The following is a 72,089-nucleotide window of genomic DNA, read 5'->3' on the forward strand; positions in this document are numbered from 1 at the left end:
CGCGCAGACGATCAAAAGTTGATTTTTTTAATGGAGAAATGTTTTTCAAAAAAATTTAAATTTCGAAAGAAAATACCTTCATATGTTATTATAATCAATTTCTGTTAATTTCAATGCTATTTGGAGGTAAGAACTCAAAAGTTCTTTCTGAGAAATTCATTGCTACCCGCCCGCATAAGTCATGTATGGTGAACCCTTGGCCTTCGGCTTAAATGTGTCCCTGTGATTTATCTGATGTGTGGCCTGCAATCTCAAACCTAATTTTGTATGAACTAAGCAGCAACATTAACTAAGTGACAACAATTTCAAGCATGGAACAATTTCATAGCTTTCATGCGGCCCGTGGCACATTTTCATACCGCTCAAGTAGGCCCGTGGTGCATTCACAGATCACTTAAGTGACCCGCGATACAGCTCCAGGACACTTAAGCAATTCGTGGCACATTTAGAGGTCCCTTGAGTGACATGTGGCGCAGTTTTATAGCACTTAAGCGGGCCCCCCAGTACATAACTCCACATACATAACATGTTCTACATAACTCCAGTTACCCACGGCACATTCCCGGATTACTTGATCCGCGGCATAACTACGGGTCAGTGAAGCGTGGGACAGTTCCATAGCTCCCACAGTTCCCTCAGTTTCTTAAGCGGCCCGGTCACATTTCCATATCACTTGGATCCGCGAAACATTTTGAGATCCATAAAGTGGCTGTCTAGGGTACTTATCAATAGGGAGAATGTTAGTTCAGGTGCCAACAAACTAGAGAAGGGTTTTTCTCGTTTTTGGCAAGCCGAATAACATATTTCATGTTTTTATAGAAGGTGGCTTTTTATCAGGGTGTGGAAAAATTTAAAACAGTTTAAGCAGGGGCTCTTATTAACCTATAAGTTCTGTTTATTCTGTTTAATATAAAATAAATATTTTAAAAAAGATTAGTTTCAAAATTTTAAATAAACGATAGAGGCATGTACATAAATCCATAATTAATGCAAAATAATGCGAGCATTGATGAAAGAAATTATTTCAAAATTGATGGAAACCCAGAATTGAAGAAATAAATAATATGATAAATGTAAAAGTCTTTCAAAATAATTTGGTGCCCCCCCCCCCCTTTTGATTTGGGATACTGGTTCCATTCCTGTTCAGTCACCCGTCAAGACACCTACCAATGTCTATAGAAATTTTGAAATCAACATATTTAATTATTTAGAATTGTATTCAATAAGAATATTTTTAAAATTAGAAATAGATCTGGGGGAACACAAAGTTGATGTTTTTTTTTAAGTCGCGGCTGAAAAGATTAAGAACGTCTGATTTAAATTTGAGAATATAAATTTGACTTCGATCACCAGAAAAAAAAAAAAAAAACTTTAAAAGGGATTGAGGGTTGTGGAAAGAACTTTCCATTATCTGATTGTTAACAATGATGCTGTTTGAAAAGAAGCACTCGCATCGTGAGGTCCCGGGTTCGAACCCCCCAACCCCTTCCCCCCGTCACCGCAGTGGTGGTCGGCTGAAGTTGGTTTTCTGTCGTTCCCAACTTCGAGGTGTGAATGCAAGCCGATCTCCCCATTAAAAAGTCTCGCCGCAGAGAGCAACGGGCCTACAACGATGAAATCGTCAAACATTACGCTTCACTCATAGTTCAAAAAATATGTGGTAGATGCCAGCGCTATATAACAACCATTACACAGAAACAAGCTTCACGTTGGGTTCATAACACGGACATGTACATCCCAACTTGTACCGTAGAAATTCCGCAGAGGAATATGGACGAGGTATATGTGTGGTAGGTACAGTAGCAGGTGTTCAGTGGACAATGCGCTGTACTTTTTCATGATAAGATCACTAAAGATGTCCATGGTCAAGCTATATTCAAAATACAAAGGGACGTTTCGTATTATAAGAGTTTCACCGATTTCATTTAAAACCATCCAATACCACAGGATGATATCCAACTAAAAAATGTATGTTTATAAAATTCGCACTTTTAATTTTATTGCTGTCATAACATGACACACAACAGAATGTTGAGTGTGTTAGAACGTGTATAGAGTTACAAAAATTTGGAAAAAAAATTATATTTCAATTTATTTATCATTTTTGTATTGTTATGAACTGCTTATGCTCGCCAGCATTGAAACGATTTTTTTGAGGAAATGAATACGATCGAGAGAAATGTATCAAGAATTTTTTAAAAAAAATATCTGAAATAAAGCCCTACAAAATAAGGCCATGATTTCAAAAAAAAAAAAAAAAAAAATACAGAGAAACCTCAATATAAGGATACTCTGTGGACGAAGAAAATAAAAAAATATCGATGTAGAGGGATTACCGTTATATCGTGGAGAAGCAGTTTAACATACCCCCAACGAATCGGTACACGCGGGAATGTGCGTGTACGTGTAGTGAAACCTGACGTTAAGTTTTTTTTGTTACTCTGTAATGCTTGTTATGTGTAGTGCTGCCATCTGCCACCAGTTTTTCTAACTATGAGTGAAGTGTTATGATTGAATGATTTATCGTGGTAGGACTGTTGCTCTCTGTGGCGAGACTTTTTAACGGGGAGATCGGCTCGCATTTGCGCCTTGAAGCTGGGGAACCACAGAAAACCAACTTCAGCCGACCACCACTGTGGGGTTCGAACCCGGATCCTCGCATCGCGAGTCCGTCACTATAACCACTCGACCACCACAGCGGCGTAAAATTAGATGACGCTGTTCTCTTCTTTCAAATGTGTTTTTTTTCGGATTTTCTTTTTCACAAGACTCTGGGTTGAAAAAACTGGGCCGTAAAATATGTATTATCTCGAATTGACATCAAAAAAGGAGAATGTCTGGTAACCCTAGATATAAGCAGGCTATCGGAGAAGACCTGGTCCATGCTGGACAACGTGCGTGTATGTATAGCGAACCTAACGACGAGAAGTTTCTTCCTGTGTAATGCTGGTCAGTGCTGCCACCTTATGAAAAATACATACAAGAATGAAATGTACCGATTTTGTAGCAATCCAGCTCTCTCAACTGCTTCTGGTCACCTAGCTGGTTCTGCAACGAACTTTGTCAATTTCTCGGGAAAGAATGGTAATTTTCCGAAAAGAATTTCGAGTACATTTTCATTATTGCGTGGTATGTCGTTAAATGAGTGGTGTTATAGGCGCGCTGCCAATTCAATGCGACTGCCATCCTAGGGGTCTATAGGGGAGTTTTTTTCATGCACTCAAGAATTCCATGTACTCGTAAAGTTACTAGATTCGAAAACTGAGAAAATAGGATGCCTGCGCGCGCACCCTCAATTACATTCTTTTCCCAAATTTACACAACAGACACGCCACTTTTTCTTCCAAAAGAAGAATAAAAAAACTCGCCTCTACAATAATTTTTCCCAATTGTTACAGACCGTTGTATGTTACTACGAAAAATTGATAAACCAGGTTATTATGCATAATCACTGCTATTATGCAAAGTTATCAAACATTTTTGTAAGTTTCATAATTTTTGTTTTTCACATTTACCGGTGATTATGCGTAATTCCCAGCTCGTATTGGTTTAAATATGATAAATCGTCCATAAAATTATTCAAATTTACCGAAAATTTTGCTCAAATTTTAGTCGAAGGTGATGGGTTCGATCAGTGATGTTGCTTATATTTAAAAATGTTGATAAATATGAAGAAAGGTAACCTTAAAAAGGCCGAAATCTGTAACCGCAAATTCAAAACTTTCGTCGAACGCTACAAACGCTAATTTCAGTGATGTGTTGCATATGAAATGCTACATTTCTTTTGAACCGGAAATCCGATATGTTTTTTTTTTCAAACCGAACACAACTCAGGTCTATCGCCATGGGCAATTTACTACCTAGTGAGTTGTGCCGGAAGTGCAAGTGTGTGCGTTTATACCAAAGTCTGATTGCGTATCCAGTGTTGTGCATGAGTTTTTTGTGCTGCCATCTATATTTCAGAAGTGAAGTGAATGAAGTGTAATGTCTGAATACTTGCACTGTTCTTAGGAGTGTTGCTCTCTGTGACGAGACTTTTTAAAGGGGAGATCGGCTCGTATTTGCGCCTCGAAGTTGAGAACCACAGCAAACCAACTTCAGCCGACCAATGCTGTAGCAACGGTGAGGCTCGAGTCCGTCACTATGACCACTCGACCACTACAGCGGCGATATGGTTTATTGTAGCATCTTTCTCGGAAGCTGGTGCGATGGAAAAGTTTTTGGCAAATTTGAGTGATTGTAGATTAAAGGTTGTCTGCGAAATTTTGGCGATTGGAAATTATATCGATAATTCGATTTCGAACTTCGCAAATTTTTCAGCTCTTGTAGTTCGCCATTAAAGACAGATATTTCGGTGAAATTAGTACCTGGTCTGATTAGCCATTAAGCGAAATAAGCACGCGGTTACGGCAACAGCAGAAAAGAGGCACAACAATGACCAAATAGTACATTTTTTTTAAATGAAATTTTTCTCCCTATCATCAACCAGCTGGTGAGAAATTCTAATATTTAAGAGCACTCTTGATTGAACAGTTGAGAATCTTTATCGAAAGGTTGACCATGGCTGCAACTAAGACTGGGCATGGTGGGGGTCTGGTGTCCCTCGAAGCTGGACCAGGGAGTGTGCTGGGTTTACTCTTTTTCGGCTAAAAATTACATCGAGGGGACACCAAAATGGATACAGATCCCTAAGTGACAGAGTAAATTTTCGTTTTTAGTTGCAGCCTTGAGGGTGGCAAAAAAGCAGAGAAACGAAGTTGACTGTAAACAAGATTGACACTAAGTAACAACAAGATAAACACTAATTAACAGTTAATTGCTTAGTTTTTGTATCGAGATTTCACTGAATTTACATAAAATAATCCCAGAGCAGTCTCAACAACATTATAGCCTCTCCCCCCGTGGAAAACAAAGTTTCCAGTGACCCCCATCTAGCTATCAATACCTGCCTACCAATTTGCATACTCACTCTCTTCAAAGTGTTAACCAGATAAAATTGTCAGGAGACCTCGCCCCCCCCCTGAAAATACTTGTTTACCAATTTATATACTTATTCTCGAAAATCATAAACAGATCTAATAATTCTTATCAGGCCCTGGGTCCTTCGTTAAGTATAAAAAAGTCAAGGGGGACATGGAGCACCAAAATCACTTGAGTGCTTAGACCCTTCATATGGGTTAATTCGGCCATGAAAGTGTCACCTTTAGGTCTCTTAGGAAGTTTACAAATTCGGGGTTTTTCAGACTTGACACATTTTTTTCTATCATCGATTATCCACCATAACTCCAAAACGGTTAAAGATAGGACAGGGTTGCTGGAGTGTTTCAAGTTCCTCTTGAGCTCGTCTATCACCCAATTTATACCCCTGTATAGTCGAACCACTACTACTAAACCACGCATGCACCTCGTTCATATCCCTTTGCGGAACGTCTAACGAATTGGTACATGTTGGAATGTGTGTGTCCGTGTTGTGAACCTAACGTGAAGCTAGTTTCTGTGTAATGCTTGGTACAGTGCTGCCATCTACCACATTTTCCGAACTAAGAGTGAAGTGTAATGTTTGAAGATTTTATCGTTGTAGGCCTGTTGCTCTATGTGGCGAGCCGTTTTAATGGGGAGATCGGCTCGCATCAGCACCTCGAAATTGGGAACCACAGAAAACCAACTTCAACTGACCACCACTGCGGAGATTGTATAGTCGAACCCCGATTCAAAAAGCCACCATTGATTTTGTAGAATTCTGACACTCTAACAAGTGCGAGTATTGTATGCATCGGTTTTTTTTTAAACTGCGAAGCACGTGTTTCCGTCGAAATTTCCTCTGGGTTTCATTCGTCATACACACAGTAATGTTGCTTTTCTTAAAGGTGCTTTTCGAAAGTCACGTGGGAGGCGCATGATATTTTCAAGAAATTTGAAAGAACCTTTGGTAGAGAGGGAAGCACACCTTTTGGTGTTTCATTTCTTTTCGTTGGTTGTGGTTTTCCAATTGCGAACTTCAGAATTTCACCATTTGAGGCGCTACCTAACGTGCAGTATACCAAACGTATCACACAAAACGTGTAGTCACTTTATGGTATCCCTATATCTCACTCATATAGCTAGCTTCCTGAGTTGACAAATTATTTTGAGATAAAGAGGCTCTGTATATGCGCAATCACCGATGATTAAACATTAAAATCAAACAAGGCCTAGAAAATAATAAGCTGATGCTCTACGAACATTTTCCTCATTCGTCAAATAAAGCGTATCATTATAAGAGGCGGATAAAGACAGCATTACATCTTTATAAAGCCCGACAGCCAATTTGAGATTGAGAATTCGACTTGAAATTGCATAAATATGTGTAAATACGCGAATTTGGTTTTCGGTAAATATTTAACTGATCTTTAAAGCGAAATGTTTTTGAGAGAGAAAAATTTTCCCAGCCAAACTCATACAAAAATTCAGATATGCAAAACTATTGATATCACAATCGTCGATATGTATCATATCGACCCAACGCATCCTGTTGTATTGGCGTCGGCCGATAATATCGTATAAATAAATAAATAATGAAAAGATGATCGTTTTTGACCATTTTTGTCACATCACGGTAATTTTCCGCACAAGAGGGCCAATTTGACCAAGACCTATAATTTGATGGTCGATTCCGAAATGCAGCGTTTTTTATACTTACAAAGAGGTTGATGCGCTAACCCCTCGGTATCGGATTTCTGTGGCCATGTTGGCACCGTTTCTGTTGTTCCCCCGCGTCAGGAAAGTGTATAGTCACGATTGTCATTTACATATTTCAATAAATCACCTGGAGGACCCGAGTTCCCACGGGACAGTGTATTGAAATCACCTTGTATGACTGATTCTGAGAGTCTCTCTCGGTCTGGACTAAAGTTTAGAAGAAGCTCTTATTCGGGGACTTGAACGCACTCTCTCTCGTATGTCGGACAAGTGCTCTACCACTAAGTTATAGAAGCAGATAGAATATTCTTCTTTGCAGCGTAATCCTCTCCACTTGATACGCTCCAAGGAAGAAATAATATACCTGTTCTTATAGCTTAGTGGTAGAGCACTCATCCGGAATACGAGAGAGTGTATGTTGAAGTATCTGTGGCGGCGGAGATAAATTTTCCTTTCCAGAAAAAAATTAGCATCTTTACATACTGCCAGTTTTCCTTATATCTTGCCATAGATATCCTATTAGTTTGAGTACGAGAAGGGCACTCTTCCGATGTAACGAGGTAAAAAAGACGCATTCCCTTCCAAAGTTACGGCCGACTCCCTACCAACGACAACTAAATTTGTTTTTTTAAATTTGGCAACCAGAATTTCGTAAGATTCCAGATTTTTCTGAAACAATAGCAATGCCATTTCCATTGCGCTTTCACAAGAAACGGTTGCAGAATGATCGTGAAACGCGCTCCGAAAATCACTGATTCATCGAGTATTTATTTTATGAGATTATTTTTGCATATTCAAGACGTCTTTGTAGAGATAATGATCTTCCGGCCCATGCAACTGAGCTCCTATAATTTATGTTTGAACAGATATAAATCATGATGCGATTGTTACTATATACCCGGTTCAGTTTTATGACATCATCTGGATTTAAAGAGGTAAATCTCATACTCAAACAATGCGATTTGCGTTCATCTCGTTATGGATTTTTCAAAAATGAGTTTCAGTCTAGTATCTTTCCAAATGAAACACAGCTGTGTGTGACTAGACTCACGAAAAACAAAACAAGGAAGTCTAATACTTTATGGTAACGCTGTATGGGATGATTTCCGGGAAAACGTATTTCGTAACTTTGCAGACATTTGGCAAGAAATGTATGTTGTGATGTGCAAATAATAATATTTCAAACATATCCATGAAATTTTATTACCTTCCTTCAATAAAACCTAATTTATGCTATACAGGCAACGTTTCTCAACCTGTGGTCCGCGACGATTGTACAGGTGGTCCACAGGCTGACTTGACTATTTTAATTCTAACTGAATGAACAATTTTTTTATTGATAAAAGTAACATTTTGGGTTCAAATAAAAAATACACTTTTATACTTAGGGTAACCATATCTAATCGAAGAAAATACTGGAGAAATTGCAATGAAGTAAATTGTAAACAAAAAATACAATTTATGAGAAATTTGCTAAAATTGCTAAAGAGACGGGAAGTAAAGGACTGCAGCAAATCACAGTGAAATCGTTGAAAATTATGAATCAGTGGAAAAGTGAAGGACTACTGGGACTCGCAGTGAATTGAAATATAGTTCACGGAAAAAGGAGGTGTGGCGAGTTCGATACCCGGGGTTCATCCTTGTTAGAAACTTTCCTGACACAGAGGTACAACAGAAACGGTGTCATGACCACAGAAAAAAAAAATCGCTATCGTAAGGGGTCCCACACCGTGGGGTTAGGGCACCAATCTCTCGGTGAGTATAAAAAACGAGGCTGCCATTCGGAATCGGCAATAATGGATACAAATACAAATACAACGCCACAACAGGCAAATTGCCTAACGAAGGTGGTCGAGAAAAAGATGTCTATAACAAATATGGATGTCATTTATGTTTGAAAAATACAGCAACCCAATTAAAATGCAATTACAAACAATATAATTACATGATAAAATATTATACAATGTCCATAAAAATATTTATGGTTGTCTTTAAGTGTGAATAGCTTCTCAATTTACCCCAACATGTTTATCATATTTCTTTTTAAACGTTTCAATTGTATTAGAATTTACGACCTCCGGGGGTAAGCTATTCCATTTATTAACAACCCTATTAGAGAAATATTCTCTGTGACACCATAACCTCGAATTGTCCCTTACCGATCAATACTGGTGTTCTCTTGTAAAAGCATTTGTTTGACGGTGTAACAATAATTCATGGTGCATCCAACCCATCCCATAGAAAATTTTGAACACTTCGATCATATCTCCCCGACACTCGAGTTCATGCCATGTAAAAATATTTAAAAAATGTAGTCCTCTTTATAACGCAAGCCTTGTGTGCCCATAAGTACACGCGTAACTCTTCTCTGCACCACTTCAATGAAGTCTATATCCCTCTGCAGGTTTATGGTATCCAAAATCTTACAGCACACGGAGTCCAGGAAAAACTAAGCCTCGGAAAAGCGGAAGAATGACTTTAGGAGAACGCGAAGAGACATCTTTTTGAAAATGAAACAAAACATTCTATTCGATTTTTTGACCACCGCTGAAACGATGCTCAGAAAACCTGAGGTGCTCGTCAATGAGAATTCCCAAATCGGCGATCCTAGTTGCATCTGGGATAGTGACACCATTCAACTCGTAAGAGAACCGTGGGTTGTTCGAACCAAAATGAGCGACCATGCTCATGTCAACGCTAAACGTCATCGTCCATGCTGCAATCCTGTTTAAGTTGCTCTGGAGCAACTCCTTATCGCTTTGATTCCCGATTACCCCATTAGCTTTATGTCATCTGCGAATTTGCTAGCAATCGCATCGGTACCCTGATCGAATTTATCGATAAGAACTGAAAAATGTATAGGGCCAAGGACACTCCCTTGAGGAACTCCACTTGTTAGGTCTATCCAACCAGAGAATTCCCCGTTTACCATAGCTCGTTGCGACCTATCTCTTAACCACGATTCTATCCAATTCAGCAAGTTGCCCCCAATCCCAATCTCGTGTAAACACTTCAAGAGTTTACCATCTTGGACCCGATCGAATGCTTTCTGAAAATCAAGGTAAACAACATCTACATTTTTGCTTTTACCCAAAGCCTTAGTCACGTGATCATAGAAGCAAAGAAGGTTAGTTAGTCATGACTTCCCCTTCCTGAACCCATGCTGATTATCCGACAATACATTATTCTCGTCTATCCACTTCACAAACTGCCTTTTGATAATAATTTCCAAAATTTTCGAGAGGGAGCTCGTCAAACTCAGTGGACGATAATTGGACACAGCTTCTCTACTACCCTTCTTAAATATCGGAACAACTTTAGCAAGTTTCCAATCCCTTGGGACGATACCCTCATCAACACTACTCCTGTATATCTGTGCGACTGGCCCCAACAATTCATAACCACATGCCCTGAGGAACATGGGATAGGTATTACCTGGCACTGGTGCTTTGCTTGCACATACATTTTTTAGAAGATTTAGGACCTCCACGTCCTCCACTTGAATATCGTTGAGGATTTTATTGCCCCATGCAACACTCGTACATTAAATATCATTATCTGTCTTAAAAATGATGCAAAGAAGTCATTGAAAGCACTACATGTGGCTACATTGCTTTCTACCCTAGACTCTCCTATCGAGGGGGGTGGGGCAAAATTGTTCCTTCACATCCATTATTGACGTATCTAAAAATGATTTTTGGTCAGAGACATTCTTATCTGCCAACCTAGATTCAACTTCCTTTATACTATCCCATATCGCTTTCTTCACTGCTAGTCTTTCAACACTAAACAATGATATCACCTCGTTCACTTTTATACTCTCTGAATGCTCTTTTCTTTTCAAGATAAAGGTTAATTATCCATGAACAATAAGGGACGCGATGCACAAACACGCTTTTTTCGAACAAAGGGTATGACGTCGTGGAAAACAGAGAACAGCTTCGTACTTAATTCTTCCTATTGACTAACCCCCCCCCCCCCGACTGATTTCAATCGGTCTCTTTGAAAACTTCCGCTAACCTTCCTCTCAAAAGATAAAAGTGCTCCGAAAACAAGGAACCAGTCTTTTCTTATCAACAGGAAAAGTTACAGTGAAAAAAACTTACCCAAATAAAAGTTACAGTGAAAACTGACAATACGATCATAACTGGAAGAAAACTCGTCCCCCATCGAAACATGTCCAACAAAATCCTCGGAATTAGTGAGAACTAAATCCAAAATAGAAGTACCCCTAGTGGCTTCTGATACATGCTAATACAAAAACTTATCGAGCACAAACTTAGGAAAGTCACTTTCATATTGATCTCTAGCTGAAAGGTTCTCCCAAGTAATTGAAATCCCCTAGTATGAGAACCCTCATAGGCTTACACATGTAAGAAATTTCATTATGAAATTTGGCGATGTAGTTTCGATCGCTATTCGGTGGATTGTAACAAACCCGAACAATAAGTTTATGATGTCTTTTGTTTTCAAGCTCAACCCATAAAGTTTCAATAACACTTCTCTTCAACGTTACACTCTCTAGCCTTCAAACACGGATATCAACACTCCACCCGCTTTCCTATCACATCTATTTCTCAAAAAAATATCGTATCCTGAGATGTGTAAGAAAGATTCATCCCCATCGTTTGCCCAAGATTTTTGTAATGGCTATAAGATTCAGGCCATAAATTGTAGGTCCGGGTCTAATTAGCCCTCGTGTGCAGAGAATAACCGTGGTGCGTCAAAAATGATCAAAATAATCAACAAGCATGTTACGAGGAATGAAAGTAAGGCTAGAAATGGAATGGATGGAGATAAAAAAATTAAAGGAAAACGGGGTTTTTTACATAATTTATTCATTTTATTTCTGTTGGGCGTTACCACTAAACTTTTCAATTGAATCATCAGTGGATTTTTTATTTTTTTCATATCTTTACTTGCATTAAATTCTGGATGGTAAAAACGTCTGGATCTGTATCGCAAAAACTATTTTAAAAAAATCATCACAATTAAAAAAAAAGTATAATTTCAGAATAAATGAAGTCTTTGATTAATTTGGACATCTATTGAGTCTTCTGTTAAGGGAGTCTCATACCGTTTAACATGATGAAGAAATATGCTCTAGTAGAAATGTCATTAAAAATACTACTTAACCATTAATTTTTTTACACATGTTTTTGATTGTATATGCTATCCTATGTCAGTATAAAGTTTCACGTATCTCTAATAATTAATTGTTTTACAAATTTTCAAGAAGAAAATGCATTAATAACCGCTTTCGCGCGTGATAAAATAGCATGACATCAATGTAATTGAATAAAAATTGATTCAAAATGAAGGAAACTGTTTAGTTCATGAAATGAAGCAGAAGATTGAGATTTCATTGAATCGATCTTATTTAAAATTGAATTCCAAATTTTAAATTTTGAAACTAAAAGAATTTAATTTAAAATTTAATTTTAAATAAGATGTAGTCAATGAAATCTCAGTTTTCTGCTTCTTTTTTACGAACTGAACACTGCCTTTTATATATATACATATTTTTGTTGAATCAATTTTTATTCAATTACATTGATGTCACGCTATTTTATCATGCACGCAAACTGCTTCTCATGCATTTTTTTTTTTGAAAATTTTGCAAAAAATAAGTATTAGAGATATACAGGGTGATTCAAAGCTCAACGTACGAACTTTTAAGGGAAGTAGACAACACAAAAACACGAAACAGAATCACATAGGAATGTATGACCGGAAACCCCGACCTGATCAGCTGGAGGTGGAAATAATAGGTGGAAAAACTCTTTATTTCGCGATACTTTACACGAGGACAGTACGTGTACAGTTTCACAATAAGTGCTCAAAGATTTTACCACACACATCCACAATTATGCACGCTTGAGGGCACTGTTATTCGCTAGAGAAATGCTGATTATTTTTGAAAGGATTCGACAATCAATGCACCACCATTGTGAAAAGTGCGTAACTGTGGATAGTAAGAACTTTGAGCAGTTGTTGTGAAACTTTACACCTACTGTCCTCGTGTAAAAGTATCGTTAAATAAAGAGTTTTCCCACCTATTTCCGGCTTGTCATTTCTGCATCTGCGTTTATCCTCCAGCTGATCAGGTCGGGGTTTCTGGTCATACATTCCTGCGCTGTGATTCTGTTTTGTTTTTGTGTTTTCTATCTCCCCTAAAAGTTTGTATGTTGAGTTTTGAATCACCCTGTATACAACTTTATACTGATATAAGATAGTACAGCGTTTCTCAACCTATGGTCCGCCACAATGGCGTAGGTGGTCAGCAGGCAGACTTGATAATGTTATTCACCCGTTGTAATTGATCTTAGTAATATCCATATGGGTTCAAATAAATATACCTTCATACTTGGGTCCGCCACACATCATCGAGGAAAATGCAGGAAACTGCGATCTTACACAGGAGGATGTCACTAAATTTTAACAAAAAATGCCATTTGCCAATTATTGCTAAAATTGCTGAAGGGTGTGGAAAATAAAGAGCTGCTACCAATAGTAGCTTTCACAAATGTATAGTATTTCACGAAAAAAATATTTAAATGATCTGATGACCTTATTTCATTGAGACAAATATAGTAGACTGAGATCTTGAATAACAATCCGCGAAATACGGGACATCGCCAATTGCCATCGAAAAACATTGCCAAAAGTATGCACAATCACCTACCGTAATTAAAGTTGCTGAGAAAACGTTAAACCTGACAAATATGTGACATGAATATTGATAATTTTCGCTGTAATCATCATAATACAACTTTGTAGTATTTATATTATAAAAAAAAAACGCTGTGCGTGTGTGTGTGTTACGACTTTAGGAATTATAACAAATTCAAATGAGTATCGTTGAATTAACGGGATGGATGCATAAAAAAAAAATCGAAACAGCGAAAATTACAGGTATGGCCGTAACACGGGACACAAGTGGTCCGTCAAATTGTTTTAGACATTTTTTGGTCCTTGTGGTCAGAAAGGTTAAGAAACTCGGATATAGTATATATGTAATCAAAAATAGGTGTAAAAAGTTTTATTGCAAATTTTTAAGTATTATTTTATGAGATTTCTACTAGAACATAGTTTTTCATTAAAAAGTAACGAGACCTCTTAAGATAAAACACCATATTTAAGGATATTACATCTTATACGGGGTGTCCCGTAAGTACTAACGCGCTATTTATCTCATCAATAGTCCGTCGTAGAGGTCTGATTCCTATTTAAAAAATGTACAAAAGACGTTAAAAAATTAACCTGTACCAATTTTGAGAGGGAACATACAGTGTGTCACAAAATAAAAATATATAAATTTCTATACGGTCCTCTTGTCCTCGAAGTTCCAATAAAAAAATTGTTGGCTCGTATCTCCTGGGCCCAACAGAAAAAATTCCATGTTTTTAAGTGCAATATTCGCTAAGATATCTGAAATCGAAAACTTGAGAGAAGTTCGGAAAGAACAGCAAAAAACTAACGGACAACGTTCCTTTCCCAACTTTTCTCCGAATTCGGAGAAAATCAATAATTTTGAATTCGAGTATCTCAGTGAATATTGCACTTGGTAACTTGGAAATTATTCTTTTTTGTTGGCCTCACGATAGGCAGGGCGAACAACTTTATAATTAGAGGACGCGGGGGGGGGGGACAGAATGAAAATTTAGATGTTTTATTTAGTTTCAAACTGTATTTTCACTCCGAAAACTGGTACAGGCAAATTTCTGAATTCTTTTTTTAGCATTTTACAAATTGAAACTATCTACGAAACCTCCACACGATGGACGGTTGATGAGATAAAAGCTGCATTGCGACTTACCGGACACCTTGTATAACTCTATATACCTCAGGTTGGTGACCCGCGGGCTTCGTGAGAAGTTTCAATTTTCCCGTGATGTCTGAAAGGTTGAAGACCCCTGGTTTAAAATATGTTTTGCATGTACGCATAGGTAGGCATTTAAGGGTCAAATTCTCGGGTCTCGAAGAAAGAGGTATATGATGTAAATTATGAAATTATATATACATGCACTTGTAGCCTATATCAAACTGTATTCGCTTTAGCCTAAAGCAGTGATTTGCTCATGATGTCACCAAAGCGTCCCAAACAATTAGCGTACTTCACATTTTGAATGTATTTTACGCGTGCAAGTGTGCCGCAAACGTGAAGAATTTAAGAGTCATTTGTGCGTACCATATCTGTCGATCACATTTCAGTCTGGGCAATTTTCCGTCACACTCACACACGCACACATTTCTGTTGGTTATCTAAATTGTAATGTTAAAAGCTGAATATTTATGAAAAATACAGATTATGTAAATATCATTATAATGTCTCTATTCATACTAAAACTGATGGATAAATATTGATCACGAACAAAACTTTGCGTTGAAAAAAAAACCCCATTGAAATCGGAAATTTCGCTTTTGGCGATATTTATGTCTCGCCAAATGCAAGGTAGCGGAAGAGATCAAAATAACTCAACCCAGGTTTCACGGTCGCATTTTTACATTCTGCCATCGAGTGTGTTGTGACAAGGGGATTAACTGCTGCCCCTTCAGTCACGTAAACATGAAGGGCTCCATACCTGTCGCTTTATGCGGCACGATCCTCCTGGGTCTTTGTCTTCTTGATGGTAAGAATTATTCTTATATTCATGGATAATTTAATCAAACGTTATATTTTAATGCATCAATCTGATCTCTCGAATTTAACTCCGAACTAATCATTCATTGACTGATTTTCTCGCACCCCGGCCATTTTCTGCACACGAGGACTAATTAGACCGGGCCCTACAATTTATTGCCGATTCCAAACGGCAGCCTTTTTTATACTTACAAAGAGATTGGTGCTGTAACCCCTCGGTGTGGGACTCTCTGCGATAGCGATCTATTTTGTGCGGTCATGTTATTGCCGTTTCTGTTGTGCCTCGGCGTCAGGGAAGTTCTTGACAAGAGCGAATCGGGTATCAAACTCGTGATACCTGTAAACATCCTTTGGTACTTGGAATATAGTATATGAAATTTTATCGTTTTCTTAAATATCCAAAATAAATACAATTAAACCTGTGTATAACGATATTTTGTTTGGCTCCGGCGGAATTCTTATTCAATAGGAAATAGTGCAAATGCTCAAATTCTCTACAACGATGATCTGTCTATAACAATATTTTTTTTCCTAGGTCCCTATAGTATCGTTATAGGCAGGTTTTACTGTATTAAAATTTTCTCTCTAAACTTCTCAACTCCGTTAAAGGGGGTGTCATGACCTTTTCTCGTTGTCGCTGGGGCTCGTTCTCTGAGGCTTCAATAAGTCAACTTTTCAAAAAGGACTGAAAAATTTTCCAGTTAATTTCAAATCAAAAGCAGGTCAATAGGATACTCGCCTAAAGTACCAAAGGATGTGTAGAGGCGTCGCGAATTCGATACCCGGTATGTCCTTGTCAGAAACTTTCCTCACAAAGGGGTACATTAGAAATCGTAGGTCCCGGTCTACGTTCCTCCCCTCTCGTTCGCAGAAAATGACCGCGGTCCCACAAAAATGGTCAGATAATTTAAATGTGGAGAATTCAAATTTTTCTGAATTTTTTTTAATTTCATAAAATTTTAACAAGTGGTATCTACACATTCGAGTTTAATTTTACTAACACATGTCAAATAGACATTTCTACAGTATTTCAGCATTTTTGTTGCAGTCCTTTCTTTATCTTAAGGACTTAAGTGAGAGATGTCCAACTGGGAAATACGCGTTCAAAATTTGTTTCTTGGATATTTTTAAGTTGACATTCATTTATTTATTTTTTTATTTTGAAAGAGCCAATTAATCGATTCATATGAAATTTTTGCATTTGATTTGCAATTAAGTGAAAATGAATTTTTTGAAATTTCACAGGTCGTGACACCACTTAAATACAGTGAAACCTCTTTCTAGGAAAACATACGCAATTTTAATTAAACCTTTCAGCGGCAATGACGAGATATCTCGCTTCCATAAAAGCCGCTTGTTTTAGTATTGACAAGCCAAGACAGTTTGTAAAGTTGATTTCTCAATAGAAAGCTTTTCTCGAAACTCCTTAATTTGCAATCATAAGAATTTACTGCCCTTTTCATTAAAAAATATATGGTATTTTGGAGGGGAATTTAGTGATTTCTAATTGCCGCTTAAAGGGGTAACATAAGTTGGGGATTGTGTGTACATACTTTAGTATACACACAAGCAAATTAATTTACCATGGTTTCGTAAACAAAATTACTGTAGCTTTTGATGAATGAGGCGCATCTTGAAAATTGGAATAAAAAGAAAAAAAAAGTTATTTGGAATAGTCGCGACTTTTTACACGCCACAGCTGCGTATAAGCCGCAGGTTATTTTTATTGGATAACTTATGAAACACCAACATTCAAATAAAACTTAATTTTGTACGTTTAACGTACTGCTTTTCTTCCAGAGGTTTATAGTAATACGTTAGACGTTATAATGGATTAAGAGACTGTTTTAATTAAATAAAAATGAAAATACAAAATTTTTTTACTATAGAACTCATTATAGTCCTTTTGAAAATCGGAAAACATAGTTATCATAGTTATAATAACATTTACTACGAGAAATAATTCATGGGAAGATTATTTGAGGAAAAATATTCGAACAAAAATTTGTTAGTGTTCTCTCGGAAGGTTCTAACCCGTTGGAATGGACGACGAAAATAGTGTTCGTGACCCTATATGAGGGTGACCACTAAGAATAGGTTCAAAATGCGTACTTTAAAAAAGGATTTTCTCGAGGAATAATTTTATTTTTCGGCTGGAAAAGAGACCGTTAAGTGATTTCACTTATATATAAATAAGCCAATCTTGTATCCAAATACATGTTAGCGTATGAGAGGTTTTGAATGAAAAAATACCAGATATTTTCATTGCACATATGTTTATTAATGCTTCTTCGAATTTTAGGAGCTGATGGTAAGTAACTCATAATATGTAAATTTTGTGTGGAAAAACCCCAGCGGAAGTTCATCTTTAAGTAATTTTCAAATGTGTTTATATAAATCCTTTATTCTAGAAACATCTTTCATTTAATCACCTTAATTATCTATAGGTTATTCTAACAATTTTAATAATTCAGATTTTAAATAGGTTTAAGGTAAATCTTCGCAGTAAATATAATTGAAATTATCCGAAATCATGTTTCCTAATCATTTTGGTAGATAATAATATTATACGGTTTCTCAGCTGCGATCTTATTCCACATTATAACACTAATTATGGATCAGCTGCTCAAATATTGCTGAGACCGAATCAGTAGCTATTCTACAGTTTTATAATTATTCTTAGTAACTTCAAAAACTCAAAATTACTAAGGCCAGTATTATACTGTAAAAGTTTGATAAAATCCCTTTTATAAAACTTGAAAAATCTAACCAATAAGGTTATTGGTTAAATTCTAGAAAATGCAACCGGTGACGTTATTGACTGCATTTTTCAAGTTTTATAAAAGGACTTTTACCAAACTTTTATAGTGTGATGCCGGCCTAAGAGAAATTTATTCTCTTTTGTGTGAATCCTAAATTCAACTTCTAACGATGCGATGCACAACGGACCTCTTATACGAAACCGAAGTTTTGTCGTATCATGAGCATTGCATACGATTTTATGAAGGATTATTTTTGAAAATTGTTCTGGAGTGGTAAAAAAAAAGCAAATACAATCGACCTTCATTATAACGATCTCTTCCATTCCATACAAAATGAACGTTGTATTGGAAGGTTGTTATACCAAATGTTCGTAGAAAAAATTGTTTTTAAGAGAATTTATATTTTGACGCAATAAAAACTATATTCATTTAGTTATGATGTAAGCAGTTGTAATTAAAATGGGAAAGTTGGGAAATAATATAAAAATGTAGTAGTTACAAGCCGCACCCCGTATGTACTGAATTCTCCAATATCAAGGGTAAATGTCAAACACAATTACGAAAAACACGTATTTTGCACATTCATTTGCAAAAAAAAGAGTGAAGTAGAGCTGAGGTCGGACGTTCGTTGTATTGGATTGATTTGGTTTACAGGTCGTTATATTGGATTAAAAGTAACATGGGATGAATAAGGTGAAAAGGACTTATCGTACCAGTCGATATTGCGGCGCGAGTGGCGTAGTTGTAAGATGCCCGTCCACTACCATGTAGGCTATCGTCAGATCCGCGGGTTTGACCTCAGCGCCATAAAATAAGGAATGCCTCATGTTGGACGTTGTGGTCGTCGAGTGGTCATATTGACGGACTCGCATCGCGAAGTCCCGGGTTCGAACCGCACCGATGCTTCACCGGTTGGTTGAAGTTGGTTTTTTCTGTGGTTTCTAACTTCGAGGCGCGAATGTTAGTCGATCTCTCCCTTTAAAAAGTCTCGCCACAGAGAGCAACAGATCTACAACGGTCCAAATATTCAATCTCATTACACTTCACCCACAGATGGTAACACTGGAAATTAAAATCATGACACTACATACACACTCAGATTGTTGGGAACCTATACATGCATATACTTCCGGCACAACTCAATCGGTAGTAAATTGTCTCTAGCGATAGACCGGAGTTGTGCTCGGTTTCAATGAATGAGTGACCGAATGAATATGACGCTTCGGAGCCTGTACCAGTTGATGTCATCGCCCTCATAGAAGCGGTTAAATACCATCAGCTACCCTGTTATGTTATTTCAAGGTCACGCTTCAGTAAAAGTATTAGAGCAGTTATCCGAGATCATGCCCACTGAGCCAAGGTGGCAAGAGCAACTTCATCGTTGATTGTGCAAAGGGATGATACAGCCCATATTGCCCTGGTTCAATCAGGAGAAGGACAGATAAATTCTTTCCCTGCCGGAACCTAGGTGACCACCGACAGATGGAACTTCTCAATATGCCTTCGCAAAGCCCCCTACAAGATCAGGACGAGTACGGAAGTATATCGTGGCTTCCTCTAGCGGGAATGATTTCCTACCCAACTAGATCGGTAGTAAATTGCTGCATATGATCGGAATTGGTGTGCGGTAAAGTAATAGTAATGGACATTTTAATAGAACGCTCGCAATAACGCACGTTCGTTATAACGAACGTTGATTGTGGTATGCTTGGTCTCAAACTCTGAAAGTAGTCTTCACATTCCCCTAAAAAAACGCATCCTTCCGCGGCTTATTTCATCCTTTCCTAGAATATACCGTGCGGTTTTTTGGGGCAATATTTTCAAAATTACATAGATTTAGTCTATGGGACGTAGAAAAGGGCAACACTAGATGAGTGGGTATTCAGGGCTGGACTATTAATACAGATATGATTCTTTGAATACGTTTTGTTTGAAGGGCATTAGGTATCGGAGGGGGATATCACCGGAGTATTTAAGATTCTGATTGATATAGATTATAGAGATTATTAACTATTTACTCTACAACAATGCACAATATTTACTATAACAATAGTTTTTACATTTTCTAATATGGTCAAGCAAATGCTTAAATTCGGGGACACAAGTATCGGTTGCTTAAGGCATCGCGCTGGACTGGCATCGCTAGAATCCAGGTTCGAACCTCGTTCACGGTACAGCAACGGTAGGCTGAATATGCTTTTCTGCGTTTTTTAACTTCGAGACGCGAATAGCGTAACTGCACTCCGTCTCCCGTTAAAAAGAATCTCCCCGGGAGAGCAGGTAAACCTTCAATGCGCTAAAGCAGAACTTTCAAGACAGATGGCAGTGCCAGTATAACACGAAGTAAGCATAACTCTGGCAATATAAATACGTTAGTACCACCCATATACGCACGTACGATACGTTCCCGCATTTACCAATTCATTCGAAATTACCTAAAGGAATGCTTACGAACTGCATGTACTATAAAATAGTAGTAGACCTTCAACACGACACTTTCCATAACACAAAAATGCAAGTGTCCGCCATTTTTACGTCAAAATGTGGAATATAACTGGCATCAGCACCAACAGAACACGAAACACAATTCTGACAAGATAAACGTGTTAGAAGCCAAAAATACACTCAGAACATGCATTCTGGCGCGTATCAACTCGTTAGAAACTCCCTATAATAATGTTTATAAGGACAAGTAGTAATATTACAAGTTTATAATACAAGTAGTATCGATTGTATTGGGATTACTCCATGTTGTTGAGTGCCTTAGGGAGTTTTTCCAACAGGGTTGTTAATGTATCCGTTTCAGACTCTTGCCACAAATGTGTAGACTGCTTTCTCCCAATGTGAGATTTTTCCTTTTGACCTAAGAGAGTTAAACACTGACTTGGATTGTGTAAGTTTTGAGTTAGAATATGGTGGATATCAACTTAAGTGTCATTTCATCAGAGGGCAGTACTTGTAGCTGAACTTTTAGAGAGGGGGTTTTCAGGATGACTTCCAGGAAAGTGCCTCCAGGAAAAGGGTAATTTATTATATAAAATTTAGCAATAAATTTCTGGAAAAAACGTATTTGAAGATGAATGCGTCTTTACTGATTTTTGCACTTGATTGATTTGAGCGAAGTGAATTATTTTATTCATCAATTATTTCTTCATCAAAAAGGAAAAAAAAGAAGAATTGAAAAATGAAGATTTGCTGACATTTATGTTTTTAATGCATTTTTTAAGCATCGAAAATGGAAAAAAAAGATTTTGAAAGTTCCAAAAACGAATACAGTCAAACCTCGTTAATGAGTCACTCTCGAGAGAGCAAAAATATGACTTAGTAAGCGGAGTCACTCGTTAAACGGAGTAAGCCATAGCTGTGCTAGTTCCTGCCTGAGGACAATTGGGACTTCCAAAAAGCGACCCGATAAGCGGAGTGACGTGTTAACCGGGTGACGCACTAACGAGGTTTGACTGTACTCCGTTCTGAAAGGGGGTCATGGAATATCTTGCAGTTCGTTGTCGTAAATTCTCTCGCAATAGACACTTTTAAAAGGAAATATGGTAAGCATGGTGCGAAAAATCGAGAAGTTATCTATATTTATACCACGACAACTACTGTATATTTTATGGGGAGTGTACTACATTTTCAATAATTTTTGAAGTTATTTCTTTGAATTATTCGTCTATTTGTGTTGTTGTATTTAAGTTATGATATCCATAGTTTTATGGGTAAATTTTACAGTTTTATTTCTGCATATGTAAATTATAATTTTTCATCGTGCCTTTAATTAATATATTTTTTTGAACTTCTTTTCCAGGCTTGTTTGGTAATTAGTATTTTTGGTACCAATTTCTCATAAACTTTCACAAAAAAAAATAATCAAGATAAAGATTTAATGCTATTCATTGCGTGCATTTTTTCTGATTTACATTATATTTACCCTTAGGTTTCGGAAAGAAAAAGGTAGGAATACGTCTCACCTATACGTCTGTACCTATTTGTTTATTTGGATGAAGTTTTAAGTTATAGTGGTCTATACTTTAATTTCTTGATACTAATTTAATACGTACGTGTATCGTATTTCTAGAACTATCCTCCACGACTCTTACATGTTTCCAAAAGCATCGTAGCTTCAATTTTGTGATGCTTACACTGATGCGGTGCTAACGTAATTTTTCCGTTTCAAAATAACACAATTTCTACTGAGTAAAAGTTCTATGGTTTTTTAAAATCGTAGAAACATTGAAAATGATCAGCGAAAAGAGAGACATTTAGTTGAAATTCAACATCTATGAAATCGCGATAAGAAGCAATAAAAATTGTAGAAATATGGACAATGATCAGCGAAAAAGAGGACATTTAGCTGTGATTCAACGTCTATGAATTCGCAAATAAGAAAGAATTCGAATAAGAAAGAATTAAAATTGTAGAAATATGTATAATGGCCAGTGCGAAGGAGGCTGTGATTCAGCTGTGATTCAATATCTATGAATTGGCGATAAGAAGGTAAAATGGTAGAAGCATGGGTAATGATCAGCGAAAAGGACATTTAGCTTTGATTTACAGCTATGAGTTCACGATAAAGGACGAATAAAAATAAATATTAAAAAAGAATCAAAATTAAATAAAAATAGCACATGACTAAAATTTTCTTCTCTTTTTTTTTCCTACCAAAAGCAATATTTGAAAAAAAAAAAAAAAAAAGATCGTTAAATCGTCATTTCGTCAAGATGTTCGTCAATATTCGAATATGTTGATTCTTTTTATTTATACTCTTTCAACATTCGGATTGATGAGAACCAAAGATTTCGAATACCGTTATCTCTATGAATTTTCAAATAATACTGGTGAGTTCATTATGGCTTTAGGAAATGGGGGGGGGGGGAGGAGATTTCGTAAATTGGGTTTATTTTCGATCGCATTCCATGTACAAATTTCAATTTCTATATATTTACGTGGATTATATTACGGGTAGTGGCATACAGCAGCTGACTTTATTTGATCATTGACCACATCTTACTTGAGTTTTAGAATCAACCACATAATTGATTTTTGCATCTGAAACTCTCTTCTTGAAACAACCTATATTTAGCGATAATTTTTTCTTAACAATTCATGAAGGAAAGAGAATTTTTAGTTCTTATTACCTGAGGTAAAACTTCGAAAGAAAAAATTGTTGCTATCAGCAGGGAATCGAACTCTGGACCCCTTGCAAATCTGGCAAGTGCACTAACCAATGTGCTCTGGAGACGATTTCTACTTTTCCAGGTGGACGCCAGCAAACTTTTCTTTCGAGTTCACATCGGAATTAATATTTAAAAAGTTAATTTTTCTTTGATACACTATGGGTTGAGAAAAATTATCTCTCTCTACTGTCGCCACCTGGGGGCTATTCTGTGAAGTAGAGAAGTCAGGTCAATACATTATACGAAAATGTTGATGTGTATCGGATTTTTCTCCTTTTATTTTACTCGCACAACCCACTAAGCAGGTGGCGGAGAATGATGAAGGGGGTATCGGAGACTACTACAGTGGATCTGGGACCCCAATACACAGGTTATCTCAGTGTTTACTTTTAAGAAGGTTCCTACCACAAATATCTCATTTTTATCAACAAACTTCTATTTTAGCTTCATTTAAAAGTTTTAAATAAAGTTCAAAAAATAAATATAAGAAATAATTATAACAATTTGTGATCACAAAGTTTCCCTTGAATTGAGCAAATAGCTATGAAGCGTGAATGCATTTCATTATATTCTACGTATTGAATTTTCCTGCGTATATTCCGTGGATTATACGTTAAAAAAATTGAATTTCTATATGCGGATCATATAGGTGTAAAGCACGGGTTCTTAACCTGTGGTCGTGACCCAAACTTGGGTCACGGGGTTTTCCGACATGGTTCGTTCGAAGCTACAAACAGCCAGGGATTCTTGAGCTATGACTCACGATCCAAACTTGATTCGGAGGTGCTCCCGAAATGAGTCTTACAAATCCACTTACAGTCCTGTTAAGGCGACTGGAATAGGGAGGACTACAGGAAGAATAGGGAGGACTACTCCAGTGGCTGCAAGTCCTGTTATAAATGGACTTATGGTGTCACTGGCTTCGCTAATTTCGAAAAATTAACAGGCCCCCATGGGTCGCGGCTGGAAAAGGTTGAGAACCCCTGGTATAAAGTCATGTCCTTACTTATCTTTTAAACCGTTTGTAATAGAAACATATTTCCAATTATAAAAAAAATATCTAAATAACGGGTCCATTTTAGATATTCCTTTTTTTTTTTACTGGAAGCCGTATATGAACTGAGATACAAAATTTAATTTTTCAAACGGTTCTTTAAACCTCTCTTTCCTGCGTCCAGCAAAGAAATCACTCGTTTGTAAGAGCAATTTTCACCGAAATATTGTTGATTGGAAATTAAGGATGCAGAAAGTTTTTATAAACTTGCAACTGCAAAATAATGTGTCGATTTTGTTTCACAAGCTTCTCCCTTACTATAGTTGCTTCTTCTCGCATTTTCGGTGATTTTGGAACTCAAAACTGGAAGGGGGAAAGCAAGCATGTCTGGTGCTCCGGACTATAGAGGTCGCAAATTTCACCCTATAACCTCTCCTTCAATATTACAGGGGATCGCCAAAATACGTGCTTGCCCCAGCTGACCAAGATGCGGCGCTGGGTTTACAGCTGCGAGTGAAAAAGATTCATATTTTTTCTACGAAAAACGTGCGAAAAAATTTCCTCTTCTATTTCTTGACATTTCATCGTTGGTAACTGAAATTTCATACGCGGATTCCATTGATGTAGAATTCCTTGCCCATTATATGCAAGAAATTAGGGTTATATGTCAATGTCGTAAAATATACAATGCAGTTTTTACTAAAACCTTTGTACTTACTTATGGTAATGATGCCACATGATGTGTCTACCTTAAATTCATATGGATATCGGTATCATGTGGCAACTCCCAACAGCCTTGCATTTTTTTGTTTTTTGGTTTCTGTGTTTCGTATTAATGCTTATTTGTTTATTTTCGTTTTTCACAGAAACCATCTAAAACTAGTGGCGGAAACAAAAACGTAAGTAAAGGGGATGCCAATAAATGAATACGTGTGAATAAATGCCGTACTAGTACATTACACGCAAGTAATTGCATTGGCTTGTTTCATTATAGTATTGGCGAGCAATGTAAGCTTGTTACGTTTCTGTATCATGATTCAATTGAAACACAAATCTGATATAGGAATATTTTTTCGAGCTGTGATTCCCAAAGTGGGTTTAAATAAACTGTGATAGAGGAACCAGAAAGAATTTGAATTGTCTGTAATTAAAACAAAACTTCTTAATGCACAGGGTGCATAAGGAAGTCCCTTTATCTCGGAATAACTCGTGAACCGCTCATCCTAGAAGCATACTGTTGCGGATAATGTCTCACAAGTCCTTGAAATGAGCAGAGAGAGGATAAACAATTTGCAGGACGTCAAAGATCTATTCACAGCAGCGATCGTGATAAAACACGCTAACAGACAGCGAACTACGAATAATGGTCTCACACATTGAGGATAAAGTCCCATAACTGACTACCTCCCTCTGTTCGTGGCATAGTTTTATGGACACCGCGAATTTTCGAGAAATAGAAAGTCCCAGTAAATTCTATTTTATAGTCAGTGCCTTAACTATCCATTCATGTGCAAGAAATTGCATTTAGGTCCCTTCTTGGGCCCAGAATGGCCCATTTACGTCCATTTTGAGGCCCCCATTATAAGTAGGCCCTGTGCGGGTGCACCTTCCTAGTTATGGCACTGTTCATAGTCCTGCATCGGTGGCGCCACTTTCTGGTCACGAGAAGCCCTACAGAACGTTACAGAACAATCGCATGATTTCTTCCCTTTTCCCTCTTGGTTTTGTTAACTTAAGGGGTTTTGAGCAAAGTGCGCTGAACATACTTTTCGCAACAATACTTCCAATTGGAAAAAAGTATTTGAATAACATGTAGACCTCAGATATGTCATTCATATTGCAAAAGGGTTGTATAGTTATTAAAAAAATAACTTTTTATTTGGTCACCCTATCTTCCAACCTCCAATTAGAAAGTTGTTGCCCGGTCTCGACTGATCCCAAAAAAAAAAAAAAAACCAAAAAAAAAACAATTCCATGCTTTAAGTGCAATATTCGCTTAGATATTTGATTTCGAAGATCGCTGGATATGACGGAAAGAGCAACATATGATGTGCCGAATGAGCTTGTCCGTTTAATTTATGAGGTTCTTTCCTCAATTTTTAAAGTCGAATATCTCGGCTTATATTACACTTAAAGACATTGAATTTTTTTGTTCAGGCTCAAGAGAGACAGGTCAACAACTTTCTAATCGGAAGTTGGAAGGCAGGGCGACCAAATAAAAAGTTATTGTTTCATTTATTTAAATAACTATGCAATCCTCTGCAATATGAATGACGTATCTGAGGTCTACACGTATTTGTATACTTTTTCAAGCTGGAAGTATGCCTCTATGATTAAAGATTCAAGACTTTTTGAAGGATAAAGCTACTTTCCTGTGCACGCTGTATAAGACACTTTTATCACATAAATTACATCAAACCAATATAGTACCTCAACTTTTACCACCGCAAGCCAGGGGGAGATCCAAATGAATCCCATCTCGCTAACCTACGAAAACCAACCACTGCAAGCTGGGACCCCTTCTGTCACCTATATTGAATACAATCCAAACTCTACCTGTTTTAATCCGATGTACAGAATTCAACTTTATATATATATATATATATATATATATATATATATATACTCTTTTCATTTTTACTCTGTATTTCATGTTTACTCAAAACACCAATTATATTTTTAAAGTAATTGTGAAATCTTATTTGGTCACAACACAAAAATATTAACCGGTATTTTGGGCGTAAAATTTATACCGGTATACAGCATAATATCGAATAATGTATAATATAACACATTTTTTTCGTTTATATGCTGCATACCGGTAAGAAACCAACTAATTTTATTTAAAAAAAATTATATCACACAGATAGTTTACATTTTACTTGATAGGTGGCGGTAAAAGTTCCATATTTTTTGTTTGATAAATCGCATAAATATTTTCTACGCTTTCAGAATCAATATAGTAGAATTTTTATCCCTTTCGGACACTTTATATATTGTATAATAAGGCAATATAATACATATATTTTTCGGAAAGATCACGTTTTTACGTGAACACTAAGAAGTATTTTCTTTTCTTTCATGGACACCATTATGGCATACTAACGCTGGAGAAGTGAGGTTTTCCATTTCCCAGGACAGCCCCGCGATGCTAAATATTATCCGCGAAAATAGATCAAAATAACATGACTAAAAATTCGCATGATGGTTGCCATAGAAAGCATTTATGTGTGGGGAAACGCTTGCATCACGGTCTAAGTGTTTAATTTTTTTTTATGTGCCTGCGTCGGGCATGTAGCCGAAAAAAATGCATGCCCTATCAAAATTTTTACATGTCCTGTCGAAATTTTTATATGCCAGGGAATGTTGCGCAATATATTTGTCCAGCCCTGCTGTACATGTTATTCTATTGCAAATTTACGCAATAATAACAACTTCGAATGCGAACTTCTTCCGACGAAAAGGGTTGCCGGGAAAATGGACACAAAATTTCCTGACCACTCTTACAGAATATCATAGATATAATATAATCATCTTATCTATCTTATGTCTATGCAGAATATAGTTTCTGAACTGTTGATCGGTTACTCTTTTATGCATTATTTAAAACCCCCTTTGGATTTACGTGGCACACGCGCAACTCTTTTCTCAGTTTTTTTTTCAATTAATTTTCATACAAATTTTTGCACGAAATTAACATTTTTGTAAATTAAAAGGTTTAATGAGTGTCATAGCATTAATTTTTTTTTGCAGAGAATGTTATTTTTTATGAAATTTCAAAAATGAAAATTATGGTAATTTTATCCTGTGATTGTAGCGATCTGGAAATATATTTTTCCATTGCCATGAACAGAAATAATTTCTTTAAAATAGAAAAAAATAGTTTTTCTCAATTTTTTTTTGTCACGTGGCACATGAAGGTTCCAAAATCATAATTAATAATTATTTTAGTTAAATTATGTTAATTAATTTGTACTGATTAAAAAGTTAAGCAATTGGAAATTTACATAAACCACAAAGAAAAACATGATAAATTAATGTCCAATTTTTTAAAACTGCTCAAATATGCTATTTAACCCTTTAAGTAAGTGGCATTGACGAGATATCTCGTCTTCATAAATACCCTCTTATTTTTTCACTGACATGCCCAGATATTTTGAAAACTTGATTTCTCGGTGGAAATTTTTCTTTATACCCTTTAGTTTGCACCTGCTGAGAATAGAAAGAAAGCCTACTTCATTAACCCCTTCGCTTACAAGCGATTGACAAGAAATTCGGAAGATCTCTATTTGGCAGATCGGCGATATATATTGTAACCTTGTCCTAACCTGACCGCACGTTATAAAAAGGAAAATGACGAGAAGGAAAAAAAAGTGAAAGAGAACAGAAAAGTAAATGAAAGAGTAAAACAGTAAGAGTAAAATAGGTAGGTTGGTAAGAGTGTAGGTACAAAGTAGATTTCTCTTCCCATCCTCAGCCTACCTGTTCTTCACCCTATGTATATAGTATACAGATATACCATATGTGAGAAAAATAACCACTATCAAGGTGTAGAAGAACGAAGAGGAAAAAAATATTAGGTTACCACTAAGATTTGCGATGATGAGGCGAGAGGAAAGAAAACAGAGATAACTTCTTTGAATTTCGTTTGAACGCAATATTGCGTCCTTGATCGTAAAATGGTTAAAAGAGATACGACATTTTGAAGGGAGGTTTAGTGATTTGTAATTGTCACTTAAAGGGCTATTTAATAATTTATCATATTGAAAAAAATAAAATTGTGTAATTTTATCATTAATCACAGGAGTTATCAAAATTTGGTTAATTAACATTTAATAAGCGTTCATGAATATTTAGTTATTAACACAAGCACTAAAACATTTTCCCTCTAAAAATATTCCGAAATTGTGTTTGTTTTCAACTTTACAATTTCATTGTCTTTTATTCAATAGTGTTAGCAATATTATGTATCAAAGCAATTAATTGTATCTCATGTTTAATAATTTGTATCTTCTGATAATAGTACGATTATGTTGACGTATACGACGTGCCACCTGAAAATAAAAACCAAGATGTTCAGTACATCGTAAGTGCCTTTGCTTTTTCTTTATATAATTTTAGAAATAAAATAACTTTGTTTTTCATGAAGACAATCAAATGAATCACATTAAATAAATTGCTGAGTAAATCTGAATTTTGCTGTAAACCACTAATAGTTTCTTCTGTTTAATAATATACAGGATGTGCCTGGCTCTGATAAAACTTACCATGATGTTCAGTATATCGTAAGTTTTTTTTGTTTTTTTTTTCGAATTACACTTACGTAACTAAAAAAAAATTTTTTTTTTTGTCCTTGGGTAAAGTTGTTGTTCACTGTGTTTACTTGGCCTGATTAATTATGAAAATGGTAGTTATTCCCCCGCAAACATTGTTTTTGTGATCAGAAGGTCAGCATTTGTGAATTGGTCATTTTCCATTGACTGATTGGGTGAGTAGAACATTGAAAATGGCAGAAAAATAACTTTTCACAGTGAGAATCATTTAAAAACTGTAAATAACTTTAAGGATATAAGTCAGGTATCTAGACGTTTCACAGAACATGAAATTAGAATTAAAATTACATTTTAAATTTTAAAAATACAGTAGAACTTCCCCTAATGGACACTCCCTGTTAACTGACACTTTACTGATCCCCAGTCCCATGGAATAGGGATTTAATGTGTTTCACTTCCATTTAAAGGACCTTAAAATCAGGTGAACTTTAATTTTTTTTTCCAATCTCTAGTTGTTTTTTTTTCGGTCACAAACCGAGAATTTGTCATATTCAACTAATATTATGTTTAATGCGAGGCTCGTGTTGGTGAATATGACAAACCATGAACTAATTACTTAATTAGCTAAATATAATCATGGTGCAGGAGAGCGAATTCGAATAGCGATGTTGGTTTTGTTTGTTAATATTGTGTGAAGAAAGCCCACATTACAAGACTGATAATGTTATTATGAATATTTTTATCTTCTATCTTCACACTTATTTTAATTTAATTTTTATTGCAAAATATGTATAGGGCACGTATTAAGTACGGGAAAAAATAATTAATTGGTTAAATGAAGAGAAGAAAGGTTATAATTTTTTTCCCATGTTTATCAGATTTTCCAACTTTATTCGGGCATTATAATAATCGCCAGTATATAAATGAGATAAATGTAGCGAAATTGAATCAAACTTTCTTTATCGAGACGATTGGTGATTATGCTTAACCCACCAGTGTATAAGTTTCACAGGTGAATATTCATTTTTAACTTTAAAAAATAAAGGAACACCAATTCCGATCGAAGGAAAATGTCGTATAGCTACGGAAGTTCCGCACCTCCCCATTAGCGGACACTCCCTGTTAGCGGACGAAATCTTTACTCCAATAGGTGTCCGTTATCGAGAGCCCCCCCCCCCCCTACTGTGTGTAATGGGATTTTCCCCGACATTTATTCCCATAAACATCTTGACGTTTCAGCCCCCACAAAAGTGATCTCCGTGACATTTTCGATGTGTTCTCCCTGAGGTCCGTGATACAAGTTATATATTTGCCACTAAGTAGCTCGAAAGTTGACTGCTTGCCTTATATAGAAGTCGAGAATTACGGGCCTTATATAGAAGTCGAACTTGGTGAACGTGCTTTTTTGGGAGTAGGTAAGCACCCATGATTTCTTTGAATATTCCCAGATGAGCGTGAAGGATGGGATGCGCCATTTGAAGAAGCATTGGAAATTCTATTTTTGCATAGATTTTTGTTTTTGCGCAAGTTCAAGATGGTCTTTTGCCCCAGTGATCAGCTATGCCGTCAAACATGCCAACAGATTATATCCCAAGCTTCTTTCTCACTCTTTGACTTTTTTGATGAGTTCTTTATATTCCACATTCTTTACTGTGATCCGATGAAGCCCGTCTTTTAGTTTTCGTCGCAGAAAATGTAGGGAACGTGTTATAGACGTTTTAATGCTGCTGGATGAACTATTTCATGTGATTAATTTTTATGTAAAATGGAGGAATTTTAGTACTTTCTGGAAATCAGTCATGCGAAATGACCAAAATGCTAGTATTGCTTGAAAATTTTAATATCGCATGACACAATGCCGAATAAAGGAAAAACTGTGAAAATGGAAATGGGCTGGAGATATTCCAGGAAGACAGGACAACAGATGGATCACAAGTATTCTGGATTGGTAACCCCGTGGTGTTACGAAAGAGAAAGCGTCCAAACGCAAGAGGGATCGACGAGAGCCAAAAAGTGTGTGGAGCCAGTTAGAAAGCAGAGCATCACATAGAGTGAAATAGAAAAATTGCATGGAAGATGGTTGATGATGATGATGAAAGACAGACTGTGACTGCGATTATAGCATTGGAAATATGCAGGGTGTCTTGTAAGTCCTAATGCGGCCTTTATCTCTTCAGTCATCCGTCGTAGAGGTATGGTTCTTATTTAAAAAATGCTCAAAATGTGTTCAGGAATCACTCTGTACCAGTTTCGGGAGTGAACATACAGTGTCAGAAAATAAAAGAAAATACTAAATTTTATACGCTCCCCCGTCTAGTAATTTTAATGAGAAAGTTGTTGCCCTGTCTCTTATGAGCCCCTCCTCTCAAAAAATGCATGCTTTCTAACTGCAATACTCGCTGTGATATTCGAATTGAACAATGTCAGAATAGTTGGGAAAAAACAGCATAAATTATGAAAAGAGTGTTGTCCGTTAGATCATGACATACTTTCCCACATATTCTACGATTTTTGAATTCAAATATCTCAGCGAATATTGCAGATAAATACATGGGGGCTCAGAAGAGACAGGGCAACAACTTTCTATTTGGAAGTTAAAGAACAGGGTGACAGTATAAAAATTTAGATATTTGATTTTGTGAAAAAAAAAAAACTGTTTTCACGCTCGAAACTGAATTAGGATGATTTCTGAACATATTTTGAGCATATTTTAAACTGGAACTACACCTCTACGACGAACGGTGGATGAGATAAAAGCCGCATTAGGACTTCAGGACACTCTGTATATCTTCAGTTTTTTGTCTGGAAATTTTACTGTGGAAATGCGAAAAAAATTTTTAGTGGGGTTTTCCACTACATCAATAATTTTTAAAATTATTGTGATATATTCGATTTTTGGAATATTGAGTTCGCTTAGAGATAAACAAAGCCCAGGAAATTAAATATGAAGTAATTAACAGGACCTACTTTTTAGTTGTAAATTCATGCAATTACATTGATTTCAATTTTTTATTTACATCTTCTTAAGCATGAAAATTAATGTTCATGTATTGTCTTTTAATATTCAACTGCATGAATTAATATAGTTTAGGATATTTTAAAATTAATCATGAGCTTCTTAAAAAGTACATCGAAAAAATTCCACAGCTTTAATTAAGCATTTTTGTAAGCTGAAACAGGCAGATGTATAACTTGGAAGTTTGGGGGGGGGGGGGAAGGTTCGAAATACCTAGTGCCCCTTAAAAAAGGGTAAAAAATGCATTTCTACGTTTCTTTAAATCTAGATTTGTTTATTTCATGAATCGCGCTGGAAGTCGCCATATTGGTTAACTTAGACACGGTTTGTATGTCCCTCAAAGAAAGAGGCAGATATCACGTGATCCAAAACGCCTCATTGAAGAAAACCCGGGCAACGCCGGGTATTATAGCTAGTAGAATATAAAGTTATAAATTTTTTCTATAAAGAAAATATCCAACGCATTCATTATGTTGAATAAATTTCTTTGTAATTCTGAATTTTTATGGAGACCGCTAATTTCTTGTACTTAATGATATGCAGGATTTGCCTGGGAATCAATACCAAGATGTTCAATACATCGTAAGTCTAATTTTTTTTTGTTTTCATTTGGAAGAATAAAATAAATTTCTTCCGCAAAGAATACATTACCTAGTAATTGTAAATTTTAGTTTGATCACTAATTTCTTCAATTTATGATATCCAGGATCTTCCTTACGATGTTGTTGACATATACGATATCACCGAAAAAGTGGTCAAAGATATTGAAAAAATCGTGAGTATTTTTGATTTTAAAATATTTTTATCAGCATATTTTGTACTAGAGGGTGCATTATTATGTAATTCTGAATTTTAAATCACATAATTTTAATATTTCCTTTTGACAGGTCAGAGTGAGTATCAAAACAATTTTACGCGTTTTTTTCAGATAATGCATTTTTTTATAAAGCTCTCGATCATCCATGGTCGTGGTCTTCGTTAACATAATGTATGCAACGTATTTTTGTTCCTGTGTTAGGATGTTGTTATTGAGGTAGGCATAACTGATGAAGATGATGAAGTGATACAAAAGATCGTCAAGAAAATCACTCATATCGTAATCGAACACGTAAGTCAAAATTTTCATTTTTTATCAATTTTTCGGATTATTTCGTATTCAATGGAGTTTGTAAATCAATCACACAATGACATTAAAATCTGTTTGATGGATCACCTAGCTTTTGGAGTCTAAATGTATCTGTGGAAGTTATATCACCCCAGCTGAGAAGGCGTTTCGACATCCTATACATGAGGTTACGCTCATTGGATAAAATCACAATTGCAGCAGTAAAAGGTGGGGCTAAAAAGGCAGAGGATTCGATTCGATATTTGTTTCATATCCCGACTTACGTCAGCCATTGCATGGCTCTCTCACAACTTGAGATGTAGATGGCAGCACTAACTTTCCATACAACAGATACACACTCAGACATTAATTTACACACTTTTTCATCACAATTAATTTTCTCCTGAAAGGAATTAGATTGGCAGTAAATTATCCAAAATTGCAACTGAAAGGCGTTGTGCTCGGTCAAGAAAACCAAACCTCCATCTCTGAAGTCTCTCCACAGAGAGCAATCTGGGAAACAAAACTTAAAATCAAATTAAAATTAAAAACGCATTAAAAACGCATAATATGTCCAGGAAAATATCTGCTAATTATATGTTCACTCTTATACTGCGACTTACACTGTAGTCTTACGACCGATAAGAGAATCGGTATCCAGAGGATTGAACACTTATATTTCTATGGAGCTCCTCACACGGAGGTATTGGCGAAAAAATATTGTACGCGACGGAGTCATTGGAAACATTGCATGCTAGTCGAACGCAACAAAAGTATCGCGACTCTTGAAATATTTCTTCATATTTTCGTCGGTGGACATTGTATGAGGGGTGTTCGACGCTCAATTTTGTAAAACAAGATAAACAGTTATGTTATATGTGACTTTTATTTTCTACAAAAATGTTGTCTGATGCAACTCTAACCCCCGAATCCTTCTCGAATGGAATGCGTGTAATATAAATATAGGTCACGCACACACACGTGCGTGTGGGATCATATGGGAATACCCCGTACCCTCTCCAGGATAAACACAGTTATATTTTTTTCTCTCTGTATGGTGGCAGCGTAGTCAGCTTTTAGAAGGAAATAAAGCTTCTTCATCTTTTATAGAACAACAACTCTCTATGCAAGTAAAGGATATTTAGAACATGAACTTGATTTACCTAACGGGTTGTTAACAGTCGCTCATAAAAGTTGACAGGTAAACAGTTGATTTATTAATTCCAGGTAAATCTCTTTTCCAGTTGAGTACCTAGAATGCAAGAAATCTGATTTCAGTTGGCCGTAACGAAGAGTGCACGATGGATGTTATTTTCAATGTATGGATATACCCATAATTTTCTTCTGTATTTATTATTTTTTATGGAAATAATAGTGTAGGATGATAATTATTTATAATTATAATAAAATATCATGAACTCCAATGCTGCTCCAATGAATTACAAAAAATTTGATTTTTTTCCCACCTCAGTTCATGGTGTACGGAGAGATAAGGAAGTGAACTAAACACTGTGTCGTTTCAAGTAATTTTTCGGGCTTTGAGATTTTTATTTTTAGTAGTGCCGTGTGAAGGGGAAGGGTAACTCGATTCATGTGAGGAGGCTCTTAGAGTAAAGGCCTGCTCACACGAACATACTCAAATCGAACTCGATTCAACTTTAGAGTTAATTTGACTTGAATGAGTCGAGTTGCCCGTTCTCCCTCATATAGCGCTATTAAAAAAACTCTCAAAGCCAGGGAAAATGAGTAGAAACAACGCAGTGTTTAGATCACCTCCTTTTCTCCCTGTACATTACGAATCGGGGTGGGAAAAAACCTCAAATTTTTAGTGATTCTGGCAGCGATGAAGCTGATGGCATTTTATTATAATTCTAAATAATTATCATCATGCACTATGATTTCCATAAAAAAGGAATAAACAGAGAAGAAAATATTATGGGTGTAGTCATACATTTAAAATAACATTCATCGTACACTCTTCGTTACGACCAACGTGATTGGGATTCCTTGCATTATACTTAAATGGAAAAGAGATTTACCTGAAATAAATAAATCAGCTGTTTACTGTGAGTCCTGATGAGTAACTGTAAATAATGCGTTAGGTAAGCCAAATTAATGTTGCGAATATCCATTATTTGGAGTCGTTGTAGTTCTATATAGGATGAAGAAACTTTATTTTTTTAAGAACTGACTCTATTGCTACCATATCGTGAGAAAAACAATGTAACTGTGTTTATCTTGGCAGGGTACGGGGTTGCCCATATACTCCCACACGCACGTGTGTGTGTATGCATGACATACATTTGCACATTACACTCATTCCATTCTAGAGAGATTTGGAATTTGTGTTTCATCAGAGAATATTATTTCTGTAGAAAATACAAATTATATAAAATACTGTATAACTCTGTTTATCTTGTTACAAAAATCAGCATTGGACACTCCCCCCTACAGCCCCGACCGACGATGAAGAAACATTTCAAGAATCGGGCTACTGTTGTTGCGTTCGACTAGCACGCAATGTCGACAGTGACTCCGTCGCATACAATATTTTGTCACCAATACCGTGTGAGGAGCTCCATAGAAATATACTTATTCGATCTTCTCCATACCGACTCTCCTATCAGTCGTAAGACTTCAGTATATCCGTGTGAAAAGTCCCTAAGAGTATACAGCATATATATATATCAACACATTTTAAACCCCTTGCTCTTTACGACGCGAGCCTTTTTACTGACGTTATTTTGATCTTGCTCAATAAGCGTAACCCCATGTTAAAATTCTATATATGGGATGGAAAAACCTAGTGGGGAAAAGTGACGATTGGAAACGTCAATGTTGAGAAATTTATGAATAAAAAATAAAAAATTTTAAAGGCAAAATATCTAATAAGAGTTGCTTCTCTTCTCATCAGTAAGGGTACATTCAAGCGATGCAACTCATTTTTAATTTATAAATAAATCATTGGTCAATGTATATCAACGTTATTGCCTTCCTTCAAATTATGAATTTCACAAAAGGTTTTGAAATCAGTTGTATGTGTTCATTTAAAAGTATAGTTATTCTAGAATCCAAAACTGCTTCATTTTCATCCCTACAATATCTAGAAGGAAAGGTATTGTGAATTAAATAAAGTGAATCGAATGTATTCTTATCCTGAAAATGAAATCGTTGAATGCGTTTCCTGAAGATTTGTGTTTTTGCTTTTCACTTCACGAAAAAAACTTGATTGTATTTTAAACTTCTCTGGTTTTTCAATGGATGAAGAACTAAGCGATGTGTTTGAAAATTTTTTATTTATATGCTTTTGGATTGAGAATATTAAGTATTTTTTAAGAAAAATGTGTAATTTTCATATACACAATCATATCTGAAAAAGTTTTCACAGCATTCTGAAGCTTTTAGTTCATTACACAGAACAACGTTATAGCAATAATCAGTGTGAACATGTTGATGCAATGTACGTAGTTCTCAGTGTACACGGTTCAGCAGAGATACTGAAAATATGGTAATTTTATATATAAAATTAGCAATGAATAGCTTTTGCCAAAATATTCAATAAATAGCATTGATTTTTTTTAAATTTTATACCATATCCAAACCACATTTTACCCACGCAAAGTAACAAAAAAAAAGAAAGAAGAGAAATAAATGAATAAAATAAAAATAACCTGAAGGCAGGAAGTCGCCTTAATGTTTTGTTGCTCTAAAAATCGTATTTATACTGAAACTTTATTGTTGGAACCAACGCAAGGGTTCGTTACAATTGATGGTAAGTAATGAACTATAAAGGAAAATTACAAATATATTAAAGGAAAAAATTAAATTAAATTTCAAGAAATCATATCCATACTCTCTGGAACCATCAAAAGAGAATTTCTAACAACATATATGAGCATTATAGAATTACATTTATATATTCCAAGTTTAACGAACAGAACAGGATCAAGAAAAATGAAAAAAAAAGTGACTTTTTCTTCAATAATCGAAAATTTATCGCTACGTTATGACGGAGTTGAAAAAAAACCAGATAAATATAAAATTCTCGTAAGATGAATTGAAAAATACATGTGTTATACAGTATATATTTTCTCTTCTTGTTGTCAGGCTAAACGTGGAAAGTACGAATTACACAATTCTGATGGGTCCCTCAATCACAAGGTCATTTCAGGTGAAGCCCGTGATATCCTCAACAGAATCATCAAACTTGTAAGTAGCATTTCATTTGGCAAAACATTTGGAGGAATTTCTTGTTATTTACACTTCAGTTGCACTCGGAACTAAAAATTGTATTTTTACTACTCCAAATTGTATTTTAATTTTTCCTCTTTATACGTATATTTTTTTGGATCAGTCATGGTATTATAATTACAGTGATGAATAATTACAATTTTATAATTCTTTCAGGTAAAAGTAAGTATTATTATTTTTTTTTAGACTCAATCGACTTTCCTTCTTGTTCTCCATTATATATCAAAAATCACGCTGAAAAGTTTTTTTGGGGAATACCAACACTAAATTTTATAACGTGATAAATCTAATATAATTTTAGGGATACTAATATGGATTTAATATAAATGTGCAGGGATAGTAACATTATCAGGACGGGAGTTTCACTCTATGAACAACATATAAAATACCCTGCCAGGGTAAAAAAATAGTATCACTTCACGAAAGTATATTTGAGGATCTTCTTTTTAAAAGGGAACATTTCCTCTTTTGCTAAACTTACAGTAGAGGTAAGCTTTACAAAAGTAGAAAATAGGCCAACAGGTAGCTGGTAGGAATGATAAAATAATATTTAGAAACCATGTTTCTTGGTCAACATTCAAGAGAGTTATCCCCATTTCAATGTTGGAAATGCTCTGTTTTGAAAGAAAATTAATGGAAATAAAACCTTTACCTTTTAAAGTTTGAGCTGGTCAAGTCTGTAAAATTGGAAATTCATTCTACATCTGTTGATTCCAGAAGGTTTTAACTAGCCCAGTCATTAACAAAAGAAACACGATCATTCTACTGTGGAATCTCCCATAACAGATACTCTCGTTGGCGAACACCTCCACTGACTTACAAAATTTTGAATTATATCGACGGGACACAACGTATCTTACTATCTATTAACGGACACTCTTCGTTAGCGAGGAAAACGCTAACGGAGGGTGTAGCAGAAGAAATTATCCGGTCTCATGACTGTCCGTTATTGAGAGATACTGAATTGAGAGATAAAATACTGAAGTGTATGAAAAAGGTGGATATGTTCCATTTCGATAAAAACGACTAACGTTACGATGTTATTTCTACCGAATATATTCCCGTTTTAATATTCCCGGTTGTATATTCTGGCAGAGCTTAATCAAAAGATTTATAAACCGTTAAAAAGTTGCATTCCGAAACAAAGTGGAAATGTTCCCTTTTGAAAATGAACTTTTCATTTGATATACATTAAGTTGGATTAGTTAAACACTGCCATATGAAATATTGCTATTAGTTGACTAAATAAAATGAAAACTGTCATACAGATGATTTATATCAGAAAAAAATAGAATTTTTCTTATATTCTTCCCCAGACAGAAATTAAATTTGTGAAATTAACAATATTGTGGAAACAATTGTGGAAAAAATTTTCTGAAACTTCTATAATGAAAATAATAGGTTTAAACTTATTACATTATCTATTCCTAATTTGCTTTTCAATTATATTGCCATTGTAATTGCATTTTAGTTGACACGAAACAATAATTTCAAGATATTCTTGAAGAATCGCTATATGAACAAACAAATTTTAAAGGGAAAAAGGCTTTGGTGTCAAAACCGACCCTGAGGTAGACCAATGCGTTTTGCAGAGGTGCTAGAGGAAAAGTTCTCAGAATTTCAGAATTGATGTAAATTAAGAATTTCAAAATTGATGAAAATTCAGAATTTCAGAATTGATGAAAATTCAGAATTTCAAAATTGATGAAAATTCAGAATTTCAGAATTGATGAAAATTCAGAATGGCAGAATCGATCAATCCGCAGAACTGAAAAACGTTAAGAATCATGAATATGATGAAATTATAGAATTTTCAGAATTGATGAAAATTTAGAATTCATTAGACATGATGGAAATTCAAAGTTGCAGGAAGAAATAATTACAGAATTATTTCTTCCTAGATGAAAATGCAAAATTTCATAATTCTTTCTTTTTGGATGAAAATGCAGATGATTTACAGAATTGATGAAAATGCAGATGATTTACAGAATTGATGAAAATGCAGATGATTTACAGAATTGATGAAAATGTAGATTTACAGAATTGATGAAAATGTAGATTTACAGAATTGATGAAAATGTAGATTTACAGAATTGATGAAAATGTAGATTTACAGAATTGATGAAAATGTAGATTTACAGAATTGATGAAAATGTAGATTTACAGAATTGATGAAAATGTAGATTTACAGAATTGATGAAAATGTAGATTTACAGAATTGATGAAAATGTAGATGATTTACAGAATTGATGAAAATGTAGATGATTTACAGAATTGATGAAAATGTAGACTTACAGAATTGATGAAAATGTAGATTTACAGAATTGATGAAAATGTAGATTTACAGAATTGATGAAAATGTAGATTTACAGAATTGATGAAAATGTAGATTCACAGAATTGATGAAAATGTAGATTTACAGAATTGATGAAAATGTAGATTTACAGAATTGATGAAAATGTAGATTTACAGAATTGATGAAAATGTAGATTTACAGAATTGATGAAAATGTAGATTTACAGAATTGATGAAAATGTAGATTTACAGAATTGATGAAAATGTAGATTTACAGAATTGATGAAAATGTAGATTTACAGAATTGATGAAAATGTAGATTTACAGAATTGATGAAAATGTAGATTTACAGAATTGATGAAAATGTAGATTTACAGAATTGATGAAAATGTAGATTTACAGAATATATTCATGAAAATGCAGAATTTATGAAAAAAAATTATTGTACCATAAATACAGGACTCAAAACGCTGGGCCCGGTGCGACCACACCAGTCGCACACCCTAAGAACGGCTCTGCCGTGGAGGCAAGTGTCAGGTGCGCATTCTTACAGATCAGCAAAGAATCTTTACATTATCGAACCTAAGATCACTACCGATAGATGCTGCTTTAAAAGCACGCAACCGCCGAGTTCCATTCGTCAACAAAAAAGCTGGAAGTTCATACACGTGAGCACGTGTCACCACAATTGGAACTGAAAAGGGCAAAAGACGAGTTTTATACTCCAGAAATACTTCGTCTAAAGGAAACTATCGGCCTCTTCACGGCAATTTCGACAAAATGTAACTGATAGTAAATGGCTCTATTCGATCGGATATGACCACAATTGGTGGTCCGTACAGAAAATAACGTGGCTATATGTGATTGCGTGGAAATCGTGATGGGCTTCCATTGCGACAACCACAGCTTGATCTCGTAAGAACCTGCATGCGTTGGATGATATTGGTTTTTCAAATTTGGAGCGCGAAGGGAAGCCGGTCATTCTTCAGAAAAATACTCACAACAGTGAGTTGCAGACTTTAAAAATTTAAATGCACGCCAAGGATAGTCACTCGTTGCTACTCTCCCACATATTTCTTACAATTTGAAATGTAGATGGCAACACTAACTTCACATACAAATACAAATACAAATACAAATACAACACCACAACAGGCAAAATGCCCAACGAGGTGGCTGATAAAAAGATGCCCATAAAAATATGGTTGTCATATGTTTCAAAAATACAGCAACCCAATTAAAAATGCAATTAACACAAGTTATAAACAATATATACACGTGATAAAATATTATACAATGCCCATAAAGCATACTTATGGTTGTCTTATTCTAAGAATGGATAGCTTCCCGATTTACCCCAACATGTTTATCGTATTTCTTTTTAAACGTGTCAATTGTGTTACAATTTACTACCTCCGGGGGTAAGCTATTCCATTTATTAACAACCCTATTGGAGAAAAATTCCCTGCGACACCATAACCTTGCATTGTCCCTCACCAATCGATACTGGTGTCCCCTTGTAAAAGCAGTCGATTGGCGGTGTACTAAAAGTTCATGGTCCATCCTATCCATCCCATTGAAAATTTTGAACACTTCGATCATATCTCCTCGACACCTGCGTTCATCCAATGTAAACATATTCAAAAAATGAAGTCTTTCTTCATAACTCAAGCCCTGTGTGCCAATAAGGACACGCGTAGCTCTTCTCTGCACCCCTTCAACCAAGTCTATGTCCCTCTGTAGGTATGGTCTCCAAAACCTTACAGCATACTCCAGTCCAGGACGAACTAAGCCTCGAAAAAGCGGAAGAATGACTTTAGGAGAACGCGAAGAGACCTTTTTGAAAATGAGACCAAGCATTCTATTCGATTTTTTGACAACCGCTGAACAATGTTCAGAAAACTTAAGTCGCTCGTCAATGAGAATTCCCAAATCGGTGACTCTAGTTGCATCCGGGATAGTGACACCATTCAACTCGTAAGAGAACCGTGGGTTGTTCGAACCAAAATGAGCGACCATGCACTTATCCACGCTAAACGTCATGCTCCATTCATTTGCCCATGCTGCAATCTTGTTTAAGTTGGTCTGGAGCAACTCCCTATCGCTTTCATTCCCGATTACCCCCATTAGCTTCACATCATCTGCGAATTTGCTAGTAATTCCATCGATACCCTGATCGAGTTTATCGATAAAAAGTGAAAAAAGTATGGGGCCAAGGACACTTCCCTGAGGAACTCCACTTGTGACGTCTGTCCAACCAGAGAATTCCCCGTTCACCATAACTCGTTGCGACCTATCTCTTAACCACGATTCTATCCAATTCAGCAAGTTGCCCCCTATTCCAATCTCGTGTAAACGCTTCAAGAGTTTGCCATGTTGGACCCGATCGAATGCCTTCTGGAAATCAAGGTAAACCACGTCGACATTTTTGCTCTTACCCAAAGCCTTAGTCACGTAATCATAGAAGCAAAGGAGGTTAGTTACACATGACTTCCCCTTCCTGAACCCATGCTGATTATCCGACAATACATTATTCTCGTCTATCCACTTCACAAACTGCCTTTTGATGATAATTTCCAAAATTTTCGAGAGGGAGCTCGTCAAACTCACTGGACGATAATTAGACACCACTTCTCTACTACCCTTCTTAAATATAGGAACAACGTTAGCCAGTTTCCAATCTCTCGGGACGATACCCTCAGCAACACTACTCCTGTATATCTGTGCGACTGGCCCCAACAATTCATTAGCACCTTCCCTGAGAACCCTGGGATAGATATCATCTGGTCCTGGTGCTTTGCTTGCACATACATTTCTTAGAAGATTTAGGACCTCCACGTCTTCCACTTGAATATCGTTGAGCGTTTTATTACCCCATGCAACACCCGTATATCGAATATCATTATCTCCATTAAAAACCGACGCGAAAAAGTCATTGAAAGCACTACACATGCCTACATTGCTCTCTACTTTTGAGCCTCCTATCGAGAGGGGGCCAACTGTCCCCTTACATCCATTATTGACGTATCGAAAAAATGATTTTGGGTCAGAGCCAATGTTATCTGCCAACCTAGATTCAACTTGCTTTTTACTATCCCTTATCGCTTTCTTCAACAGTCTTCTTTTATCAGTAAACAATGATAGGTCACCTCGTCCACTTTTATACTCTCTGAATGCTCTTTTCTTTTCAAGATAAAGGTTCCGCACGCTATCCGTGAACCATAGAGGGTGTGATGTACAAACACGCTTTTTTCGAACAAAGGGTATGACGTCGTGCAAAACAGAGGACAGCTTCGTACTAAATTCTTCCCATTGACTTACCACCCCTACTGATTCCAACCGGTCTTTGAAAACTTCCGCTAACCTTCTTCGCAAAACATCAAAGTTAGTTCTCCGAAAACAAGGAACCAGTCTTTTGTTATCAACCTTACCCGAGGAAAAGTTACAGAGAAATCTGACGATACGATGATCACTGGAAGAAAACTCTTCCCCCACCGAAACATGTTCAACTAGATCCTCAGAACTAGTAAGAACTAAATCCAAAATAGCAGTACCCCTAGTGGCTTCTGATACATGCTGCTACAAAAAATTTCCGAGCACCAACTTAAGAAAGTCTCTTTCATACCGATTTCCAGATGAAAGGTTCTCCCAATCAATACCCGGGTAATTGAAATCCCCTAGTATGAGAACCCTCTTTCGCTTACACATGTAGGAAATTTCATCATGCATTTTGGCGATATAATTTTGATCCCTATTCGGTGGATTGTAACAAACCCCAACAATAAGCTTATGACGTCTTTTGTTCTCAAGTTCAACCCATATGGTTTCAATATCACTTCTCTGCACGTTACACTCTCTAGCCTTCAAACATGATTTCACGTATATCAACACTCCACCCCCTTTCCTATCAGATCTATTTCTCAAAAAAGTATCGTATCCGGAGATGTGTAAGAAAGATTCATCCCCATCGTTTGCCCAAGATTCTGTAATGGCTATAAGATCCAAGTCCTCCACAACTATCATAGTTTCTAAAAAATCTTTCTTGTTACCCAAGCTCCTGGCTTCAATTGATAACGTACACAGGCATTTAGCTACACAATTCCTCAGCATAATTCACTTCCCTCGAAAAGATTGGGAATAAAATTTCCCAAAATGAAAGGCGTTGTGATCGGTTTAGAAGACGTGTATCACTGAAGTATCTCCACAGAGAGCAATCAGGCAAACAACCCTTACAATTCCCGAATAATATGTCCAGGAAAATATCTACTAATTATATGTTAACTCTCATACTACGACTTAGGTCGAAAATTCATTCTAAGACTAATGACGTAAGACGGGAAAACTTTTCCAATATAGCGATGCCTTTCCTTTCTCAGGAGAAACCGGGAGGCAAATTTGTATAGAATTTCCTTGTTATTTACTATATATTTGTCTTTTTTATAAGCCACTTTCTCAGGAAAACATTTCTGGGACGTAAATGACGTAAGTCGGGTAATTATTTTACTATCCTACCGACTACGTTATCAACGGATGTGAAATCTTAGGGAAACCCCCTTATACGGGGATACGACCGAAAGGAGAATCGGTATCCAGAGGATCGAACACTTATATCTCTATAGAGCTCCAAGCAAAGAAGGATCGGTGACAATTCTCTTACAGTGCAATTATCTGGATATGGATGAAAACATTCTCGTATTAATTAATTAATTACACACATTTTATCTTTTTAAGGAAAACCTCAAGCCGTACAAAAAGGATGGAGACCAGAAACTCATTTTTATAATCGTGAAAAAGGTAAGCATCTCAAACATATTTTTTACAGTGCCATAAACGGCCTACGCCCCTCCTCCGCCCAATGGGTACGCCTGTGCCTGAGCGGATATAGGCTCTTCGAACGGGGGGGGGGCAGTTTTACTCTTCCGCTTATAATAAAAAAATGGGGAACGTGGAGGGTGGTGTGGGATCGCCCCCCTTGTATCTCCTAAATTGCCTGATGATAAAAGTGTAATTTTAACGGTAAAAATTGCCTTCCAGAAAATATTTAAAATAAGTATACAGTGTAGTATATTATAATTACATATCAATATCATTGAACTGGAACTACTGCTATCACCTCTCAAATAAAAAATACAACTGCTATAGTTCTACGATTGCAGTTGAGAGATGACCGAATTTTGAATAATGTCCCACATAGAAAAAGTCAATATTGTGCGGTATTGATAAATATTTTATGAGCAATAATATTAGTTAAATTGTCAGGTTTGCTTCAAAATCTTAACAATTGCTGTTTTTGTACAGTAAATTAACACATTTAGTAATAATTTTAATAATTACAAATAAGAAGCCCAAGACACGGTACTCCTTGAATTATGTAATTGTTATTTCGAAATACAGACAGACAGACAGAATTTAATTTTTCTCGTCGCTGCCCAGCCCAAAGGGGCTGCCTGGCGACTTACAGACTGCTCTTGCTAGCTATGAAGAGGGTTATAGACAAGTTTGTGCGTGTTTGTGTAGATGTGAAGTGCTTGTAAGTTAATAGAGAAAAAAAAAAAAAAAAAACACATACAGTTCGATAAATGCTACCATCAGAATAGTAAAATACACAAAGATCAGACAAACTTCTCCAAAATGGCACTCTATGCAATAGAGCAGTTGATCAGTAAAATCAATAGTAGTAAAAAAAAAAAAAAAAAAAAAAAAAAAAAAATATATATATATATATATATATATATATAAATACATACACATATACACACACATATATACACATACATATTATGCGATAAATGTATATTATAATAGACACAAAAATGAAATTACTTATGTACAATTCACCAAAACGCTACATAATGCACTAATGAGAAAATAATAATAAAAAATAAATCTAACATACAAAAGAAGTCATAGAAAAACAAGTGCGTTAGCCGAAATTATACAAATTGATGCAGTGCAAGATCAGTCATGTACATCAAACCACAATACCACTCTATGCAATAGAGTTGATCGATTATTTCGATAGCAAATTAAAAGTACAAAAATATTATGATAGACAAAGATTATACAGCTCAGTAGTTCAGACCCTAACGCACCGACCATGGCACGTGCAGCACGTTTTGAGGCCTAAGAAATTTTAGTCTTTCACGTGGGTTGTAATCGACCAGCTCTCTCAGATGCTCGTATTCTGAGTTCCTCATCCTTTCAAAGTGATCCTCTGAGATTTGTTGGATGTAGCTGAGGATGGTTGGAATCTTCAGGTCTTTTCTAATGTCAGCCCCTCTGATGTACTTTGGTGCACGCACAAGAGTTCTCAGTATTTTATTCTGTTGACTTTGCAGACGCTGCATGTTGGTTTTTGAAACATGAGCCCATACTGGGGCGGCATAGGTCATGATAGGTCTAATGATTGATTTAAACAATATGACTTTGTTTTTAAGAGTTAGTCTTGCACTTGGAAATGTAATGCGTGACATCATTCCCATGGTTTGGGTAGCCTTAGTTCTTACGTGATTTATTTGCGGAACGAAGGATAATGATTGGTTTAGAATACATCCCAAATATTTCACTTCCTTCACAGGTCTTATGGCTTCTCTGCCCAGGTAGATTGGTGCTCTAGTGAATTTGGTTCTTCTTGTTAACCAGATGACCTGACACTTGGCATGATTAAGCTCGACAGCATTATCCTCACACCAGTCTTCAACCTCCTCTAGAGTCTCCTGAAGATTTTCTCTGCATTTATCAGATTTTCTGTTGTTGGTGATAATAATTGCATCATCCGCAAAGAGTCCCAGTATGCCCATTTGGGGGGCAGGGAAGTCATTGATGTAGATGGAGAAGAGCTGAGGCCCAAGAACTGATCCTTGGGGAACCGGTTATTTCGAAATTACAATTTTGAAAAGCATCGTACTAATATTACTTTACCGAACAGAAACTGTTAAAAATTTTGAAGCAAGCTTGATAATGTAATTAATATTATTGCTTCTAATTTATTTATCAATACCGTACAATGTTTATTTTTTCTATGCGGCACATTATTCAAAAAGCGATCATTAATTTTAATTGAAGAACCATAACAGTTGTACTTTTTATTTTGATAGGTGACAGCAGTAGTTCCAGTTTTCAATGATATTTACAGACATTTAGAGAATTTCTAGAATGCACATTTTTTTCTGATGAAATTTTACTTTTACTCGTTTGTTGGTTGTGGATAAAAGTAAGAAAGAAAGACATAATTTTTCGTGGTGAATAAGTTTACAAAGTGGGTGGGTTTACATTTAGAGGGTGAGAATGACTGAGAGTGTTGCCTGTGCGCAGAGTTTATTTTGCTGATCAGAGAAAAATCTCCTATCTTGCATAAGATAGCATGTCATTTTATCACATATTTGGAAATTCTGTGAGCAGAGAAACAGCTGGTCAGTGCACAGGTGAAATAAAAGAGAATGTGCCCTCCAATCTGAAAAAATAGGGATCCCTCATATACCACCCCGTAATTGTTTTGTATTGCACCGAAATAAAAATATATTTTCACCTCAGCCGGGTTTTTGAACGGGTCGATGTTTGGCATTTTTACATTTCATAAATGGCAGCAAGGGTTGCAATGTAACGATATTATTTACCCCCCGTTTACATACTCAATACACAACTGAAAGCGTTGAAATAGGGTTACGAGATACATTCCTATGCCATAAGGATATATGCGTACTCATCTTTGGCTATGTGTGTTATACATGTTTACAACATAAGACGCCACAAGGATGAACGACAATTGTTTTTCTACCGAAACAGAACTGCTTATAATATATATACATATATGTATGCATTTTTAAACGTTCCCTTTCAACATGCAGGGTATTTATTAATCATCATGCATTGAGTGTTATTTCCCTCCTCTTTGTTTGTTTCTGAATTGAAGGAAGAAGAGATTGCTTGATCATTTAATAAACTACCCCGAGAATGTCCTAACACATGGGCCCACCAAGCAGGGCCCGTAGGGGCCCTTCTCGAGTGCATTGGAGCACTCTACGATAATGGGATCAGGTGCTATGATAAATAGTAGGTTGCTGCTTATGCAAATGCCTCATTTTTCGACCTCGAAATTCGATCAGTTGACAAGGACCCTCCGATTAGGTCTTGTCCAAGGTCCGCTCCGGCGACGGATTTATGTTTTTTTCGCCTGTGAGGGGTGTACAAATTTTGTCACTACTTCTAGTCTGTTTTTATTGACTATTCATTCCTTCGAAAGTTCTTTGGGTTCCGGAATTTTTTATGGTTCAGGGCGATTTGATCATGCGGAAACCCAAAAAAGTTGCCATGGAATCCCAGGGTTTTACGAAGCATCAGATGGAAGCCCATGTCCTAGAAAGGCTGTTCGCCAGAGGTCACAGGACACAGTTTGGAACTGTGGAACTTGGAATTCTCTTGGAATATAGATTATGGTCCATTTTTAAATTCTTTTACACATATGGTTTTTCGTCATAAATTTTTCGCCATAAAATAATCATCGCAGTAATGTTTTTTAATCGATTTTCTCGATAAATATTTAATTTAACTATGATGATAACATTTTACAGATTATAGTGAGTATAAATGTGTTTTTCAGCTAAAGAGAATGTTTGAAACAAACTTGATCGTATTACATTTTTTTTTTCGCAATCGGAAAAAAAAATATAATAATAATGATTCTTGAAAATATACGTGATCATTTGTTAATGTTTCCAAATTTCAAATGTGGCAGTTTTAATGATCAGGAAAATATTAAAGTGTGATGAGTGTTTCTCACAGGTTTATTTCTGAATACGTGTTTTGTACTAACGAGTTTTTTTTTCAATTATTTAATAAGCTCTCCAATGATCCAGACCAACTGTTCGATATCAAAGGAAATGTGGATGCTTCTAAAATTAAGAGAGATACTCAAGATTACATGAAAGGAAATGTAATTAACGTAAGTAGAATGGATTACACTCTGATGAAATAAAACTCTATACACATATCTGTTGGAATCGTCATAAAAAAATCAATAATGGAAAAGGTAATAAAAATCGTGAAATTAAAAGCCAGAAAAAACCAAATTTCACGGTAAGCTTTCAATATCGATTTTCGTCTAAGAAGTATTATATTTACATTCTGAGATTACGTTTTCTCTCATGAAATACGAATTTTTATTAATCCAGTTTTATTATTAAACATTTTTTAAATGAAATTTTTATTAAACATGTTTTATTGAAACTGAATTCCAATCAATTTTGAAATTATTCTTTCATTAAATATGAATCTTCACGAATTCATAAAATATTTCAATAATTCTAAAAAAAATGTCTTTCAATAATTTTGAGTTCACTTTCCATTAATTATGAATTATCATGACTAGGAAAAATTCATTTTTTCCCGTTAATTTTGAAATTATTTCTTTCAATAATTATTAATTTATTACCTTCGATAATTATGAAGTTATTTCGTTAAATAATTATGAAATAATTTCTCTCATTAATTCTGAAATTATTTACGTGATCATGAAATTATTTCTTTTAATGACTATGAAATTATTTCTTTTAATGACTATGAAATTATTTCTTTTAATGACTATGAAATTATTTCTTTTAATGACTATGAAATTATTTCTTTTAATGACTATGAAATTATTTCTTTTAATGACTATGAAATTATTTCTTTTAATGACTATGAAATTATTTCTTTTAATGACTATGAAATTATTTCTTTTAATGACTATGAAATTATTTCTTTTAATGACTATGAAATTATTTCTTTTAATGACTATGAAATTATTTCTTTGAAAATGAAATTTCCTTCAATGATTTTATTAAATGCTTTTTAAACCCTTTCAGACCCTGGTGCTACAAATGTGAGGGTTGCTTTTCCTTACCGTAGAATGTTTTCTTTTGAACTAAGGGTGAAGTCTTGACTTAAAAGATTGCTCAATTGAGGTAGAAATATGGTGAATGGGGGGCGTAAATATGGAAAATATGGAACTTTGGGGGCGTTCATCAGAGGGCAGCACTTAAAGTTGAACTTTCGAGGTTTTTTTTTAAGATGGCTTCCAGGAGAAAGTGTCTCCGGGAAAAATGTGATTTATTACACAGTATGTGTAGCAATAAAATTCTGGAAAAAATTTCCAGTGAAGATGAACATATCCTGCATCACCTGGGCTAAAAACATTGAACGAAGTGAATTATTTCTTGACAAAAAAAATCTAGATTTTTGAAAAAAAAATTGAAAAAATAAAGATTTGATGACATTTATGTTTTTAATGCATTTATTGAGTACCAAAAGTGCAAAACATTTTGAAAATTCCAAAAAATCAACGCTCGGGACTGAAAGGGTTGAAATAAAGACGGAAGAAGCATAAAAAAATCAGCAATAGGATCTGCCACTTAAACAATATTTTAACTTTGGGAAACCCGAGAGTAAATTCATTCACGTGAACTACTAATTAGTGTTCTTTCAAGTTACTGATTTCTTCTATTCATTGACATACAGGCAGATCATTACGATATAGTTGACATATACGACCTTTACGATGTAGTTGACGTATACGATATAACTGAGAAGGACGTCATGACTATCGAAAACATCGTAAGTAATTTATTTGGACAAAACAAAATAACCTTTCTACTTTCTCCATTAAACGGTCTCTTACCTTTTACCATCGTAAATAACTTTCTTATGTGGAAAGATTATTAAAAATATAGTTCATCCATTGATTTAGTTCAATTTTTAACCACATACATTTGATTGTATATGCTATCATAAACCGTACAACATTGTAAATATCTCAAGTTTTTAATTTTTGACAAATGTTGAAAAAAAACGCAAGCTTGCGTGCATGATAAAATAACATGATATCAATGAAATTGATTCAAAATTAAAGAAAACTGCCCAGTTCATAAAATGATGAAAAATATTGAGATCTTATCAACTCATTCTTATTCAAAATCAGATTGTAAATTTAACAAATTAAGTTTTAAAAAATGAAAAAAAATTCTATAACCCAAGTATTTATGAATGAATATTAATTTTTTTGATCATTTTACTAACTGATTTTCCTTGAATTATTTTTTATTCAATTACATTATAATTTTATGCAATTTTATCATTCGCACAAACTGTTTTTATGCGTTCTTTTGAAAATTTGTAAAAAACATTAAATATTCAAGGTATGTAAAATTTTGTAATGGCATAGGATAGCATATACAATCGGCTATATGTTGTAAAAATTTGAAACAAATTAGTGGATAAATAATATTTTTACATAAAAGAATTATTTACAATGGTAAAAGTTAGGAGTCCCCTTAAGCAAATTTCTACATTGTGTTTCATTAGGGAAAATATTTCTTTATAATTCCGAATTTAATCTGACATATAGTCTTAATTTTATTTTTCATCAGATTATAGTAAGTATTCGGCTAGTTTCATGCATTGTAGAAATATAATAACACATGCTTTATTCGTAATAAATGTTTATAATAGAATTTGAAACAGTTTATATTGCCTGCATCTTTATCCTTTTTTATTAGGATATCTTTAATAAGTTCGGTATAACGGAAGATATTGGTGTAATGAAAAAGGTTGTCAAGAAACTGGTTCATATCGTAATCAAACTGGTGAGTGAGAAATTTCAGTAATTTGAATAACTTACTGGATTATTGGGAATTCACTTGGTTTCTTCATTAAATTATAATGGTTATACATGCATACTAATATTGGTCTAATGGCCACACATACGTAATAATGACGGTTATATACGCATAATAATAATAATTATATTTGCATAATAATAATGACGGTTATATATGCATAATAATAATAACGGTTATATATGCATAATAATAATAATTGTATTTGCTTAATAATAATGATTATATTTGCATAATAATAATGATTATATTTGCATAATAATAATGATTATATTTGCATAATAATAATGATTATATTTGCATAATAATAATGATCATGCATGAGCAATAATGATGACCATCTATGCATAACGACACTTATGTACATAGAGGCGGTCAGAGGCGTTAGCGGGTGGGGTTACTCATACCCAAGGGGGACGAGCCTAACAATTAGGAGAAAAATTCATATTTATGTGAAAGAAAATAAAAATATCGAAAGAAAATACCTATTATATAGTATTTTTAACTAACTTATCATTATTTAGTAGTTTAACCAATATTTAAAAAAAGAAAACAATTTTTTGCAGGCAACGGTGAGTAATAAAATGGTGATTTTATTCTTGTGTCGCATTTCTTTTTACTACCATTTTCCATTAAAAATCTACCAATGTTTTACAATACTCCGACATTAAATACTGACTAAAACATCTTTATACTAGTACTCTGACAATAATCTTCGAAAAATATATTATTTATACGTATAACTATATTTTTTTCCACTAATTGTGAAGAGTATGGATGGAAAGAAAAGATTACATTATCAAGATGGGTCCATCAATAGCGACGCAGTTGCAATTGCAACAAGTAATATTCTCAACAGCATGATTAAACTTGTAAGTATATCATTGATTGTACGTAAATTGTCTTCTTGTTATTTATGCTTCAGTTGTGCTAGAAAAATGAACAATAAATAATATTATACTCCATATCAGGCATATTCAGACCAAGGAACCTTTCAGACACAGCGGGCCAATTTGAAACTTGCAACGGAGCCCGCGGGCCAGCAACTCGTGTAATTTAGTGATATCGCAGTAGAAGTGGTGAATGGGGCTCGATTTAAACAGGGACAAAAATACTTGAAAAATTTTATTTATTCTGAGATTATTTCTTTAACCAATTATCAATTTCGATTACTTCTGAAATAATTTTTTTTACAAATTCTGAATTTTTTAAATAAATTACTGATTAAATTAAATAATTCTGAGATTGAAAATAGAAGGGAGGCATTCACGGCCAGAGTTTATAATAAATTTCATACCTTTCGGGCTGTTATGCTGTGTTACAAGCTTCTTTGAAGCCGACGTTTCATCCGACTGCGGTGGACATCTTCAGTGCTGTTCTTGACGAGCGAGGAGACGAAACGACCTCCTTGTCTGAGATAGATTTTTATCTGAAATAGCTTTGAATAACTTTGTAATTATGTACTTCGGAAATTCTGAATTTATTTTCCTTTTCAATATACCATGAAATAAATTCTTTCAACAATTGTGCAATTAATCTTTTGTTGATTATGAAATAATTTATATCAAAAATCACGAGATTATCTCTCATAGATTTGTAAGGTTTTTTTTACTAGTTCTCAAATTATTTCTTTCATTAATTCTAAAGTTAATCGTTTTCCAACCATTTTCTGGAGCTGATCGGCGGGTCATCACAAATAGCTTCAACAGTCAAATGTGGCCCGTGAGAAATGCGTTGCAGACACCTGCTCTGTATTATTTAGAAATTATAATTTTAAATGATATTCGATTTCACATCATTGTCATCATATCCAATGCCCATGTGTATTATAATGACAGAAATAAATAATTATCGTTTCAAAATTTTTCAGATCATAGTAAGTATTCATTTTCTGTGAACATGAATATTTTCGTACATGTTTTCCGATGAAACACATTACATATAGTCATAAGTCATTGAACATTTTGGAGAGAAAGAGTTCATAGACATTTTCAAATTTCTAGAAAAATACATGATGAATTGCTATGAAATTTTGTTCATATTCGTACCTTGTATAGTCCTCCTACCACGAGATGAGATTTGGCTACGGCACGTCTTGTCACGTGAAACGATTCTATTTTATCCTAGAAGGACATGCCAATCGTGAAAGCTCAGTCACTGATGAACTTTTCTCGATGTGCAATCGTTTTACCAAAAAAAAAATTGAATAAACTCGTCCGACGCGACGTGACATGACGCAGCGAAAATTCATCTCGTGGTCGGCGGACTATACACACGATTTCCAGAGACAATTTAGACATGAGATGAAAAAACATGAGATGAAAATTAAAATTTCTATAAAAGACATTTGAGGCCTTCACAATACAAGTGGTGCAAGTCCATAAAAAACGGTTTTTGAGGTATTTCGTGTTAAAGTAAAATAATGAAAAATATTGAGATGTTATCTACTTATTCTTATTCAAAATTAGATTTTAAATTTAAAAAAAATTAGGTTTTTAAAATAAAAAAAATTCATAACCCCAGTATTTATGAATGGATATTAATTTTTTTCGGTCATTTTACTAACTCATTTTCCTTGAATTATTTTTTATTCTATTATATTATAATTTCATGCAATTTCGCACAAGCTGTTTCTATGCGTTCTTGTGAAAATTTGTAAAAAACATTAGGTATTCAAGGTATGTAAAATTTTGTAATGGCATAGGATAACAAAAACAAACGCAGATAAAATCACTGCATATATTTTTCAAATTTAATTACTTTAATTTTTATTTTCAAACAGTAAACTGTGGTTTTATTTCACTAGTGCTCAGAATGAACATCATACTGTAGAATGCGCTGAAAGTAAATTTACGATTTTTTTTTTAATTTTTGAACTTCACAACTTGTGTTCTGAACTCTTCATTTTTATCTTCTTGAATATATGTGCTATTCTCACGAAAATGCATACAAGTATTGCGCAATGTGAGTTCAATATTTTATTAAAGTTGCAAGTCATTTGCTGGTTTTTTCTGGTACCGGCCTGATCAAAAACATTTTTCTTATTTAATTTTTTGACGGTCTCCTAGATGTACTCGTGGCTGAATTTTCACTGGAAATTGTGAGTACAAGCCTGAAATTTCCGCGTCACCAGACAAAAATTTCAGGATGATTTGCCCTGTATTTTTCTAGAAATTTTAGAAGAATGTCTAAGCTCAAAAAAAGACAGACCTTTGGAAATATAGTGCATATGATTATAAACAAAATGACTTATTTTTTGTTATTTCAATTTTTAAAGGAATATCTTAAGCCGTACAAGATGGAAAACGACGACAAAACTATTGATAAAATTATTATAAAGGTGAGCATTAAACAATTACTTTCTTTGAATGTTTAATTCAAAAAATATCAAGCTTCAAATATGAATATTTTGTTTCCAATATTTTAAATTTTGAAATTCTTAATATCCAAAATTATTTTATTGTTCATTCGCTGAAATTTTGATGAAAGCCAGTTATTAGAAACACCAAAACTAATAAAAATTACGTGTTTCTGATTTGGTAAACGTTTAATATTAGTCACGTTAATAATTTTGTATCATTATAAGATAAATTATGTTTATAATAACAATAATTTTTCCAGTTATATAAGTTTTTTTCCCAATAATAATGACGATTGTTATTTTTCAAATTTATTTAAAGTTAATTTATTCAACAATTAATTTTTTAACTTATCTATTTAATTGGATGACATTGTATAATATTTTATCATGTATATATGATAAAATATTATACAATGCCATATTGTTTATAATTTTTGTGATTGCATTTAATTGGGTTGGTTGCTGTATATATGACATCCATTCTTGTTATGGGCATCTTTTTCTCAGCCACCTCGTTGGGCATTTTGCCTTGTATTTTCATTTGTATAATTAATAAATTTATTTTTAAAAATAATTTCATTCGTTAAAAATGAGAGAAAATATAATTTAACCCAGAAACATTAAGTGCTTGCAATTAGAAAAAAAATGGAAAAAAATTGATAGAAACTGAATCACTTATTATGAATTAGAATAAACTAAAATTTAAAAAAATTAATATTTTACTAAGATTTATGAGATTTATAAGAATTACAGTAAAAGTTGGACAATTCAAACTTAGTTAATTCGAATTTTTTTGGATAATTCGAACTTTTATGAACTCCCCTTGAGTTTTCTATCTAATTTATTGTTAGAAATTTCTTGTTTAGTTCGAACTTTTTTCAAATTTTTCCGATAATTCGAAGTTGGAGGCGTAAAAAAAATCACGATTTTTGATTGGGTAAATTTAGAATGGAAAAATTTTACAAGAAGCCAGACTTTGTTTTTCCCGATCAAATTGTTGAACAACGAAATTTTTGGACTAATAAATAACAAGTTTGAAAATTATTTTATTCCTCTACTCTTTTTGTTGTTGTTGATAATTTAATGGCCATTTTAAAATTGTGTCGATCGACATTTACCGACGACGCTTTGGTATTGTGCATATTCGCCGAGAAAAGTGATAAATTTATTGAACTTACTAAGACGATAGGTAAGCATGTATAATGTCATTACGTATAATAACCGATTTATCACATTCACTGGAACACATACGCGACTTTATAATGCCGTTTTCTGGTCAAAGTAGAAGATTTATTTTTTTTCCGCATGATTGAAATCGACCTATTTGATGATTTGAAGCGGATCAAGGTAATACAGTGTAATTCACTGAATTCTAATGATAGCTTTCATTTTTTACAGATAATAGTGAGTATCGAACTATATTTTTCAACTTGAGTGCATGTGTGTTAATCACAAATGTTGATGCTGTATTAATTGCTTTTGATCCATTCTGCACATGACAAACACGCTGTTACAGTATCTTAATGATATTTGAGAGGTGGCAAAGTATTTAATTGGTTGTAATCCTGGTATAGTTCATGATAAATGGAGCGTTTCGTTATTGGGCAGATGCCACTAACAAGGTACCGCAAAAATGAGTACTTGGACATTGACCAAGCCTCCCAAAGCAGGGGGTACACAATCTATCCAGTCTACGGGAGATAGATAAGCGGTATTTTAGCCGCTCGCGGGTCAGAAACCGGTGAATATAGGGGGTGACCATCAGGCCCGTATTTTACGGGACATTTCCGTATGATTTTGGCCATCCAATGTCCCTTAAAGAAATCTTCTTGAATTTTTGTGCTTTCTGAAATCAAGAATTTAGATCGGGGTGAATGCCCTTTTTAGTCTCTGTGGGCCAGATATGTGGTATTTTTGCCGCTCACGGTCAGAATATATAAGCGATGACCATATGACCCTATTTTACGGGAGTGCTCTCGTATTTTGGCCGTCTCGACTGTTCTATAAAGCGTCCCATTTTTGCGATTATCAACGGATTTTGCTTGAATTTATATTTTTTACTGAAATCAAGGATTGAGCTTGATTCAGTTCTTAATTCAAGTACATATGAATGCCATATATCAACATAGGCGATATATTTTTTGAAACTAATGTATAAGATAACATTATTTAATCAATTAAAAAACGAATGAAACATTACAGCATTCGCCATAGTTTACGTGCATATTTATGAATAAATATTTTGAAAATTTATTTGCACTTATTCAACCTAGTTATCCGAAGATCCAGATAAATTGTTCGATGCCAAAGGAAAGCCGGATTCTTCCATTGTTAAGAGAGATACGGATGATTTCATGAAGAATAATCAGAATGGCGTAAGTAGAGGAATTTTAATCCCAATCGAATATAACTTTCTTATCATTTGAAAAGACAAAACTAAAAAACACAAATGAGTTTAATCACACGCGAGAACTAAAATTAAATTATTTTTCTCTATGATGAAATAACATCACATCAAAAATAACCATAACGTTGATCTTTCTCTATCTTGATTTCTTAGTTCAATTTCGATTCATAATTTTCATCAAAGAATATTCTCAATGGTTTCATCTGTCATCCAATACAGTCGGTACGGCTTACAACGTTCCGGCTTTATGACGTTTCCCCGTTTAGTACGACTTATTCTCGTGTTGTCCCAACTCTAAGTAATTATCATTAAGATATTGAGGTTTCAAACGATTTTTATTACTGGTTTTTCGAAAAACGTTACAAGTGGCACTCATTGCACACAATTTTTTTTACTATGAAATCAATAATTCTTATCGTTTCTCTTTTATAATTAATTATTCAAAAACAGTTTGATTGCACTGCTCAACAATCTTTTTTTCATGGTCCCAATGGAATTTCAACTTTTTAATGATGTATTGGGGCTGCTGAGTTTAAAACTGGTGTTGGTTCTGCCGAATTGCCTCTAGTTTTTGAAATAACGCATCTATTAACATTTCAATGTAGTTAGTTTGCAGCCACTAATTTTTGCGTCGAGAGAATTTTCATTTTCAATTTTTATTCATTTTCCTATTTTATTCTATACATTATTATATTTATATCATGATCAGTGGTCTTTGCTTGATGATACTGGACTGAGTTTATTATTGACTTACATTTCGCACACTTCAAATGCGATTTGTATACGCTTATGTACTGGGCTACTATTGACATTTAATTTTCACTTTATCCTGAAAACTAGAATCAATCTGACAAAACAGATTCGGAATCAGCACCCCCCCAAAATCACCATTAAATCACTGAAATATCTCTGCCAATGATTTATTGTATTCACTTATAATGCACACTTCAACTGTAATTTACATGCTGCTTATACAGTCGACTCTCAATATAACGAATCTCTTCGTCCTGTCGAAAATGGACGTTATATTGGGAGGGTCGTTATACTAAAAGTTAAATATAAATAACAGTTCTATGAAAAAATTCGGGACAGTTTCATTCATATAATTAATAAATTTATTTTTAAAAATAATTTCATTCGTTAAAAATGAGGGAAAATATGATTTAACCCAGAAAATTAAGTGCTTGCAATTAGAAAAAAAAAATGGAAAAAAATTTGATAGAAACTGAATCACTTATTATGAATTAGAATACTCTAAAATTAAAAAAAAATATTTTACCAATATTTATGACATTTATATATGAATATTACATTAGACATAAACGACTAGGTCGTTGTGATGGAATGGTCGTTATAATGAGCGTCGACTGTATTACTATTGGAATTGAACTTTCACTTTATATCAATAACTAAAGTCAATGTGACGAAACCAATACCGTATTTCAAGTCAGTGCCCCAAAATCACCCTTGAATCACTGAAAAATCTTTGGAAACAAAAGCAGTGTTCAGCAGTGAATGTCATAATTGCATGAATTGCCATACAAATACAAAGGTCGTTGGTACACATGATAATTCGTACTATATGATATACTATACATGATAATTCACACACGTATTGTATCATTATAGCGGGCTCCGATCGTAAAATTTGCTATTATATCGGGGTCCGACTGTATTGGTCCCACATACTAGACTTATTTAAAATCTTTTTTTTTTTCATATTTGTCGGATTCACCAATTACACTAGGGTTTTATGCATAATCACAAATAAAGGCAATACATTAGATGTATTCATCAAATTTACCAAATGCCATTGTCATTATGCATAATCGTGGTAAAAGTGATAAAATATTTTTATCAAACTTACCAAGACGATTGGTAAATATGCGTAACAACCGGTCATTTATGTAATAATAACCAATTTATCACATTTGCCGTAACATAGATACAGTGAAACTTCGCAACAACGATATTCGATATAACGATATTTTTGCGTCTTGTTCGGAAACGTCTATACTCTAATATCAAACTGCTGCCTCTCGTCATAACGATAATCCCTCCACAGGGATATTTTTTCTTGGCCCTCAGAGTATCGTTATACCGAGGTTTCACTACATAAAAGTGATTTGGTCTTCTTTTATATTTACTAATTTCTGTTATTTCTTGATGTTCAGGGAGATCTCTATGATATAGTTGACGTATACGATATTTACGATGTGGTTGACGTATACGACATCTACGATATAATTGACATATACGACATTACTGAAAAGGAATTCAAAGACATTGAAACTATCGTAAGTTTTTTTCCACCCGTTTCTGGCAAAATAGCAATTTCATTGAAGAAGTTCCAAAATACGATGCATCAATTTGTGAATTCTGAATTTCAAGGAGCCTAAAATTTCAATGTTATATATTTAAATAGGTTAAAGTAAGTATTTGGGTAACTTTATTCATTTTGTAAATTTAAAATTCATATTTTCTTCATCTATAATTATGGATGTTAGTTGATTATAATCCCTGTTGGTGGTCAAAGTCTAATTAGTTTATTGCTCATATTTTGTACCTCCCATTAGGATCAACTCAGAAAGTACTATATAATTGATGACGATGACGACGTAATGAAAAAGATGGTCAAGAAATTCGCTCATATTGTACTTAGACACGTGAGTCAGAAATTTAATATTTCTTTGAAATGTAGTGTAGGTGAAGATTTTTCGAATTTCATTGGATTATTTTCTCAGTCTGCTCGATTTTTAGATTAAATTATAAATGATGTGATTGATATTTACGCAGATAACGGTAAGTGATAAAACATGAATTCTTTGCTATCACCACTAATAAATAATATAATTTTCTATTCCGAAAATAACCCACTCTCTCCAATTACAGAAAACTAAATTTTTAACAAATGTAGACAAACAAGGGGGTGCTGGGAGGTAAATTAAATTACACTGGAGGGGGGGGGGAATGATAGGAAAATGATTGAGAACCATTGTACTATGAATTACTGTTCCCTACGTGGGCCCTAACCATTTCATTGCCTCTCCACGGCACATTTACAGACAGAAGTACTTAATAGGTATGTAAATGTGCCGAGGGCGGCTTTGATCTAGAATTGTGTTGTGGGGGTTACTCAAGTGATCTGTAAAAGTTCCGCAAGTCACTTAAGTGATCTGGGAATGCGCCGTGTGGTTCACTTTTGCAAAATTGGGTTTGATATCACGGGCCACATCAAATGACTCCAAGGGACAGATTTCGACTGCAGCTCATAGATTGAGCATGTATGATCAAGATCACGGGTTTTAAAATGTGGCTGCGTGGCAGCTATTTTGGGGTTGAGCAGGATCAAACACCACGGAATCATTAAAAATCCTGGATCCCGGCGAGCTTTCAAAGAAGGAAATTTCTTCAGATATCCGTAAAACTGTCAGTTGTTTTGAATTTTAAACAATTGTCCTATAAACCTATTGTGTCGTTTAAAAAAAAACAGACCTCTTGGAGGACTACCCTAGAGAATGTAAAAACATATGAGTGACCAAAACAGTGTGCATGCATGTCAGTGACCAAAGCAATGGCTTGGTTAGGGAGCGTTTGAAAGCATATGAACGATCGAAAGAGTGATTTAGACACAGAGGCATATTTACGGTGTGTGTGTGTGGGGGGGGGGGGGTAAGGGAGCTATAGACCAGACAGCTAATTTGGAAGAATGAGTAGAGTCGAGAAAACTAGACTAGAATCGGGGAATGGCGGCAAACTTTATACAACTCATGTATCACAAAATGTTAAATTCGCCTCCAGAATGGGGGGGGGGTGCGGAGAGTAAGCCCTAAAACTATGTGGTCCTTGTCAATTGCTCGGATTTCCACTTGGAAAAGTGAGGCATTTGCACAAGCAGTACCTGCTATTCACCATAGCATCTTATCCTATTATCGTGGATTGCCCCCACCGGGCCGTGCTTCGTGGGCCCAAGCAATAAGACAGCCCTGTGATAGTTTATTACAGATTCAGGTAACATCTTCTTTTTTCAATTCAAGAACAAACAAAATGAGTGAAACAGCACTCAATGCTTGATAATTAATAAATGCCCTCCGTTGTGAAAATGAACTTGGGGGTGTAGTTCTGTTTCGGTTGGAAAACAATTGTTGTTCATTGTTGAAGAAGTGGCACAATTTCTTGTAACCTGGGAATCCTATTTCTCAACGCTTTCTCGCGCATATTGAGTATGTAAATAATTAATAATATCGTTGCACTCTGGAACCACTGACGGGTAAAAAATATCCGCTGAGGTGAATAATTTTTTTTTATTTCGGTGGTACCAAGTACCCTTTTCATTTTTCTGATGATGGGCACGTTATCTTTAAAATCACCTGCACAGATCTGTTGTTTCTCTGCTCACAGAATTTCGACGTCTGTACGTATTGAAAATATTATCATGCTATTTGTGCAATATCGAGAATTTTTTTCCGCGAAGAGCAAAAAAAAAAAAAAAATCTTACATATACGAAACATTCTCAGTCATTCTCTGACTCAAAACGTCCATATTTTTTAAACATATTAACCATGAAAAAATGGTTCTTTTGCCAGTTATATAGCCAACCAGTCCATAACCAACAAATGGGGAAAAATGAACCAAAATATGCCTTCTATAAAATAACTAAACAGTATAAAACTGGAACCCCCTTCTGCCACCTATTAAATAAAAAGCACAACTGTTATGATTCTTTGATTTCAATTGGTGACCGGTTTTTGATTATTGTGTCGCACGAAAAAAAAACAATACAGTATGATACCAAAAATTATATTTTTGGTATCATACTGTATTGTAATAATATAAAGATTGAATGATTAAGTTTGCTGCAAAACTTTAACAGTTGATCTTTGTACAAGGTAGGAAGATATTAGTAACACAATGATATTAGTAACAAAGTGTGACATCGTTGAATTCCTGTCCATGTAATCAAAAAGCGTGAGAACCGTAAACAGCTTGTTTACAATCAGAAGAAGCTAACGTTATTACAAGATATACAGAAGACTGGATGTTGTGAAGATATTTATTATTTTAGATGTTAATTTTTTAAGGAAGGAAAAAAAACTCATCTCTGCCGGAAGTCGAACCCGGATCCCTCGACCACTAAGCTACAGAGGAGATAGAGATTCTCCTTCGCTAGAGCGTATATGTGCCAAACGGAACCGTGCAATGGACGGTGAACCGATCAGCTAATAGCTCATGGACGACGAGCCACCAGATGGCTATATATATGACATGAATGTCGCTCTCCACTTGTTAATACAAGATATACAGAAGATTGGATGTTGGGAAGATATTTATTATTTTAGATGTTAATTTTTTAAGGAAGGAAAAAACTCATCTCTGCCTCTACCAGGAGTCGAACCCGGGTCCTTCGATTGCCGGACGAGTGCTCTGACCACTAAGCTACAGAGGAGATAGAGATTCTCCTTCGCTAGAGCGTATATGTGCCGAACGGAACCGTGCAATGGACGGTGAACCGATCAGCTAATAGCTACTAACGTTATTGTATTACGCACATAAATATCAACTGTTAAAATTTTACTGTAAACTTGATCATTCAATTTCTTTGATTGCTCAAAAATATTTATTAATATTGTTAATATTTATTTATTATCTTATTCTACAGTTTTTCTCATGTGACGCATTAATCAAAAATTCCAATAAATATGAACATTTCATACGCTATTTTAACCTATTTCTGTTAATTTTAGCGATTTTTGAAGGGTGGCAACTCAAAATTTCTTGGGAAGGCTAATTTTGTACCCCCTCAAAATATTTTTGTGCCCGGCGTCAAAATCACCCTCCTGCGTACGCCCTTTGATTATATAAGAGGACTAAGTCCTCTTTCATTTTTCCCTGAGGCTATGGCGCTGTTCAGACGGGCAGTATACGTATAAGAAAACACTTTGTTCAAAAATTTGTGAAAACAAGTTGTAAAAAACAACTTGTAAAAAACAAGTTTTATAACAATTGAAATTTTTGTCGTATCTTGTGATCAAGTTAAACACAGTGATGAAAGAAAAATAACTCAGAGCAAAATTGTAAAAATATTTACATATATATATATATATATATATATATATTTTTTTTTTTCCTTTCATTCCAAAGGGCAAGCATGGAAAAGATAAATTACGCAAATCTGGATCTATCGATCGTGAATTCATTACGTCTGAAACAATTGATATCCTCGAGGAAATAATCCAAGTTGTAAGTACCTCGTTTTTGTCATTGTTTACAAATCACTTTTTTGCTATCTATGCATCATTCTTCCGTGAATGAGAAAATACACAATAAATATAATTACTGTCATAAACCATATAAAATTCCGATCTGAAAACCCCTTCCCTCCGCCCCAAAAAAAAAAAACACTGGGGTAGGCTGTATCGTCATGACAGGGCCACAAGTTTGACGTGAATACGTGCTTTGTGCCTTGTAACGAACCGCGGATGACCAGGCTCTGTCGCACCAACGATGTGAGTTCAGTTCCCCGCAGGGTACGTCCACTCGCAAAAAACTCCATCTGGCAGTCTGGTCGGGTAAGCAACGAAACAGGGAGAGAGAGAAAGAAAATAATTAATAATATAAAAAAACGGTACAATAAGAACTACAAATAGTGTTACATAGTAATACAAAATTAGTCTTAGCAATAATACTAATTTAAAATTAGCTCAACTGGGACTATGAAACAATTATAGAAAAATATTTTCAACAGCAAATAGCCGTGCGGGGCTTTATAGGCAGTAAAGCTGCGGGAGACCCATGTGGGCACAGATAGTGGACACAAAGCTGTCAAGAAAAGAGTTTAAATGCTCACGAGAAAGGGGAGCTCCTGGTTGGGAGGGGGGAGTCGCAGTCTGCGGGAAGCGTATATTAGAATCTTCGGTTCTGAAAAGTTGACGATGTTGACTCTCTGCCCGGCTCCACGCACAGGGGGCCCCTCCATCTCGGCCTGCCTACATGGATGTTGATGCCTGTCTGATGACACCTGATGGGTGTTCTGGGGCCAGTCGTGGGTCCTGGAAACCACCTGGGTTTGGTGGGTTTTATGGCCGTTCTCCAATCTTGGATTAGGAGTCATCTACCCCAGTCTGTTCCTGTTGCGTCCGAGTGGTGCAGTGGTGAGATGTTTGTCTCCACCATGAAGGTTTCCGTCAATGTCCACGGGTTCGAATTCGGGGGAAGATCATCGAAAACTTGTTCTTTACTTATTGAGCCTGGAACAACCACCGATTGCACCTTCATTTCCCACCCAACTCCACCTGTCGGAAATTGCCGTATGGTGATATGACAAGAGTTATTGTGCGGTAAAGTAGCCTGTTCCTGTGAGATTTGCTGTTACCTCTTTTCTGACTGTTAGGCCTTTGGCCTCTTTTATTCATACACACCAGGATCTCCATGAGCTCGTCAGGATTGAGTACCAAAGCTAGGATATATATTACAAGAAAGATAGAGAGAGAAGCTGCACAGAATATGGCACACTACCCTGACCCGGTAGGGGGGGGGGCACTATAATGTGCATCCACAAATATTCCTGCGCGTATCATGTATGCAGTAACAGCAATTACGGTGCAAAGACAAAGACAAAAAGCAATTTAAAGAAAGCCGTTATACACATTTTGGTCTCCTAGTCGTCCTCATATGTAAACGCGATGTGAATACAGCTATGCGGAACAAATTTACCGCTTTATATGTTGCGAAGAATCGTAGTAGGTTCTGACTTAATGGAGTGGGTATCATCTCTCTTGTGTTTGGAATATCTAACAGACGATATCATTGTCGTCTATTTCCATTGCGAACTACCCGAGATATAGCGTAAATCAGTTTCGTCATGAAGGAGGGCGGCAGGCCTAGAGCGCCCAGACCGGAAGAGGTATTAAAACCAGACTATAAACCAGTATCATCGAATCTGTCTCAACGAAATCTACCCGCAGATATAAAAGCCCTGATATATTCTGAATATTTACGGATATATGAATATTTAAAGGATTTCATTAAGCAATGCGAACTCATTCAGTATTGTCAGATGACGTTTCTTGTATTTACGTAAACAAAAAAAAAGTTGATACAGTCACCATACATTAATGACTGTTCTTATGACAAAACAAATTCATTGAATTCTATTATTTTACAGGTAAAAGTAAGTATTGATTTTTTTTAGAAAAAAGTTGTTTTCTTATCAAATAGTTAAGGACATTGAGGAAAACGTATTTAAGGACACAGCAAAGATGTTTCATACTTAAGCTGTCTTGATAAGCCAGTAATACACACGCTACTAAGTAGTACGAGATCATACAATTTTTGAGCATATGCAACCAATGAGGATATTGATAAAATTCGTGCGAATGGTACGAATAACCTCATGGCGACTTTTTGAGAGCATTTTATTATTACAAAAAAAGTTATAGTCAACATTTATTTCGAAGTTTCTGGGATACCTAATACCTGCAAAAAATTGTTTGCTTAGAATCTGATCATCAACAGAGTTTAAAACTCGAAATTATCAATGTTAATTGTCATTACTTTATTTACGCAACAAAGGAAATGCTTTTCATATTCAACTATACAATATATATACAGAAATGAATTTTTTTATTAATATTCTACTTTAACTTTTATAGGAAAACCTCAAGCCATACAAGTTGGAAAACAACGACAAAATTATTCATAAAATTGTCAAAAAGGTAAAAAACCTTTTTTTTTTATAATTTTCTGAATTGAAAAAAAAATTAAATGCGAGCACATTTTTTGAACACGAGCTCGTATTTAATATTTAGTAATAACGACCGAGCGTTGGCTTCTGGATTAAAAAAAAGTACCGTAATTTCAATGATTTAATTATAAACCCAGACAAAACAATTTATTGCTAAATTGTAATAAAAAGATAAGATTACGATTTATAATTAAGATTCCTGAAACAAAATTATTAGCTATGAAAGGATGTTTGGACTTGAGTAATAATTTAGTGAATTTCTTTTGAAAATTGTTTGGTCAAAACTACGATCTTCCACCTCAACATGCCAACGTCATCTTCTTACTTGCCACACAAGTTTTCTCCTCACTTCTTTTGAAATCCCAAGCTGCGGTCTCCAGCCCTTATGTGCCAATGGGCACAAGTGGTCATGGGGTTCATCTATCAATTTTACCCAAATGGCTTGTAAGTTACAACGACTTCATAGCTGTCTTCCTAAGGAGAACGGCGCGAGTGATTTGATACTTGCGAGCACGGCGCAAGGGGCCCACTGCTATTAATTTTTGCTAATTTTTCCGACACAACCCTGCCTCTTTTGAGGTAACGGAAGTAAGTTGCTTTGCATCAGTCCGGGGTTGTGAGCGGTTCTATCTATCTATCTATCTTCTTACAAAACATTAGCATAGCGGTTCGAAAACCATGGCACAAAGTAAGGGAAAAATCACCTTTATGCTGTTCTTCTCTCTCCAACTTTTCTCCTATTTTGGAATTCACAAATATTGCATTTAGGAACGTGGAATTGTTTTTTGTTCGCCTCAGAAGAGACAGGGCAAGCAAACTGCCCGTCAAATGAATTATGACATTTTTGAAACTGCACGTCATTTGAAAACTTTTTGTACCTGAAAGTGTACTTCCCTAAAGCCAACAGTTGCAGAGATAGTCCGATGGACAAATAATTTGAATCGCCCTGTATGACATTATCATTGCAAAGAATTAAAAAAAATTCTGTTGCTCGATTCTTTAAAGTTTGATTGAATCAGGAAAATGATATCTCATTTCTTTAAAAGATACAGTCGGTCCTGCTTAATCGGATATCAATGATTCCAGCGCACAATATCCGATGAAGTGGTGAACAATTTCCATTTTACAACGTTGCTGTAATTTTAATAGTGAAAATCGATGAAGGATCAATATCAATACATCTTCTCGAATAAATCCAGGCACCAAAATGAAATGAAAATTACACATAATAACAATGACCACAATACCTAATATTTTACTTATTATTTGGAAAGCTAGCGCCCTCTGTCGGCTCAACAGTGAAGAGAAATAAAATAATTAAATTTACGTGTATTGAAGACGACTTGAATACTTGGAGGGCACTATTTAATCTCAAACGTATTTACCTTAACTTAGTTGCCTTGAATTCCAAATATTTCATTCAATAAAAACATTATGTGTATTTTGGTTGTGATGTGTATTAACAGTTGACGTGTAAAGCGTAGTATTCAATCAAGGGGGAGGGGGGGGGGAAGGAGTAGTTAAAATTATCACATTAAGTGGGGAACTTGAACATTGTCTCTGTAAGAGAAATTTTGGTGCAGAAGAATTTTATCTGTTTATCCGTGATTTGATTAAGCGGCGCCGACTGTATTAAAGAAGAAAATTGTCTATTCAAATCAATATTCATTGAAAAAAAAAGAATTTCAAAGAAAACTTACATTTCAATTGCAATGACATTTTATTATTATAATTAATATTTTCTATCTACAACTAAAATATTTTTTTCAATTGTTTTGTGCAGGATTGTTTTGCATTGAATTGTTTTTCATGCATTTGATATTATACGAGTGAAATAATTGAAATAAAACGTTACACTAATTGCAACAGTTTATATTAATTATTTCCCTTTGATCTTAAATTTTTTGAACAATTATTTTTTGATAAAAAACAAATAAGGTTCATCAATTCATTCAGAAATGTCATTGAAAAATTAATATTTTATCATTTTGTAATTAAATTGAACTTTGTTTAAAATATAATTACTTTTCCTGCTGAATACAGTGTTTAATTATTATTGAAAAAAAAAACATTATGTGAAAGCTGATTGGAAAAAAAATATGCCATCATAATTTTTCCAATTAAAATGATTTTTTTCAATGTTAGACTTCCAATTCAATAAGTTTGTATTTTCTGTCGAACATGGTTTTAGTGTTCTCAGAGTCCGATTCAGTTAAGCGAACCCATTTATATAATGATTTGAGACGGATTAAAGGAAAAGAAAAATGCAATTTATTAAGTTCATTATTATTATATTATTCATTGATTTCTAATGATAATATTTCTACAGATAATTGTAAGTATTAAACTTTTTTGTTCAATGTAACTAACGTAATGCTACTGGAACATATTTTATGATTAGTACAGACCTATGTTCCGGTAAATTAGATAAATCAGATAACTATGCATAACCACGGAGTATTTTGGTAAGTCTGCCAAATTTGCCTAAATTTATCACTCTTGCTTGAGATTATGCATAATACTCAAGCGTCAAGTCGTTGGTAAGCATCATGAATCATAATGTGATATAATATACATGATAATTCATACATGTATTGTATCACTATATTAGAGTATGATCTTAAAATTTGTTATCATTATATCTTGGTCCGACTATATTAATCAAACATACTGGATTCATTTCGAATTTTTTTTTTTCATATTAATCAAATTCACCAATTATACTAGGGTATTATGCATAACCACAGATATAGGTGAATCAATTTCAAGTGCTTATTAAATTTAACAACGACACTCGGTTATTATGCATAATCGCAGGAAAAAGTGATAATGTTTTCAGTATTAATCAAATTTACCAACGACGCTTAGGAATAACGCATATTCGGTAAAGTGATAAATTTATCAAACTAACCAAGGCGATTAGTAAGCATGCATAATATCCAGTTTATTATGCATAGTAACAGATTTGTCATATTTACCGTGACATATAGATAGTTTTTTTAAATATGTCACCCACCGCTCTTTGTATGTAAACATTGGAATAATTAACAGTACATATAATACTCATACTTGGGTGCAAAATTCCAATTAAATGATGGAACCTTCAGCTTGAGAATGATTCATGTAAACCTTTGTTACACTTCTTTTGGTTATTTAACTTCAAGAACAAATATTCGAATATTATGATGGAAATATTTCGGGTAATTTGGTGATTAAAATCGATGTTTCCCCCGCTTGGGCAGCAAACATCTCCAAGATCAGTTCATTTTATCACCACCAGACCAGAGCATGGTCCCCGCTCTGTCCCCGAAGAGGATTTAAGAAGGTTGATAGCCACACTGGGAGTACTTTTTAGCATCAGTCCTGCCAGGAATTCCTCCAAGCAATTGCAGCACAACTCGAGGAACTAAATTGACCGGAGAAATCTGAAAATAAACAGTTAAAAACACAGAGATGCAAAATTATAAGTCAAGATGCAGAATATTGATAAGCAGGTGCCCATTATTAACAACACAGAATTTCACCAGTAACTCTTGAAAATATGCAGGGTGTCCTGTAAGAGCTAATGCGGCTTTTATCTTATCAACCGTCCGTCTTCGAGGTATAGTTCCAGTTTAAAAAATGCTCAAAAGGCGTTCGAAAGTCACCCGGTACCAGTTTTGAGAGTGAAAATACAGTGTGTAACAAAATAAAAAAATCTCAATGTTTAAACGGTCTCCTTGTGCTCTAACTTACAATTATAAACGTGTTGCCGAGTCTCTCCTGAGTCCAACAAAAGAAATTCCAAGTTTGTAAGTGCAATATTCACTGAGATATTCGAACTCAAATACAGAGAAAAGTTGGGAAAGGACAGAATAAATGAGGGAAAGTAGCGTTGTCCGTTTTTGCTGTTCTTTCATAACTTTTCTCCGATATTTGAATTCAAATATCTTGGCAAATATTCCACTTCAAAACATGGATTTTTTCTGTTGGCCTCAGGAGATACAGGACAACTTTCTAATTAGAAGTTACAAGAGGACTGTATAAAAATTTAGATTTCTTTATTTTGTTACCCACTGAATTTTTACTGTCAAAACTGGTACAGGGTAATTTTTGAACGCCTTTTGAGCATTTTCTAAATTGGAATCATATCTGTACGACGGACGGTTGATGAGACAAAGGGCGCATTAGAACTTACAGGACACCCTGTATATTCATCACCTGTTCTGATTATTCTGATATTCACTTGTTCACAACGACCAAACAGCCAGAAATCTTCTATTATAGTGCCAACGCTCTATGTCTTCAAAAGTCTAAAACGTTTCATTAAAATTTCGAGCTTGTCACACGCTTAGCATTTCTGTTGAAACTATGAATTATATTTTTGAAACTATTTTGACAGTATGTTTATTTCCAAATTAATCTTACAGATAATCGAAGATCCAGAGAAGTTGGTAGACGCCAAAGGAAATGGGGATAAATCTAAAATCAAGAAAGATACTCGAGATTTCATCAAGAAAAATCCAGAATTGGTGAGTAGAGAAATATTTAACTCTAATCAAATAAAACTTCCTTTCATAAAAAATGAATGGATGTAGATTCGGAATTATTAAAAGTGCAATTACGTTGCAGCAAACGCAATCAATAAGACAAAGGTTCCACTATACTACAAAAAATTCAATAGCAATACCGTATATTTAAGAGACATGGAGAGTGCCCTGTAAGTCTAAGTAAGACGAGACAAAAACAGATACCAAAACGTACCTATCCACTTTATTGACTTTAACGCATATCCTAATATAGGGCAACAGTCTATTCTTGAAAATACTTGTCCAGTCACCTTGTCGGGCAATTTCCTTGCCTGTTGTGGCTTCTGATTTTGTATTTGCACGAATTCTCAAATTTTATTAAGATGTTATTACGCTTTACAGGTTGGCGTAAGTATAGAAAATATTTCCAAATTATAATAAGAATAATTAAGATGAAATTTGTTTTACGAGTGCATGGAAGATTGTTTTCTGTTGTAAAACTTTTAAAATAAAATAAAACTGTTTAAAACAATTGATTGTTTGATAATCTGATAATTTAGTTTAAAAATCATGATCTCATTTATTTGTTTTGTATGTGAATAAATATTTATAAGAGAACTAAATAATGACATAACCACGCTTAGTGTGGCCCTGCCTTGTCGATGATTTCATTTGACAGTCAGAACTCAATTTTGTCAGCCTCTATGATATTTCTATCTTAAATTATCCAAATATAGTTTGGTAGTATAATATAGTTTCTACAGGAATCCTGTTATTTAGTAAAAAAGAATTACAAGAGAATAATGAGAACAAAATAATAACGTGAAAAATAATAATGAGTGAAAGAAAAATGCTAGAATCGAATGAACGCCAGAGAACGGTTTCCATATTACACATCTGGTAAAAACGAACTGAACGCTTATAAAAGTCACATCTTACTCAAATGAAAACAAACGACAACTAAAATTGTTCAGAATTTCAAAACATAATTGAAATGATATCTCAGGAGTTGGCGTCCATTCAAACCAATAAAATTTAACTATATTTCATATTTCGACTGAAATGGTACGAGAAAAGTATTCCTATTGGAAATTACGTTATAAAAGAAAAACGAATAATTTTAGGTTTTAAATGGCTAAAAGACGAAAACCAATGACATTTCAGATACTAATGACGATAATCGAAGAGATAATTTTTGAAATAATTCAGTAAAATGTACCGTATAG

General features: G+C 34.8%; 1 protein-coding gene and 1 long non-coding RNA gene across 2 annotated transcripts; both read left to right on the top strand.

Moving 5' to 3' along the window:
- Positions 1–15,247: 15,247 nt before the first annotated feature.
- On the top strand, positions 15,248–33,397 carry LOC149077593 (uncharacterized). The gene is made up of 9 exons (XM_089242378.1): positions 15,248–15,311; positions 17,625–17,633; positions 21,890–21,898; positions 22,019–22,035; positions 25,119–25,151; positions 29,276–29,338; positions 29,493–29,537; positions 33,085–33,123; positions 33,248–33,397. The coding sequence occupies exons 1-9, from the start codon at positions 15,248–15,250 to the stop codon at positions 33,395–33,397; spliced, it is 429 nt and encodes a 142-aa protein (XP_089098504.1).
- A 161-nt stretch (positions 33,398–33,558) lies between these two features.
- On the top strand, positions 33,559–37,859 carry LOC149077594 (uncharacterized). Its single transcript, XR_016193996.1, has 2 exons — positions 33,559–33,649; positions 37,754–37,859. It is a non-coding gene; the product is annotated as an uncharacterized LOC149077594 (long non-coding RNA).
- The last annotated feature ends 34,230 nt before the right edge of the window (positions 37,860–72,089 follow it).

Source organism: Pholcus phalangioides, unplaced genomic scaffold (genome assembly GCF_987345545.1).
Source record: "Pholcus phalangioides strain wild (caught in Gottingen) unplaced genomic scaffold, Ppha-v1.0 ptg000015l_1, whole genome shotgun sequence".
NCBI lineage: Eukaryota > Metazoa > Arthropoda > Arachnida > Araneae > Pholcidae > Pholcus > Pholcus phalangioides.

Coding starts and splice junctions, on each gene's coding strand:
- LOC149077593 (XM_089242378.1), top strand. CDS start 15,248: ATGAAGGGCTCCATACCTGTCGCTTTATGCGGCACGATCCTCCTGGGT. Junction 25,152..29,275: donor CTAGTGGCGGAAACAAAAAC/GTAAGTAAAGGG, acceptor TTCTGATAATAG/TACGATTATGTTGACGTATA. Junction 29,339..29,492: donor ACCAAGATGTTCAGTACATC/GTAAGTGCCTTT, acceptor AATAATATACAG/GATGTGCCTGGCTCTGATAA.